General features: G+C 35.5%; 4 protein-coding genes across 10 annotated transcripts; 3 read left to right on the top strand and 1 right to left on the bottom strand.

The window, feature by feature from the left end:
- Positions 1 to 2,422: 2,422 nt before the first annotated feature.
- LOC115994262 (pectin acetylesterase 10-like) lies at positions 2,423 to 14,065 on the top strand. 5 transcript variants are annotated; one of them, XM_031118333.1, is made up of 13 exons: positions 2,807 to 2,865; positions 4,832 to 4,914; positions 5,516 to 5,962; positions 6,767 to 6,896; positions 7,018 to 7,091; positions 8,284 to 8,370; positions 8,457 to 8,581; positions 8,665 to 8,725; positions 11,788 to 11,841; positions 11,958 to 12,035; positions 12,558 to 12,663; positions 12,820 to 12,965; positions 13,785 to 14,065. In XM_031118333.1, the coding sequence occupies exons 4-13, from the start codon at positions 6,839 to 6,841 to the stop codon at positions 13,890 to 13,892; spliced, it is 897 nt and encodes a 298-aa protein (XP_030974193.1). In that variant the 5' UTR covers positions 2,807 to 2,865; positions 4,832 to 4,914; positions 5,516 to 5,962; positions 6,767 to 6,838; the 3' UTR covers positions 13,893 to 14,065. The 5 variants fall into 5 exon arrangements, with proteins under 5 accessions (XP_030974189.1, XP_030974190.1, XP_030974191.1 ...); XM_031118329.1 differs by lacking the exons at positions 2,807 to 2,865; positions 5,516 to 5,962 and adding an exon at positions 2,423 to 2,790; XM_031118332.1 differs by lacking the exon at positions 5,516 to 5,962 and having other exon boundaries at positions 2,843 to 2,865.
- Positions 14,066 to 29,647: 15,582 nt separating this feature from the next.
- LOC115995293 (transcription factor HY5-like) lies at positions 29,648 to 35,058 on the bottom strand. The gene is made up of 4 exons (XM_031119799.1): positions 34,848 to 35,058; positions 34,535 to 34,733; positions 29,993 to 30,149; positions 29,648 to 29,893 (listed from the first exon to the last, which is right to left on the bottom strand). The coding sequence occupies exons 1-4, from the start codon at positions 34,927 to 34,929 to the stop codon at positions 29,822 to 29,824; spliced, it is 510 nt and encodes a 169-aa protein (XP_030975659.1). The 5' UTR covers positions 34,930 to 35,058; the 3' UTR covers positions 29,648 to 29,821.
- Positions 35,059 to 48,506: 13,448 nt separating this feature from the next.
- LOC115949668 (auxin-responsive protein IAA31-like) lies at positions 48,507 to 50,144 on the top strand. Its single transcript, XM_031066957.1, has 4 exons — positions 48,507 to 49,016; positions 49,348 to 49,553; positions 49,711 to 49,807; positions 49,916 to 50,144. Exons 1-4 carry the CDS (start codon positions 48,802 to 48,804, stop codon positions 49,968 to 49,970), a joined length of 573 nt encoding a protein of 190 aa, XP_030922817.1. The 5' UTR covers positions 48,507 to 48,801; the 3' UTR covers positions 49,971 to 50,144.
- A 2,010-nt stretch (positions 50,145 to 52,154) lies between these two features.
- LOC115950704 (auxin-responsive protein IAA31-like) lies at positions 52,155 to 57,166 on the top strand. 3 transcript variants are annotated; one of them, XM_031067931.1, is made up of 6 exons: positions 52,155 to 52,327; positions 52,432 to 52,520; positions 55,825 to 56,039; positions 56,373 to 56,578; positions 56,736 to 56,832; positions 56,939 to 57,166. In XM_031067931.1, exons 2-6 carry the CDS (start codon positions 52,497 to 52,499, stop codon positions 56,991 to 56,993), a joined length of 597 nt encoding a protein of 198 aa, XP_030923791.1. In that variant the 5' UTR covers positions 52,155 to 52,327; positions 52,432 to 52,496; the 3' UTR covers positions 56,994 to 57,166. The 3 variants fall into 3 exon arrangements, with proteins under 3 accessions (XP_030923791.1, XP_030923793.1, XP_030923794.1); XM_031067933.1 differs by lacking the exon at positions 52,155 to 52,327 and having other exon boundaries at positions 52,434 to 52,520; positions 55,446 to 56,039; XM_031067934.1 differs by lacking the exons at positions 52,155 to 52,327; positions 52,432 to 52,520 and adding an exon at positions 55,177 to 55,736.
- Positions 57,167 to 59,590: the final 2,424 nt, after the last annotated feature.

The raw sequence follows: 59,590 nt of genomic DNA, 5'->3' as shown, positions 1-59,590 counted from the left end.
TAGTGATCCATTTAGGTTTTAAACTATGAGACTTTATTAAGTTTCATTTATATATATATATATCCTTTTGGGTAGGAAAAACTGTAGTTTTTGTAGAGAAAGTACTCTTAATAGTTTTATTAGAAACATCCTATAGTGTCACTTATTTAGATAAAATCAAAGGTTAGTCAAACAAAAATAATTGGATGAGTGACATATTTTTGCCTTTGTAATTGTATTATTATTGTTGTTGTTGTTGTTGTTATATAATGATGCAAATAGAAAATTAATTATGAGATTTTGCTAGTAGTTGTTTATTTGATAATCCTTTTGGGTGGAAAATTTTGCAGTTTTTATAGAGAAAATAATCTTAATAGATTATCAACAACAAATTGTTTTTCTAATTAGTCAAATTAATCATTGTTAAGCGGCGATTGATACAGCATTTTGTTTGTTTGCAAAGCATCTTTATATGGATATGTTTTCATTCGGTATATTTTTATGGATGTATTAAGATAAGTACTTTATTCAAGAAGAGAGATCATGATCATATTTTGTATACTTCAAGAGAGATAGACTGATTTGGGATTAAAGATAACCTTAAGGTAGCAGGTTACAGGTTGAAATTTTGAACGGTGACAAAAATATTTTTCTCATTCTTTTCTAACTATTATGATTGGAAAAACTTAATCCACACTATATTCTATCACTAGTAAATTGGCTCATAATATGAGTGTATGAAAATTTTAATATTAAAGAAAGCAACAAATATATATAATTTTTTATTTATAGAAAATATAATAGTCATTACTTAAAAAATATTAATAAAGTAGTATAACATTGTTTATTTTAGGGAAAAAAAAAAAATCCTTACCCTTTGATTACCAAACCCTTTATTGGTTTGGTAAATGGTTATATAAAGAAAATTTTCTTAATTAATAGTTAATATATCTAAAATAAAATTCTCTTATGAGGAAAACGCTTTGTTATAGATGATTAGTCATTATGAATAATTTAGAAAATAAATTATGTATTATATGAACAAAGTTTAGTTACAAAACTGGTTGTAATCTAAGGCTACAACTTTTTTCAATATTTTTTTATTGGAGGTGAATTTTGACAAATCTACCATTGGATTACATTTCTTTCTTATATCCTCTATGCTTGTAAAATTTCTAGAAAATTAAAGATTAATAGCTATGTTATTAATAAATTATTTAAATTGTAAATTTTTGTAGTTTAAAATTATGCATAAAATATAAGCTTATAGATTATATAGTAAATAATATCTGATCGACACAAAATTTTACATGTATATTAAATGCGTAAAGAACATGCAATCTAACTGTTAGATTTTCAAATTAATAATATTAAATAAGATTGTACTCTTAAACTACACTTTTTTTATATATCTTTTATTTTTCTTCTATTATCTCTGTCTCTCTCTTTCTCAATCCAACAATCCTACGCACTATCAGACACCACACTACCAAAACCCAATCACGCCCCAATAGTCAACACAATACTAATAGCCACATGACCAAACTCAAACATTACTAACAACCACTCACAAACCCACCACAAAAATCCAACCGCTCACCAAAAACCCACTACTTGTACCACAACCATGATGTCGTATCTTCCTAGTCACTTGGGAATTGGCATTCATGAAAGTATTTTTCCTGTATTCATTAAGTTTGGCATTGCATTGAATGTATAGTATTTACTTTCTTGAAATGGAGAGGTCAGAGGTCTGGACAGAGTACAGAAGTACTGTCCTTGTTTAGTGTGAAAAAGTACACAAGTACTGCAAATAGTTATGACGTTTTCATGATGTAATAATGGTTGTAGAATTTGCCGTGGGTCATCTTACTGTCCATCACTTACGAATGAGTGTGATACAGCTAGCCAGCAGCTCACTCTTTCCCGACTCCCAAGTTGGTATGTCGGTAGGGTTTTTTGTTTTCTTATCATGTGAGGTTGGACTTGGGAGCTAGCTTTGTAAAATATACACAAATATATACCACATTTTATATGCCTTTTCTTAGTGCCATTACTTTATAGGCTAACATAAGCCACATATGATATATGAAAAATCTTGTTATATATTTAGTATTTATTCATTTCTTATTTTAAGGGTCTGTTTATTACCATTGCTTAAATAATAAATAATAATTTTTAGTGTTTAAATAATACTATTCGTATTTTCACACATTTTTTTACTTACTCTTATTTTTAAAAAATACAAATAAAAATGCTAGCACATTAACAACATTACCAAACGAACCCTATAATTATGTTTCTAAAACACGATTTTAGTTTACATCGCACTACGTGAGTGGACAATAACAAGTGAGTGTGCAACTTGAAGCGTTTAATAATCATTTCCATAATGTATATTGAATTATTGATCTTCTTAGTCCTGACACCCTTCATTGATTATATATTTTAAATATTAAACTCTTGATTAATATTCTTATTTATTACTAACAGTGATCTGCTGGTAATACTGTTTGCTAGTATAAAAACATAGTGCAAAACCACACGCTCATTACACCACAACTGAAATGAGAGCAATGGCCGAAGTAGTAAATGGGAGTGAGGGGTCAGCAGCATTGAAAATGAAGATGAGGTTATTAGTGTGGGCTTTGTGGTTGCTGGGGTCAGTTTCCAGCAAATGGATAGATGGTTTTGAGGATTTGAATGTGACAGAGCAGCATTATTATGACCAGAGTTATGGAGTCTCCTACGCTAGTAAGCCATTGCTGGTGGGTCTTACTCTTATCAATGGAGCTGCTGCCAAAGGCGCTGGTATTCCTTCTTGTTGGCTTTCATTTGTTTATTACTATTCTATCTCCATTGAATCTTTATGACAAGTGATAGGATGTAAGTATAACTTGCTCTTTTTATGCTACATTGCTTGTAATTGTTTCTAGTTACACTGCTAACTCTGTTCATTGGACTCATGACTCATTTTATTTTAAAATCATTTTTTCCCTAATGGGTCTTTGAATCTCTCATCTCATAGTGACTATCTTTGTTGTTTTATATTCCTCTCTTTGCCTGACGTGTTTCATGCTGAAAATACTATGTTTCTGCGTTTGTGTATGTGTATAGACCTGTACCCAGAGGTGCTTTTATATAAGCATATACAGTTGGACTGGTACAACAACACAGTTACCATACAATAGTTCAATGGTATTGATAGCTTGCTGTTGTGTATATAGGTATATACGTGAATAAATTGTAATAATCATGTTTGAGTATGGAGAATATTGTTTCATAAAGTGAAAATTCAAGTTATGCGAAAATTCAGTATTTTCGATCGGTCAAAACTTTGGCTTGATCGATTGAAATGGTAAGGAAATCTATTCTAAGTCTCTCCCTGTTTCGATTGATGCTCAATTCCTGTTTTATCGAAGAGCATTTGATCAATCGAAAAGAGCATTCGATCAATCAAAAGGAGCTCTTGACCAATCGAAACTCGTGAAACTGAATTTTCTGTAGAAATTTTTGTTGACTGTTCTGAAAGTTTGAAGATGTTTCAAGTCTTGTGAATGGTTTTATGAAACATTTTGACTCTCCATACATGTCTTTTGATGAAATATAACCCTATGAGTATATATAGAGAGAAATAGTAAGTTAGAGAGAAACACAAGAAATCCTATGGTCATTCTCCAGAATTGCTATCTATAGAACCCAACATTTTGGTTATATCTTGGAGACAAATTTGCAATAACCCTTTAGCAACGATAGCGTGGAGGAGAATATTGTCTAAGGAAAATGATATTGTGCCTCAAAGTTATCTAGTTTTTGTTTGTCTTTTGTGTTGACCTTGTTCTTCCATTATTATTTTGTGTAATATTCCCAACACTTGCTGCCATAAGGGGCCAAAGGTAGCCTCACAGAAGGTGTGAGGTTCATGTACTGTGATAAGGGCTTGATAAAGAACAAAAATCATGAATGTGCATTGGAGGAGCTCTTTAGTCTTATCTGATGGGAGCAACAAAGCTTGGGTTGGGTAATGTCAGCAGGATCCTCGGTGCAAGAGGAAGGGACTCGATTGTGGGTGTGATGTCCCAAATTGATTGAGTGTGTGTTGTGGGGTGTGTGCTGAGTCCCACATTGGGCATATATTAGGGTGATCTTAGCTTTAAAAAGAACTACAAGGTCAAGGAGCCACATTTGTGACTAGAATAGTCCTTTAAGGGTATAGTGTAGATGTAAATAGTGCTTTTACTTGGACCCTTAAAAAGGGAGGAACAACTATGCCAATGGGATTGAGTTAAACCAGTAAGGTTGGTTGTTATAAATACTGTGTTTATGGTTAGGGCCTTGGACACTTGGGCCTATATTATAACACATATTGCAAAATATCTCAAAAGAAATTTCCTAGTTTCTGCATGTGTTATTAATTATCTGATTTCTTATAATGTACCTACATTCAACTCTTGCACAATTTTATGAGTTTCTCAATTATTATGCCTAAAAAAGAGAAGGCTTGTATGATATCTGTTGTTGGGGGAATCCCTTATTCTGTTTTTGCAGAGTGATTGGTTTCCGTTTCTGTCCATGGATTTGCAGCATATTCAGTTCAATACCTTATTAGTTTTGGTTCATCTTATAACTGGTTTGTTAGGAGCTTAAGTGTCAGTTGGATTTGCCTGGAATTTTTAGTTGTTTTGAGTTGCTGTATATCTGCTGGTTTGCTGTTTTTACTGCTTAGCAGGGCTTGTATAGTATCTCAGTTATAGTGAAACGGGTCTACTCTGCTGCAAACCATTGTAATATTTGATACAAGAATCTGGAAAATCATCACAATTTCATGACTCTTTCTCTCCTGTATGTGCAGTCTGCCTGGATGGAACATTACCAGGCTACCATCTCCACCGAGGATATGGATCAGGAGCAAACAGTTGGCTCATTCAATTGGAGGTATGTAGTCACACCAAATCTTTTTGACGTAGCATACACTTAACACACGGCAATATGACACCTGTTGTTGTCGTCATCATCCTCCTCCTCATCAGTTCCTTGTCCATAACCAACAGTCATAATGTCTAGTTCCATTGGGCACTTTTGTTGCATGACCTAAATATATAACCATTATCATAAGTTATAGTTGCTTTCAATTATCTTCTCATGTTTTGTTTAAGCATGCTTTTGAAATTAAATTGGCTTTTGCAGTTTAAAGATTTTGCTTTAATGCATTATGTAGCATGAAATGAGAACCCTGTTTGCTTGAAAAACTACATATATTTATAATATAAAGAGCCACGGGCTGATTAGATAAATAAATGTATTTTTGGACCATCTTCTCTCCGGTATGAATTTTGCTGAATTTCTCATCATCAGCACAAATTGTTTTCACAATCTGATAGTTAGCAATCACAATCCTTAAAATAAATATAAGTACTTTAGCTTGGAGTTCCTTTATAAATCTGATTGTCAGATGACTCTTTCAATTTCAAATGGAACAAACTACGTAACCTGTATGTGGGTTTCTCCATTTTACTACCTTCAACACTACGTACAGCGCCTTGGACCCAGCCCAATTCCACCACAGCCATCCTTATTTCCAGGTACCATCTTCAACACTCAAAAGTCGATTTTCCTAAACCTTCCCCATTGGCGGTATTTTTTTATCATGGGGGATGAAACGGATTAGTGCTTTGCCTTCAAGGAAAGAGGCTACATATTTTTGTGAGGTAAAGTACTTCTATCAACTCATTATTGGGTTTGGAACATATGACATAATGTGTGTCTATTACCTGAGGCTTCTTGAATTAGATATTATTAATTTGATTGAATATGAAACACCAGTTTGATAAATTTTAAAATTTTGAGAAATTTTGAAAGCTTTTGGGACAAAGTAACCCTGCGCAGATGTCAAGAATTGGTGGAGCACAGGTTGTCTACCCCTAGTATTTGTCAGGAACTGGGGGTGCTAAGAAGAAGTCTTATGTGTTGAAATTGGGGGCTCGTAAGTATCCTGTCTTCTTGAACTTGAAGATGTCTACCATCTGTATAGCCTCCCCTAATTCTCAAGTAGTCCAATGTCTGGAGCCATGCTGATCCATTTCTTGCAAATTTTCTCCTTAATTCATTCAATTCCCTGACCAAATGCAATCCTTGCTAGTTTGATCATCATCATCATCATCATCATCATCGTGTCATTTAAAGCCAGGCCCCTTTCCTGGGTTATGAACTTTTTAGAATCTTAGCCACAGCTTGCAATTGCTGGGTATTACATTCACAAGGTATAAATTCTTTATAAAGGAATCTGGCTACATATTTCCTGATCTTATACAAGAGGAGAGACTATTATTTACAATTTCAATCTTGACATCAAGATATGTTTTGTATTAGCAATGATCCAGTCGGTTCTTGACCCAAAGGAATAATGCTGGTTTTAATTCTGCATCCTTTCTGGATATTGGTCCAAACTGAGTTAGGATAGGCAGAAACAAAGAGTAGAATATTCTCTTGAATTCTTTGTGCCATTATCCTGATTTTGTGTTGATGCTATTGAGTGTGAAAAGTAGCTTTGGTATCTGCTTTTGGAGCTGCTTCCTACTTTAACACATTCTGGTAAATTTGGTAACAAAAACCAGACCCTAATCAATCATTTTATAAGCTGTTACTATGAAATAAAATGTTCTTGATTATGATTCCTGCTGCCACTTCATGCTTCTAATTCCAAGCTTCTCAGTTTTTCTCTCAACTTTTGCTATTGATTTCTGTGATCTCCTTGAAAGAAGACTAAGAGATTGTCATTTTCTTACAGGGAGGAGGGTGGTGTGATTCAATTAGAAGTTGTGTTTATCGTAAAAATACTCGTCACGGTTCCTCAACATATATGGAAAGGCAGATACAATTTTCAGGGATATTAAGCAACAAAGCAGAAGAAAACCCAGGTTATATTTCTATCAGCATTATTGCAGAGCTAAATCTAAATAATTAGCTGTCTTGCATGTTTTTTCTTCAATTAGCCATTAAAATTGTCTTATCTTCTGAATGCAACTGCAATACTCCCAGATTTTTTCAATTGGAACAGAGTCAAACTTCGTTATTGTGATGGTGCATCTTTTAGTGGGGACAGTCAATATAAGGTCAGTGGAAATAGATTGAAGAAGAATGGCAGTGATAAAATTGTTTGGGGCCAAGAAGTCTTAAGTATGTGAAAAATCATTCTTATTATTTTTAATTTTCAGAAATAAAATAAAGCATTTAATAAAAAAAGTGTGTATAAAAATCAAAAGATTTTGTTATGATTGCAATTATTAATCCTAATGTCGCTTTCTTTCTTTTTGTGGTTGTTATATCATTAGTCCTATTAAAGGTCTTGCAATACCTCTGAGTTTCAGGATTTTCCTCCATCCTCAAATACATTCTTGAGGAATCTGCAGTATCGTAAAACACTTTCCTTTCAATAGGTTTTCTCTTACCCAAACAATCCATATTAAACTAGTTTGTCGGAATAGATTCCAAATGTTCTTCATTATAGATGCTTTGTTCCAATTGTCAATCCCTTTCAAGACAAACCCCCTTTCACTACCGGAACACATACAAGCTCCCAATCTATTTTGGCTGCAAAGGCAGATTTTTCTACTGAACTTCATCTCAATGGCTTTTACAGTTTAGGAAGAATAAAAGACTCGCCCAATAGGAATGGATGCTAAACAAGACAGATGAAATAAGAGGGACCATACCAGCAAATTAAAATTTGTTTGATAGCCATGAATCAATCTTTGAAATGATTCTGTCAACCAGGGGTTTATAATCAAGCACACTTAGTTTTTCAGGCGCCAATGGTGCACCCAAATATCTGACAGGTGGCTGTCCCCCCTCAAAGTCATGAATGCTGAGACTTTGTTTCTTCTAAGCTTGAGAATGTCCAGCACAAAACACTGCACTTTGCAGATAATTTGCTGCCAATCCAACAATACTCTTGAATTCCTAAAGCACCTCACTTATATAACAGACTTGTTATCAGCAGTCAAGAACACGAACAAATCATATGCCAAGCACAAATTTTTAAGGGGAGGTTTGAGCATTTTGGATGAAATCTGAAAATCTTATCTTCTTGATTGCTCAATGCAACAATCTTGAAAGAACTTCCATGGTGATTACAAATAAGTAAGGGGACAATGAATCCCCTGTCTCAGCAAAAGACATGCATTTTTGCTAATCATAAGCTACTAAAGAAGATTTCCTCTTAAATGAACAATTATTAGGCTGGTTGGATCAACAAGATGCCATGCTTGTGGTTGAATGAATATTGACTTCATTTTTGTTTCCCAGGCAGGACAATTGTATTTTCGAGGACAACGAATATGGTTGGCTGCTATGGAAGATTTGATGTCAAAGGGAATGCGCCGTGCTACTCAGGTTTGTGTTCTATCAATTTTAAAACAAATTTAGTTTCATTTTCAGATTTGTGTGTTACTTATATACATTTTATATTTGTTGTTTAGGCTCTACTATCTGGATGCTCTGCTGGTGGTTTGGCATCTATACTACACTGTGATGAATTTCGGGGACTATTTCCTTGGACCACTAAAGTCAAGTGCCTGAGTGATGGTGGATTATTCCTTGATACGTATATACCTTGTAACATGGCATCATTTGACTTACTATTCTTTTATTTTGCTCATATCATAATGGTCTTGCCTGGAGTTGCAGAATTGATGTATCTGGTAGGCGCACTTTGAGAAGTATGTTCAGAGGTGTGGTTTGGTTACAGGTATTTTTTTCTTCTATTTTTTTTGGGGGGTGGGGGCAAATGTTTCTTGATGTTGGTTTGAGTTTTGTCCTAGGAAGCTATGATGCAATGCACTATTATCAGAAAAAGAAAAAGAAAAAAGCAAATAAAGGCAAACTTTCTTGACAATATGGTTGGGTTGTTAAGAAACATGTTCATAAAATGATTATAGCTGAAACGAGAATATTAGGATGTTAAGAAACATGTTCATTATTCTGTTGAGGATCCATTGCTTGCACCAAAGTTTTAGGACTAATTCTTGGTTGTTATTGTTGTTGTTTTGCTGACAATGTAATTAGGAAATCTGAACATATATTTTCCTACATCCTCCCATACACCAAAATGCAGTTGATGGTAATCACCTTGTTGTCTTTGAAAAGGAACCAAGTATACAGATATGAATTTTGATGATGGTAGTAATAATCAACTTCCAAAGTAGTGAGCTGTTGACTGATTATACTTTTGACAGTGCAACTGTTAGGAATATGAAATAATTGTTGTAATCCCTTTAGGTAGGTAGTTGGTTGAGATTATGATGAGTTAGTTAGGATTTGAGCACATGTAGCCCATTTAACTCATGGCTTAATTCATAGAGCACATGTTGAATTAACTAGCCAATAATCTTGAGCCATGTGGGCCAATGACATTAGAGCCAGTCTCCTATAAATATATGATTGTAATTCAACATTAGATATGAATGGAAGAATAAACCAATTTCTTAGTGCATTAATACATCTCTCTCTCTCTTTCTTAATCTCTTTATTTCTCTGTAGAAGGTGACTACCTCGAATTAAGTCAATTTCCCTACAATTCCCATCAATTCCCCTAAAATTCATACCCATCCCCATTAGGAACCTCTAGGTTCCTAACATTTGGTATCAGAGCCGTCGATCTTGAGACGAGCGAATGTGACCGAAGAGAACTACGGAAAGAAATACAGCAAATAGTTAACAAAGTTTAAGAGGATGTCAAGGATGTTTCAGAGGAAGTCAAGGCCTTGGCTGAATCTAAAACGGCCATGAAAGAAGAGCTCTCAAGATTGCAAGAGGATCTTGAGAATATGACGGAAAAGGAGTTACAATCTCTTGATTCAATGGAACTCAAAGAACAAATTAAGTTCCAAGAATTTATTGCTGTAGTTGCAAGCCGGGACGTTAATTTTTGTGTTAAAGTGGATGGTGATATCCATGTACATGTTGCCCTTGAAATTCAGTCCAAAGAACCAACGAAGAAGGTGATGATGATCTTCCAAGAACCAATTCTTGATGCACCAATGGAGGCTTGCATTCAAGAGTCTATGGTTCAAGAATTGGCAATCCAAGAGTCGGTGATCCAAGAATCCAAGATGCAAGCGCCAACAATTTTAATGGTTCTAGAATTAAATGAGGTCTAGAGGATACAAGAATATTCTAAGGTTCAAAGAACCAATGAGACCTTGAATATTGAAGAACCATTGAAGGCTCAAGAATTCGAGCAAAGTTTGAAGATCTACGAAGAAGAAACCTTCATGTGCATGGGACCACTTGTCAAAGAGAAATGCATGAATATGGTGATCAAAATGTCACTAAGGTATTGGTCCATTGGAAGATCTCCTTTAATGAAGGTGTCATTTCACAACAACACCTTGTGGGTAAGGTGTTTTCAAGGGGAGGGAAATGTTAAAAATATGAAATAATTGTTCCCTTTAGTTAGGTAGTTGGTTGAGATTATTATGAGTTAGTTAGGATTTGAGCACATGTAACTCATTTAACACATGGCTTAATTTATAGAGCACATGTTGAATTAACTAGCCAGTTATCTTGGGCCATGTGGGCCAATGACATTAGAGCTAGTTTCCTATAAATATATGATTGTAATTCAACATTAGTGATGAATGGAAAAATAAACCAATTTCTTAGTACATTAGTGCATCTCTCTCTCTCTCTCTCTTTATGGAGGGTAACTACCTCGAATTAAGTTAATGTCCCTACAATTCCCATCAATCCCCCTACAATTCATACCCATCTCCATTAGGAACCTCTAGGTTCCTAACATCAACTTAACCACCATCCCCCCCCCCCCCCAATTTTTTTTTTCCCTTCCTACCTTACCACACACACAGAAAATAATAAAAGAAATCAGAAGACTCATGCTTCTCAAATATGGGAAGAAAAGAAGTTCAATTACTAAGGCTTAGTTTGGATTGGGCTGAAAACCAGCACGTTTGCGTCTGCGTTTTTCCCCTCTTTTTTTTTTTTTTTTTCTTTTTCTCACGCGTTTTTGAGACTTGTGGCTTCTGTTCATGCACTGTTCAGTGAACAGTAGCCACAAAGTTTGACTTTTCTAACTTTTTTCAGCCCATCAGTGCACATCGTGTATTGTTCACGGATCCACAAATTTCACTTTTCAGCAACTTTTTCATTAAAAATGGGTTCCATGGTATTATTCACACATTTAAAAATTATTTTGCTACAGTGTTTTTCAGTTTTCAGTTTCAGTTTTCAGCTGTATCCAAACGCACCCTAAGTAACTAAATGGGAGTTCATATATCTCTATTATGATGAAAATCTTGTTGTATGATGTTTATGTTTCTCTTCTGAGATAAAATTGGGATTACAATCACACATAAGTTCTCATAAAAACTCTCAAATATAAACTAACCAAAAAACCCAACACATCCAAATGCGCCCTCACACTAACACGCTAGACAAAACTTACGTTTTAACTTTCTCACTAGATAAAGCTTTGTTTCTTACTCTCACACATACGCAACATAGCTATACCACCACTCTATTTTAGGGACTAAAATGCCTCCCTGCTTATTTTATTTTCAATTGGGACTACTATTTTTAATAGATTAGTGCACCTCCAAATCATTATTCTAGCCGATGTGGGATCCCAAAACTGATAAAGAATTCTTTAAATTTGTCCCGTCATGGGCTGGACTTACCATCTTCTATATATTATTATTTTAGGCTATCTTAGACAACAGAAGTTCAGTGTTAATGACCAATTAATTTAATGATGGCCATGACATTGAGTTTTCAAAAATGTATAACTTGCAGGGAGTGAAGAAAAGTCTTCCATGGAGTTGTACCAACCACCTCAATCCAACCTCGGTAATTCTTTCTTATTTAAATCCAATCATTAGATTAGTAGAACCACAGAAAATTTAAGTTGCCCTCATGTCCGGTAATCTTAATAATTATCTTTTATTTTCTTCCTCAATTTTCAGTGTTTCTTCCCTCAGCACTTAATTGCCGATATTAAAACCCCACTTTTTCTTGTCAATGCGGCTTATGATATGTGGCAGGTATGTCCTACATTTAATTTATCCTTCAACCATATAGGAAGTAATTAGTCAAGATTCAGAATTTCTACTATTCCATCAGTATCATAAAAATTGCAAATGAATATGTCAAGTGGATCTTGTTTGCATATATCCTTAGGTTTCATGATGTAGTATAATTGTCCGAAATTGGGAAAGAATATGTCCTTCACATTTTTAGAATCATCATATCACTTACAAAAAATTTGCATGTTGGCAAAGAAATTGTTGTAGCCAGTCCCTTGTCTTTTCTGTGGTACACAGGTTTTGCATAAATTTGAAGCCTCTATTTGCATGCTGCATGGCGTCTACTTGTCTTATTAAAAAATGATCTATTGCCAAGAGCCTTGTATCTCAATAGCATTGCCTCCTCTACTTTATAAGGAGAATCGGGGTTGAATCCCGCCTCCCCCATTATTGAAAACTTGAAATTATTGATATATAATATAATATATATATATATATATATATATATTACTTACTTGAGTATTTTGTCCCCTTAATCAGATCCAGGCCAGTTTAGCTCCACCATCAGCTGATCCTCATGGCCATTGGCATGCATGCAGAAAAAATTATGCACATTGCACTCTATCGCAGATTCAATTTTTCCAGGGTGATTTCATTAGATTCTTTTTCTTTTAGCCTCTTTATGTTTTTAGTTTCAAATGTCGGTGTTAACCAATTCATTACTCTATATTTTTTTTGCTTCTATATTACCTTCAACTACAATTTTAACATTTATCTGTGTTTCCTGTCTTGAATAAAATAGGTTTCCGAAATCAAATGCTGAATGCCGTAAAAGGCTTCTCAAGCTCCAATAAAAATGGGTTATTCATAAATTCATGTTTTGCCCATTGCCAGACTGAGAGACAGGATACATGGTTTGCTCAGAAGTCTCCCCATATAGGAAACAAGGCATGTCTAATCTCAATTACTACTACTTCCTTTTTCTTATAATTTTTGTTCGGAAAATATCTATACAATGAAAAAAAATACTCTTGCCCTAGTCAAAAGCCTTGTCTTTATTGGCTTTCAACCAATTTTCCGGAGGAGCCCAGCAATATCTTGGAAAATTTTAACCATCGCTGGGTGCAAATCCTAGGTAGAAGATGATTTTGATTCTACTAGCTTACATTTGCTTGGAAAAAATCTTTGTAGCAAAGTAACTTACTCTTGTATTCAATGTGCTTTTATATTATTCTATTAGTGATTCTGTGGTCTATTTTTACCTAGTAATAGGTTTAAATTCTAGTCTTAGAGTGAAAATATCCCGTTCTAAACTTTCCTCTTTCTGATAGGTTATTAAATCTGAGGCTCTCTGATCAATAGGTTGCAGATATCAGGATTATTACCCAGAAATTACCTTAAGCATATGATATTTTGTTCCTAATCAATCATGTATTTGGCTGTAGTCTCCTTTTAGTGTAATCAAGTAAGACATAGAAAAAGGATTTCTTTTGGCCATTGCTCTTCTTAACTACAAGAGGGAATACAATTTTTAGTCCGTATGGCTGGCATAGCAAAAGGTTACCTTTAAAAAGAAACTATGAACCGAAATCTAGTGCATTGTACTCTTTAAGTTTCTCTAATAAAAGAAATGAAGGATGTAGGTGCCATCCTTTTGTCTTAATAGCTACCACTGAGGTCACAAATCCACTCTAACCAAATGTTATATATATTTCCAGTATTTTGTCACAAGCCTATTTTCACTCACTATTGGTGATTAACTTGCAGGGGGTTGCAGAATCTGTTGGAAATTGGTATTTTGACCGAGCTAACATTAAGGCTGTTGATTGCCCATTCCCCTGTGACAAAACCTGCCATAATCTAGTGTTTAAGTGAGAGAATAGCTAGAATATCATTATCTGTTGTTACTCTTCTCATAAATTATATTGCAATGAAATGCATAATTCAATTGTAACGAAAATAAGACCTGCTGAGAAGTATCAAGGCTGATCGGCAAGCTTAATTCATGTTTTCATGTTTCTCTTATATTCAATTTATTCATATAAACATCTATATAGTTCTTTCTACCTTTTCTCAGGAAACTGTTATAGTGAGCACAGCGCACCGGATTGCCAAAAGGCCCAAAACTAACAAAAAAGAAGTAAAAACAAGAGGCAATGTATAAATAACATATATATATATATATATATATATAGAGAGAGAGAGAGAGAGAGAGAGAGAGAGAGAGAGAGAGAGAGTAGGCTAAACCCTATACTAGAAGGATTGGGCTTGAGTAAAAACAAGGGTTTAGCCACTTGCACAGCAAATAATATATGTTAAAAATATTATGAAAGCACAGTAGAATCAGAAATATTATGAAAGCAAAGTAGAACCAGCTAAGGAGGCGGTATTGCAGTTATAATCAAAGTAATTTAAAAGCAGTAGTAAGGCGGTAGAACCAGTCAAGCAGTATATATGAAAGTAATAAAAATTTAGAACCGTCCAAGATGGTGGTGGCAACAAGTAGTATAATGAACAGAAAACTGAAAATACTTGTTATTGAAAATAGCACAAAACACTTACAACAGTAGTAGTAGTTACAAGATCTCAACAGTATAGGTTAACAGTTACAAAACTTGTTCTAGTTCTAGATACAAGATTGTAAAGTAGTAGGAAATGCTTAGGTGAAATAAGGAACTTTCTCAAAGAAAGGCTCTCAATAGTTCTAAGAGGAAGTTCTAAGAAAAACCTATTTAAACTTAAGGGACAACCCCCCTTAAATAAGCAAAAATTCGAAGTGAACAGTACCATGAACAGTAAAAGTGAAAAGTGACTGTGAATAATAATTGGTGAACAATAATCTGTGAACAATACGGTAAATAGTGAAATTTTCACTTTTGTCTTCAAAATATCCGTAGCAAGAAGCTTGTCTATATCTTGTCCAAATCTTGCTGAAAAGTAGTGTTGGAATACTTTTGAAAGTAGTCTTGCAAACATTATTGGAGAGTAGCCTTGGAATAATTGGAAAATAGTCTTGGAATATTTGAAACTACAATCCAAAAGAATGAGACCAAAAGAATCTTCTTCTCTGAACCAAAATATTACACATGGAGCAGCAATAGTAGGTTTTAACTCAAAGATAAAAGATTAAAAGAATCTCATCTCAAAACCATCAGTGAAGCAATGGAATTTGAGATGACTGAAGGTTGAAAGAATCTCTTTGAACATCATTATTTATGCATGGGGAAGTGGAGCAGTGATGTAAATCAAAAGTAGGAACTTTTACCTAGGAGTGAATATTGAAGTATTTTGGCCTTTGTGCAGGCCAGACAACTGTTATATATAGTAGGCTAAACTCTAGACTAGAAGGATTAGGCTTGAGCCCTTACATAGGGCTAATATATCTCTAACATGCAAAATTGACACTAAGGGAAAAAATATGAATGGTATTAATCTAACCTCATTGAAAATTACGTTCTATGGCTAGCACAATTTCTTCTATTTCTATAAAGTAACAATTTGGTCAACCAAATTCCTTGTTGATGCAGAGGATAAACCCACAACTGACATCAGTCCTGAATTCTTAGAGTGGGAACAATAGGATCGAACTTTGCTAAGCTAGATCAATTCAGCTTGCACATTGGGTGTTCTTTATACAGTTGCTTGACTCATCATCTTGCGATGTGTGGGTTTCTCTTGAAAAACACTATGTCTCTCAATCTCGGTCTCAAGTTCTACAACCCAAGAACCAGCTTCAAAACACAAATAGAAGGTCTCTTTATCTCTAATTAGGTTGATAAAATGAATTCTATTGTTCACTCAAAGTTCGCTCAGACTCTCAATCTAGCGAAACACCACCCCCCCCCCCCTCGGGCGGCGACACACACCACCACCACTTTGAAAGTTTGTGCAATCATTGCACAATATTCACACAAGCAAACTCGCTTGTGCCTTGCTTGATACCCGCTTGAACAAACCCCATTCTAATTGACCCTGACCCTCCTCGACTATATCCTCCCATCCCATGATTACTTGATCCAAGAGTGGTACTGCCAAGCCCAATTTAAGGTATGCACCTGCTGCTTTTGTTGCTACTAACATTTTTAACCTTCTTCTTTCTTTCAGGGACACAATGTCACAAACACTCAGAATGGGGAAATGCTAGGAGTAGAGAGTTCATGACTACAATGTAATCAAATCTAGTACTAGTCAACCACCATTACTATTGGAGTCCTCTAAGGAAGCAATCACATTCCATTCTCCAAGAATCACTCTTTGTATAATTGTTTTGAAATTTAAAATTCTTGATGTATGAGATTAATTTGTATTATAAAAGGAGATGTGACCTTACTATACTTTATGAATGCAAATAGAGATTTTTTAAAAAAAAAAAAAAAAAAAAAATTGGAATAAGGGTCAAGATGTAAATTTCAGATCCCAAAAAGGTTTTTTCCCCTTAAACCTTGGTGTCACAACGAATGTTCAAGCTGAACTGCAGGCAGTTCGTGATGGGTTTCAAGTTTCAACTGTCATGGGCAAAGGGCTAACAGCCTAACATCATGTTTGAAACTGATTCTCATTAGTTTTGTCTTGACTTAACATTTAATGCTCCCTGTTATTTATGATTCTTGATGATGCCGAAACAATCACCAATAGATCACGCAACACTCGCACGCTCAAAGTAGACTTGCACAACAAAATAATAGAAGACCTCACAGAGAGTATTGGTGTGGTGCCGGCCAAATACCCTCCGAAGGTCAAGTTAGAATTATTCTCACAACTCTAGAGTGCTAGAGAGGGTAAATTATGCATACCTTGATTTGTGAGGGTATTGGGGCTTTTATAGTAGTAGTAGTAGGTTGGCCTCTCCTCCTTGATGTAAAAGTCTTTTCCTTATAGGAATCCTCTTGAGTAATCCTAAACGTGATGGACAAGACATTTCCTTGTAAAGAGGATCTTTCATTAACGCGCATATCTTCCGGAATGCTTTTTGCACTAGGTTTTTGATTTCCTTTGAGACTCTACCAGGTTTCCAACGTGTGTAACAAGTATCTGGAATCATTCTAGGCCCTGGGCTTACCTATTGCCGGCCCATGGGCTTGGATCCGTCAGGCCCAATGTGGTGAAGGTTCGTCATGCTAATTTTTGCCCCTTCAATTACCCCCTTCACTCTATGGGTCCGTCATGACTTAGATGGACGGACCCTTAGGGTGACGGTTTGATATTATTTGGGGTTGACGGTCCAAGAATATTTAGGACGTCGGTTTAAGATCCCTGAAGTTGACGGTTCTCTAGGAGGACACAAATTGTGACCATTTGATGACAGGTTGTCAAGTATTTATGAGCATGCCACATGTCGCTTTTCGATTAGATTTTGTATCTGATCGAAGCATCGCTTCGTCTTCTGTGCACTTCAAGTATATATATAACACTCTTCTCCATCCTCATTTCTACACTTTACAGCTAAAACACATTGTCAAAGCGCCACCGTCAACCTTGTCAGAGCACTCCGTCGTACATCCATACCCGTCGACTACACAACCGTCGACCTTCAGTTAATTCAGAGAACAGTGAGTATTGCTATTTTTATTTACAAGTCTTGCATTTGTAATTATATTTAGCTAGACCTACACACCTGTCAATACTCTTAGATCTGTCAGTCTTAGGTTTTATCGTCAATTGTAGGCAATGTCTAGTGCGTCAAGTAATCAGTCAGTGGTTCGTGACGGGATGGAATACAAGGAAGTATACTCGTCCGGTCATAGAGACCCAGATAGTCCCGGCGAAGAGAGGAGTCCGTCCGCCTCTTCCTCGTCCTAAACAAATGAGGATATGGAGATGGTTGAGCCAGAAGATGCTTCTGATGATGGCGAGGATCAAGCATTGGGATCCGTCATCGGTGCTGATGAACTTAGAGAGTTCATCATGCTACCAGAGTGGACGGTGCATAAATTCACTTCTGTCATTAAAGAGAAACACTTCAGCACTTTTAGGGCTAACTTCCAAATTCCGGACTACATTCCAATCCGTCTACCCTACGTATCAGAGAAATGTTATTACGACGGGGTAGAAGGTGTCGGAGTGTACGAGCAGATGCTGAAGGTAGGACTTCGGTTTCCGCTAAGTACCCTACATAGAGAACTTTTAAAATATTTGGGTCTGTCCATCACCCAGATATCTCCAAATGCCTGGAGGGTCTTCATAGCAATGGAGATTCTCTATGGTACTATGACAAACGACATTAGGAGGCTGACGGTGCGTGAATTCCTTCATTGCTACCGTCCAGACGAAATAGACAGGTCAAGAGGAATGTATAATTTTGCCAGTAGGAGCCCCTTGTTGAAGGTCATTTTTGAAACTCCTGACTCAAATAGAGACTGGAAGAGTCGTTACTTCTTCCTAAAGGGTGACGAATGGATGAGCCATCCAGGGGAGACGGAGTATATGCCCGTTGACACAACTTGGGAAGTGTTACATTCATCTCGTATGCACCCATCCTAATTTGTAATTCTTTTCATATCCGTCAGTTATAATTCTTCTTCTAACCGTCCATTTTCTCTGCAGGTAGACGGCGCCCACAAGTTAGTATTGAGGAGTTTAGCTTTCTCGAGAAGATTTTTCAAAAGACCAAGCCGGAAGAAAGGACTTGGGCGAAGTTGGTAAATCCGAACACCATCCATTGGTATTGTGACGGTCCTGAAACCACCCCTGAAGCCGTCAAATACGACGAAAGAATTCACAAACGTAAGTCCGTCAACCTTTACTTCGCATAAATGGCTTCAACTATATGTAAATAACTTCATCCGTCTTGTTTTACAGAGATGGATGACGCTAAGAGGAGAGCGCTAATAAAATCACAGGCCGTCAAGAAAAAGGAGTCCGGTGAGGTGGTTCCTAAGGGGACGGCTCCGTCGACAAAGAGGAAACCGTCGTCCAAATTTGACCGTCCACATAAGCAGCAAAAGGTCTCTCTGGAACCCGTTGTAGGGTTGATGGCTGAGGGTGTGAAGACCGTCACCCCAGTAAAGCACGGGTCCGGCAAGGGCTTAATGAAGGCTCTGTCCACAAACCAAGAAAAGCCTCCTCCTCTCCTCTGTGATGACTCCAAATTTGTCTTGGAGAAGCTTTCATCTATTATCTCGTCGGAGGACTATGAGGATCTGGGCAATCACTTGACGGAGGCAATGGGGGAGACGGGTCTCTTTGCTGTTGCTTAGGTAATCTTTGTCCGTCGACTTAAGTCCGTCTACTTAGTTTTTTGTCTAACACTTTTTAACTTGTTTGTTCCAGTCCTTGGTCATGATGAAGAGCTTAATGGATCGGTGTCTTAACCGTGAGGCGGCTCTAGAACATGTGCGAGTAAAGGCAGAGCAGACGGAGAGTGAGCTGAGTCAACTTAGCAAGTGGAAGTCCACTATGGAGAAAAAGCTTGAACTTTCAGAACAGGTAAGGAAAGAGCTTGAGTAAAAGACGGATGAGGCTGGGAAGGCCCTGGAGATCAAAGAAAAGGAAATCCAAGACTTGAAGGAAACGCTCTGTCAGGCTAAGGAGGTAGCGGTCTGAGAATACCGTGATTCCGACGCCTTATTAGGCGAGCTGGGGGGCTCGTTCCTTCAAGGTTTTGATGACGCGCTCCGTCAAGTTAAGAGAGCCTACCCTGAACTGGACGTGTCAATGATAAATGTCAATGACCAAGATCAGACGTCTGCTCTGCCCGTCGACTCAGAGAACACAGACGACCTCTTTGTTGAGGAGGCAGTTCAAGGTGACGAAGAATTAGCTCCAGCAAAAAATGTTCAAGATACCGATCCGAAAATGTAGATTTTATTTTTATTTTGGGAGAACGATCCGTCCTTAATTTTGTGTACTAAACAATTACCCTTTGTGGGTTTTATCCGTCGTTATTGCATTATTTTACAATTTTATGCTTGCTATATCTGTCTTTATTATTATTATTTTTTTTTGAATGATGCATAAATATCCGTCCTCTTCAAGTTGCTCATTACATGTAGAACTGGCCATTCTTATGGACTTGTATAGTTTGTCTTTTTTTTTTTTTTGGACGATCCGTCCTACTTGAATACTTAGGAAACCTATCCTGTCCTTTGGAAATTTTCACCTAACGGGTCGATCCGTGCAGTTGACGGGCTTGTGTCCATCCAAGTAGAATTTACTATTATTCGTCCAATTTATGGGTTGGTCGTCACCTAACTGGCCGTTTTTGCATATTAAACGAAATTTGTGTGGGACGACTTGCCTATTTTGTGGATTTCGTTTTAACCGTCCATTTTATTAACTTAAGGAGTTCTCTTACGTCAGGGACGATTCGCCTACTTAGCGTGATTTAATTTCATCCGTCTATTTATGGGTTTTGACTGCTGCCCGCCTAAGATGATCCGTCCAATTTTTGGGCTTGGTAAATATTTCTAACCCATTTGTGATCCGTCCACTTTGTGGGCTTGGTAGGTATTTCTACTCACTGGGTGATCCGTCCACTTTATATATTAACATATGGATGATCCGTCCACTTTGTGGATTTTATAACTATTTTCACCTTATCCGTGATCCGTCCGCTTTGTGGACTGAATATTTTCACCTTATGGGTGATTCATCCACTTTGTGGACTTCGTGAATATTTTCACCCTATGGGTGATTCGTCCACTTTGTGGACTTTGTAGATATTTTCACCCGATGGGTGATCTGTCCATTTTGTGGACTAACTATTTTCACCTTATCAGTGATCCGTCCATTTTGTGAACTTTTTAAATATTTTCACCTTATGGGTGATCCGTCCACTTTTTGGACTTTTATAAATATTTTCACCATATGGGTGATCCGTCCACTTTGTGGACTACTATAAATATTTTCACCATATGGGTGATCCGTCCACTTTGTGGACTTCGTAGATATTTTCACCCTATGGGTGATCCGTCCACTTTGTGGACTTTGTAGATATTTTCACCATATGGGTGATCTGTTCACCATATGGGTGATCCGTCCACTTTGTGGACTTCGTAGATATTTTCACCATATGAGTGATCCGTCCACTTTGTGGATTTCGTAGATATTTTCACCATATGGGTGATCCGTCCACTTTGTGGACTTTGTAGATATTCTCACCCTATGGGTAATCCGTCCACTTTGTGGACTTTGTAGATATTCTCACCCTATGGGTGATTTAATTAGAAAACATGGTTGTGTCTGAATAACTTCTCTTTTAAAAAAGAAAATGCATTTGTAGGAAAAGTACCTGCCCCCTTGGGCTTAAAAAGGCACAAAATATTGTAGCAAAAATTATTAAAGGAAAACTAGTAATTGTAGCTAAAATTAAATAAACTAGGAAATTGGGGATCATCACTGGTCCTTCATTCACTCTATTGGTAGTATTTTCGTAGATGCTCCGTGTTCCAAGGGTGCTGCAGCTTTTGTCCGTCCATTGTCTCGAGGTGGTAGGTCCCCTTCCTTTGCCATGATGCGATCCTATAGGGTCCTTCCTAGTTGGGGCCGAGCTTTCCTTGCGAAGGATCTCTAGCGGCACCCATTACTTTTCGTAGTACAAGGTCACTGACTTGGAAGTCCCTATGCCTCACTTTGGTGTTGTAGTGTTTTTCCATGAGATTCTGGTAACGCGCCAACCTCTGCTCTGCTGCTGCTCTGACTTCGTCCACTAGGTCGAGCTGGAGGCGCATGGCCTCTTTGTTCTTATCTTCGTCATAGCTCTCCACCCGGTAGCTCGTGAGCCCCACTTCTGCGGGAATGATAGCTTCAGTTCCATATGCAAGTTGAAATGGTGTTTCTCCAGTGGGTGTTCTTGCTGTGGTTCGGTATGCCCATAGGACGCTTGGTAGTTCGTCCGGCCAGATACCCTTTGCCCCCTCGAGCCAGGTCTTGATTATCTTGAGCAAGGACCGGTTCGTGACTTCGACTTACCCATTTGCCTGTGGGTGTGCGGGCGACGAATAGTGATTCCTGATCCCTAGCACTGAGCAGAAGTCTCTGAACGCGCTATTGTCAAATTGCTTACCGTTGTTAGAGACCAGTACTCTGGGTATCCGTACCTGCATATAATATTCCTCCAGACAAAACTTCAGATATTCTTCTCCGTGATGGTGGCTAAGGCTTCCGCCTCTACCCACTTAGTGAAGTAGTCTATGCCAACTACTAGGAATTTTAGCTGCCGGATCGCCGTCGGGAATGGGCCCATGATATCAAGTCCCCATTGTGCGAATGGCCAGGGTGCTGATATAGGGGTCAGTTCTTCAGACGGCTGTCTGATGAAATTGCTAAACCTCTGGCATTTGTCGCAGGACTGGACATAAGCTTGCGCGTCCTACATCATTGTAGGCCAGTAGTATCTTGCTCGGATCAACTTGTGTACTAATGATCGTGTGCCTGAGTGGTTTCCGCAAATACCCTCGTGTATCTCCCTCATGACGTAGTCTGCTTCTTCCGTACCCAAGCATCTCAGATATGGACGTGAGAAGCCTTTTTTGTACAGGACGTCTATTATCAAGACGAACCTCGTCGCCTGGACCTTCAGCTTTCTCGTAACCTCCTTCCCGTCTGGTAAGACCCCGTTCTTTAAGTATGAAACTATCGGTGTAGTCCAATTACTTTCGGAGCCTATCTCCTGCATGTCGCCGGAAGCTATTAGTAGAGAAAGCTGAACAAAAAAAAGTACATTACCAGGGATTATCATATGCTCTGCTGAAGCGGCTTTGGCTTGACAGTCGGCGTGCTTATTTTCTCCTCTGGGGATTTGGATGATTTTGGCCTCTAGGTCGTCTACTCTTGCCCTTACTTGATCAAGGTATCTCTTCATCCTTTCGCCCTTGCATTCATAGTCTTCATTCACTTGATTAGCCACGACTTGAGAGTCACAGTGAATGACTACACTTGTGGCTCTTGCTGCTTTAGCGAGGTCAAGGCTTGCTACTAATACTTCGTACTTTGCTTCATTATTGGTGGTGGGGAAGTCGAGACGGACCATACATTCAACCTTATCTCCTTCGCGTGACAGTAGTACAATGCCAGCCCCCCCCGAGCGTCTGTTGGATGATCCGTCAGTATATATGCTCCAATGAGGGGACTCTTCTGCCCCCTTGTCCTCGTTATGAGTGAATTCTGCTATGAAGTCAGCGACGATCTGTCCTTTGATGGCGGTCCATGGGTGGTACTTGATTTCAAACTCGCTCAACTCTATAGCCTATAACGTCAGTTGACCCGCAGCTTCAGGGTTGCTCATCGCCCGTCGCAAGGGCTTGTCGGTCAGGACGTTCACCGTATGGGCTTGAAAGTATGGCTTGAGCTTGCGAGCCGCCGTAACTAATGCAAAGGCAAGTTTCTCCATAGGTGGGTATCTTTCTTCGGCACCGTAGAGTGCCTGGCTGGTGTAGTATACGGGTTTCTGTACCCTATCCTCTTCTCTAATCAAGGCGGTGCTAACGGCAGCGGGGGAGACGGCGAGGTAGAGGAAAAGGTCTTCACCTGGTTGCGAGGGACTCAGCAGCGGTGGGGAAGATAGATAGGCTTTCAACTCCTCGAATGCTCGCTGACACTCGGCAGTCCACTCGAAAGACTTCTTCAGTATACGAAAGAAGGGTAAGCACTTGTCTGTGGCTCTTGACACGAATCTATTCAATGCCGTTATTTTGCCGTTGAGGCTTTGTATCTCCTTCACATTTCTTGGTGGAGCCATCTCCATTATGGCTCGGATCTTGTCCGGGTTGGCTTCAATCCCCCTTTGATATACCATGAATCCTAGGAATTTTCCCGCCGTCACCCGAAGGCGCACTTTCCCGAATTGAGCTTCATGTTGTAGGTGCGAAGGGTGTTGAATGTTTCTCTAAGGTCTTCTAGGTGATCTTCCTCCCTTCGGCTCTTTACTAGCATGTCATCGACATAGACTTGGACATTTCTCCCGATTTGCTACGCGAACATCTTGTTCATAAGCCTTTGGTACGTTACGCCCGCGTTCTCAGGCTGAAAGGCATTACTTTGTAACAGAAGAGGCCTTGACTGGTCATGAACGAAGTTTTCTCCTGATCAGCTTCATGCATTCAGATTTGGTTGTAACCTGAGAAGGCGTCCATGAAGCTTAGCAGCTGGTGCCGAGTCGTTGAGTCTACTAGGACATCGGCCCTTGGGAGGGGATAGCTATCTTTAGGGCAGGCTTTGTTAAGATCGGTGAAGTCTACGCACATTCGCCACTTCCCGCTAGCTTTCTTAACCATTACTACGTTCGCCAGCCAATCGGGGTAGTAAACTTCCCTAATGAAACTTGCTTCCTATAGTTTGCGGACTTCTTCCGCTATAACTTGATCTCGTTCCGGGGCGAACACTTTCTTCTTCTGTCGGACGGGTGGAAAGGAGGGCGATACATTCAACCTGTGTACCATGACTGAAGGGTCTATTCCTGGCATGTCATCATGACTCCAGGCGAATACATCTCGATTGCTCTTGAGAAAAGTTATGAGCTCTTGATGGATTGCGGGGTTAGCGAGTGTTCCGATTTTGGTCGTTCGGTCAGGATTGGAACTGTCAAGAGGTATCTCCTCTAGTTTCTCTATCGGCTCCGTCACCGTCCGGTGCTCTTCTATATTCAAGGCCTGGACCTGATCCTCCATCTCCATCATGGCTATATAGCATTCACGCGCGGCCATTTGACTTCCGTGCAGCTCTCCCACTCCATAGTCAGTAGGGAACTTAATCATTAGGTGGTAAGTTGAAGTTACCGCCTTCCACGAATTGAGCGTGGGTCGTCCGAGGATAGCGTTGTAGGCAGACGAGCAATCGACCACTAGGAACGTTACGTCCTTGATAATTTGCTGGGGGTAATCGCCTACTGTCACAGATAATGTGACCGCACCCAGGGGGAATACCCAGCTTCCTCCGAAACCAACGAGCGGGGCATTTGTCGGAATCAATCTTTCCTTGTCGATCCCCATCTGCTGGAACGCCGGATAGTATAGGATATCTGCTGAGCTGCCGTTATCAACCAACACCTGGTGCATGTTGTAGTTCCCTACCCGTATGCTGATGACAAGCGCATCGTCATGTGGATGGTGAAGATGTCGCGCATCTTCTTTTAAGAATCCGATAATGGGGCCTTCTCTCCGTGCTATCTTCGTCACAGTTCCTGTCAGCTGAACATTTTGCACCATCCTAAGGTAGGTTTTGCGAGCCTTTTTTGAAGACCCGGCTGCACCTGTTCCTCCCACTATCATCCTTATGTCCCCTATGGGGGGTCTCGGTCGCTCATTCTCCCGTCGAAGGTGTTGTTCTTGTGGGAGTGGATCCGTTCTCTCTTTGCTAACGAACCTCTGCAGTTTTCCTTGTCTGATAAGGGCTTCAATTTGCTGCTTCAGGTCATAGCATCGGCCGTGTCGTGACCATGGTCATGGTGGAAGCGGCAATATTTATCCCTAAATCGTTTGTTGGGATCACTCTTCAGCTTTCCAGGAAACGTCAGAGCCCCCTTGTCCTTGATTTGCATTAGAACTTGATCTATTGGGGCGGTTAATGGAGTGAAGCTTGTGAATCTTCCCTCTAGGGGCTTAGGGCGTCTCTCATCCCTTCGGTCTCCTGTCCTTGCTTTCTTCCGGCCTTGGTCCTGCCGAGTGTCTTCTTGCCTTTCTCTTTTCTTGGGTCTCTCTTCTCGGGCCAATAGCGCGTCTTCAGCATTCATATACTTGGTGGCCCTATAAAGCACTTCTGACATAGTCTTTGGGTCGTTTTTGTACAGGGAGAACAAAAACTTACCCTCCTTCAGCCCATTCGTGAATGCTGCTACAAGTATCTTGTCGTCGGCTTCATCAATCGAGCGTGCCTCCTTATTGAAGCGGGATATGTAGGCCCTCAACGTTTCCTCCTCTCGCTGCTTGATACTCATTAAGCAAGCCGTAGACTTCTTGTACCGATGTCCACCGATGAAGTGCGTAGTAAATTGAGTGCTTAGCTCCTTGAAGGTGCTGATAGAGTTGGGTGCCAGCCGGCTGAACCAAATTCTTGCCGCACCCTTTAGCGTTGTAGGGAAGGCCCTACACATAATTGCATCTGCTACTCCTTGAAGGTGCATCAAGGTCTTAAAGGTCTCTAGGTGGTCTAGAGGGTCCTTGACCCCGTCATAACTATCCATATGTGGCATGCAAAACTTACTCGGCAGGGGGAAGGAGTTGACGGAGGTGGTGAATGGCGAGTCAGTCGGATTAACAAGGTCGTCGAGGTCGCTGGACACTCGTCCCTTGAGAGCGTTCATCATTACTTCCATCTGTTCCTTCATTGCCTGCATCTCTGCGATAATAGATGGCAGTGCCGTATCCAAAAGGGAGGGAAGGCTCATGTTTTGTCGCTCCAGTCTGCTTGGGGCGTTACTGGTCTATGGTCCCTTTTGGTTCCTCCTTTCAGCGTTAGTTCCTTCTTGATCCGCTCCTTGGTTATTTGGTGCTGCGTTTTTCTGGTTCAGCTACTCCTCCAGGTCGTGGTTTTGTTTAGTGAGGCGCTCCACGGCTGCGGCGAGAGTCTTAACCTGCTTCTCAAGTGCAGTCGTGGGGGGTTCTTCTTCTTGAACGTCGTTAGTGGTCGCCATTGAGCGAGTGAGTACCATGCAACTCTTTTGTCTGGGAAGTGACAATGTGGCTTAAACGCTTTCCCACAAACGGTGCCAACTAATGATGCCGAAACGATCACCAATAGATCACGCAGCACTCGCACGCTCAAAGTAGACCTGCACAACAAAATAATACAAGAGCTCACAGAGAACACCGGTGTGGTGCCGGCCAAATACCCTCCGAAGGTCAAGTTAGAATTATTCTCACAACTCTAGAGTGCTAGAGAGGGTAAATTATGCGTACCTTAATTTGTGAGGGTATTGGGGCTTTTATAGTAGTAGTAGTATGTTGGCCTCTCCTCCTTGATGTAGAAGTCTTTTCCTTATAGGAATCCTCTTAAGTAATCCCAAACGTGATGGACAAGACATTTTCTTATAGAGAGGATCTTTCATTAACGCGCGTATCTTTCGGAATGCTCTTTGCACTAAGTTTCTGATTTCCTTTGAGACACTACCAGCTTTCCAACGTGTGTAACAAGTATCTGGAATCATTCTAGGCCCTGGGCTCACCTATTGCCAGCCCATGGGCTTGGATCCGTCAGGCCCAATGTGGTGAAGGTTCGTCATGCTAATTTTTGCCCCTTCAATTCTGCTAAATGATTACAAGGAGTTTGTTCGACCAGCGTAAAGGTGACTACCTCGTCACACGTACTGTGTAGGTAACACTTATATAAACCTATTGGTAAATTAGAGAGGATATACGAAGAACATGAAGTTGTTTACGATAGATGTCCACCTTTTTTTGTATGAAGTTCTATTATAGGACTTTTTGGGCGCGTTCTAAAGCTAAAAAGTTTGTAACCATGGTTGATAATAGAGTATCTATATATATAAAATAAATTAAAAACATATACTATAGAAATTCAGGGCAGAAAGGGCAAGCAAAACTTGTCCTTGCTTAGTCACCTTTTTTCGAGACGGAAAAACTCAAGTGAGATAAAAATTAGTAAAGAGGGTTGGGAAATTTTTACCATTCTTACCATCCAACATACTTGAGGTCTAGAAAAAAGCTTTATTCAAAAATAAAATATATTATAGTCCTTGTACAAGCAATAAGATGATACATTTAATAAATCAATAAATAAAAAGAAGGAAAGGTTTTTTTTTTTGTTTGAGAGTTACAACAATGGAGAGGGACAATTTGAACCTTGGTCCTCCTTATAAATGAGAGCAATCAATACCACTAAATTACGAAGCTCTTAACTAAGCTATATTTCATTATATTTATAAAAATGTGGCACTGTTTCTAGTTGAAACTTGAAGCCATGAAATCGTGATGCTATGCATGGGCTGTCATTGCGACCAATGAAAATCTATGATAACCAAGGAATAAATAATAGTGATTTATTCACTTCACCTCAGAATACTAACATACCACAATTAGAAAAGAAGTACAGAGATTGTCAAAAAAAAAAAAAGTACAGATGACATATCATCACTCGAACCTTATAGGACAAATCGACTAACTAAAGAACCGAGCAAGTAAAAGTCTAACTAGGAACACCTCGACCAAGATGCATCCTGAGGTTATGACCAAGCACTAAGGCCTAAGTACAAAATCTAGAGAATATTAGCGTGACAAAATTTAAGTACAGTACCTCAGATGCTGTTTCTTAAGTTCCCCTCTTAAAATTTAGCCATGTGGCTACTTAACTAAAAAATACACTTCTATCTAATGAGAAAAAATCCACATGATAGAATTTTAAAAAAAGAACTTAAGAAACAGCACCTAAGTACTGTACTTAAGTTTTGCTCATATTAATATTATCAATTTTGGAAACATACGGTTACAAGCTGAACCACGGAAATAATGTAAACAATCAACAGTACTAGGTACATACCCATGCATTTTCACATTCAATTTCATAACTTGTTAATTTGTGCAACCGTGAGTGATCGACCAAAAAGTAGTGAATTTATGTAAATAAGGGTGAGCAGAAAGTGTCCAACACTCCCAATCACACATTTCAACTTTCAACATGTAAATTGGGTGTCTCTCTCGAATTATTCCAATAAGAAGCCCTATAAATTGAGTAACTCTTTCTTCCAGAAAAATAAAAATTGTGTCATTCTAGTTGATAATAGCTATGAGAGATGCCCCCTACTTTCACTATATTTATCACTCTTATAGCATGTCATTTGAAGTTATTATGATGATGCTACTCAGGGGCAAATCTAGGATTTCAAGTTTGGGGAGCCGAAGTATAAGAAGAAAAAAAAAATTCAAATAAGTATCCATATAGTACTAACAAACTATTAACTAAGATCAATACACAAAATCATTATTTCTTAATTAAGATGAAATCATTTACCAACAAAGACCAAAAAAAAAAAATAAAAAAAAAATAAAATAATATTGTTTTTTAAGAGTATCAACTGTTGCAAAAAAAAAAATTAAAATTAAAAATTATTTTCACAAACCAAAACTTACTTTTGCTATTTTAATATAGCATTTTAAATGTCTCATACAGTAGTGTTTTTGATATTTGGTGTTCTAAATACTAAATATTTATCATTTAGAACAACTAATGCTAGTGCTCTAATACCGGATTGCCTGAGATTTTTTATTTTTTATTTTAAAATTTTGTTTTTGTTAAGTTTTTGAGTGGGGTTAGACTAATGAAAAGAGAGGAAGTCTAAGTTTTTGGAAAAGTAAGACACAATTCTAGAAATAAAAAATATATATAATCATTAAAAAAAATTCTTTTTTTTCTCCTTTGGGCTAGGGGGGCCCAGTTTTTTTTTCCTTTTTTTTCTTTGGGCCGCGGGGGGGGGGAGGGGCTTGGCCCCCCCTGTGGATCCGTCCCTGCACTACTCAGACCTCTTTCTATTTTTGTCATGCAATCATCTAATCAGCCCATAATCTAATCAATTGCTTCATCATTACCTATTTATTCAAAAAATAAAAATAAAATATTCATAATTGAACTTATTATTAGTTATTCATCCATAGAAATTATTTGAAATTTTTTCTCCTTTTCTAGTTGAAAAAATCTTATTTATCCCAGAAATAAAACATGCTTTATCTTAACCACCAAATAAATTTAGAGACATACTCCAACCCACTGGTCTTATTAATAAACTGTGTCTTGCGTTTATACATATATGGTTTAGGAAATATGATGATTTACATTTGTCTAAATTAAAGGGTCTATGAGAATCCTTAATAAAAATTTATTAACTTGAAAGGCCTAAAGTAACAAACACCTTATGCTTCTCAGCTCTTGCTAAATTGATCCTGCTTCGGCTCAACACTTTCATCATTCTTAGGCCTTGTGTTCATAAGAACCTGTTGAAGAATGGATTTAAATTATATATGCAAACATGACAGTTTCTATACAAGTGTGTGTGTGTAAATAAAGCTCTCAGACAGGTACGAGATATTCACCTTCCTAAGCATGATATTTTCATTGACCAGAGTTGAGATCTTCTCTTCTAATTTCGAGTTCCTGTCCTGTAAGTCTTTGGCTCTTGATTCCAGGTCAGTGACATATACCTTCTTCCTTTCTCGGGCTTGTTGAGCAGACACCCTGTTCCTTAGCAACCTATAAAGAGGAGATTATGCTTTGGATCACTCACCATATTTTCAGGAAGGCCAATACACTTATCTGATCGTGTTGAATGATTATTGTATTTAAGAAACCATTTGCATTTCGACAAAGAATATGATGGCCTATTTACCATCTTCTTAGCACTTGTATTACATGGCCATTCAAAAGACTTCCATATACACTTTAATTACATGACTTATTAAATGATTTAAACAGCTCACATAACTATTAAATATATTATATAATTGTCTATTAAAAATTATCTTGTTAGCATATACATAGTGTTTTGACTCATTAAATCATTTACACAAATCACGACATTAATATAGATCTATGACTCCATCTGCTAAGAAATGAGCTATTATAAGTATTGTCTCACATCCTAATTAGTGTTCTTACCAACCTTTTTTTCTTGAGAATCAATATCATAACCATTAAAAGTGTCTCCTCCTATTTCCAAAATTTTAACCACAAAATTATAGAAAAGTGTTAAGTTGTAAATTCCTTGTTTTGTGTTGGTTTTATTTTGTGCCTATTTCCTTGTATTTTCATGCTTAATGTCTATGTATTTTGTGGGCTTTATTTGTAATTGGATTGGGTTAGAAATTACAAGAAGAGCAGCTAGACATGCTAACTGGTGAGATGACTCGCCAAACCAAGTAACTCATGGGTGGTGCACGTGACTTACACGTGAGAAGTTTCAGAAAGCAATCAATAGGAAATTCGTGAGACAACTTGTATCATGAGTGGCTTGGTACTAGAAAGAATTCTATTATTTTTGGATCACCTTTTGTACCTTTTTATACCGCATATATATACACTCAATTCTCAGTATTTTGACCTAGAGACACCCACTTGAGAGTTGAGAGAATTTTAATCAACTCTCTTACCTTTCACCATTGTGACCTTTGAGAGGAGATTAACCCAATTACAAACATCACCATCCATTGAGTGTTGTGAGTGAATTGGTTGCTGGGAAACATTAGAGAAACGCATTTTCAGCCATTGAGGCTTGAAGGTGCAACTAGGTTTGGTTGCAGGATCTAGAAAATTAGTTGAAGACAAGACTCAAAGATGTCCGTTGGTAGCTAGAACTTGGAGGGCTCAAGTGCATTGGATAGCTTATGGACTTAGAAGGTCTTTATGTATTCTTGTACTCTAACTTATTCATTGGTAGATCATTTCATACTCGGAGGACCACGAAGAGGTTTTCATTCTAAGTACTCTGGTGTTCCTCTTCAAAAACACATTAGGTGTTATCTTGGGTTTGCTTATCTTTACATTCTACCATTTACATATTGCATTGTTTAATTATGTTTATTCATGTAATCGTTGAGTTCCATGCTTAGCTAATTTGGTTAATTGTGTAAATTCCGGTTTAATTGTTGTATGGGGTGATGTTATAGGTTGGTAATAATGAGTCAATCCACCATCACCACGTGTCCAAGGCATAGCAGATAATAAGAAAAGAAAGATAAATAGATATATATAAACAAGAAAGTATGTAGCGATTAGTTATTGTCCACGCGTCCAAGATAGTGGGTAAAAATAATGACAAAATCAGTCAAGGACTATTACAGTTGCAGCAACAAATCCCAGCCATATGCTACAAGTTTTGGCCATATTATAGTAGAGGGCCAGCTTGTCAAAGCAGCATTATTGTGTGCAGTACAAGCACAAGCACTCCTGTCAAAGAAGCACCAAATGCAGGTTGTCCACTGCTATAAAAGAATGGAGGGCTCAAGGAAGAAAAGGAGAATAAATGACCAGTTCTCTCTCTCTCTCTCTACACTGGAAGCCTCTTCTCACCTTCTCTTTCTCTCTTATCATTATTGTTTATCCTCTCTTTCTCCATTGTAACATAATACCCCATTGAAACTATTTTCTAAAAATAATGGAATATTCGAATGGCTTGTACCTGTGGTTTTCTCCCTCTCCAAATATAGAGGTTTTCCACGTTAAATATTTCTCTTGCACTTTCAATTTCTGCAACTTTACTTTCTCATTATTAAGCACCAAGTTTAATTGGTGTGTAAATGCCGTGATAGAAATCTAGTGCCTTACCAAATCAAGACTACCATGTACAATTGTAATTAGCTTAAAACTGATTAAACGGGAATTAAAATTTGGCGTCTAAAACAGTACTTAATTATTTAGGCATTGCACTCTCAAAAAGCTTCTAATAAATGTGTTAGAAATATTGGGTCAAACTGAAAACAATTAGAGTTTGCCCAGTAGTGGGCTCAATCCAATCTATTGCCAAAGAGTTTGTATCTCTTGTCTTCGTATCCTTCAGTTGTCTATATAGAGGAGGGTGAGGCTTATTTGTGCAACTTACAGGATTTTCACGTGTGGTGTTATAGAGAACAACACATTGAGAAACATCTCTCTCTCTTTCTCATCAATTTCATCAAAGTATATAGGTTGTGGATGATGTGTGTTTTGTTCTTGCAACAAACACACCGTTGAGACTCATAATAAAAATCTGGGGAGATTAATCTTGATTTTCTACAAAATGTCTAATGGTAGTTATGACATAGACTGAAAGTGACAGATTATTACTGATGTCCTTTAGGTTGTCTGATACTCATATACCGGACTACTTCAAATAGATTTCGATTAAAGGTATTTCAAGTAGCTATATCCTAATCCTCTTGTAACTAATTAGTTAGTTAGTTAGAAGATCTCTTAAGCATTAGCCGATAGGATTTAAACGCTTGTCAACCATCTAAAAGCTGCTAATGCCAAACAACTAATGTAAGTAGTAGAATGTAAACCCTTTGTAAATCAGTTTTTGTATATAAATGAATTGTTAGACTTTGTGTGCTATTTGGAACTATGTGTTCTTGCAGAGGTACTTATCCACCTATCAATGTATTCTAAACAACTCACCATTTTATTGTTTCTAAATCATACACAAACAGCCCATCACATTCCCTACATCAAATTTACATGTAGTAAAGTTATGGTTTTTATATAACATTTACGTTGGCTTTATTTCATGACAAAAAATGTTGTAATTGTATTAATTTATTTCCTTGTATTTTGTGGGATTTAATTGTAATGAGTTAAGTATTAAGTTGGTGAAGATTGCTGAAGAAGTTGATCTCGTGACTTGGCTTGCGATTGTAGCACCCACGAAAGGTCATGTGAGGAACACATGTGGAAGTTCAAGAGTCAATGCATCTTGTGACTTGGCCAACCCGTGAGATGACTCTCGAGATAACCTAACAATTGGGATTTTAAGTGTGATTTTTATACCCTTCACTCATACTACATATTCGGTCATTACCCACAAAATTGTAAGCAGATTGTTCAGAAGAAAACCCTAGAAAGGTTTCACAACATTCACCTTTTAGAGAGAGCTACTCATCCTTAAATGAGAAATCATTGTAGTTTCTTTTCTTTCTCCTCTCCTATTGTCATACTTTGAGAAGAGATTTGTCCTTAAACACAACCCACACCCATTTAAAGTGTAAAGAGTGTTTTGGAGCTTGGGAAGCATTGAGTCTTTGCCAAAATAAGCCAGTGAGACTTGGTAGTGCAATCGGGCAATATTGCAAGATCCAAAAAGCTAGTGAAGACAAGACTCTAAGAAGTCCGTTGGTAGCTGAAGTTTGGAGGGCTCAAGTACTTAGGATAGATCAGGCTTGGAAAATTTTTTTGGTTATCCTTGTACTCTAACTTATTCACTAGTGGATCATTTTGGCTTGAAGGGTTGCCGAGTTCTTCAGTTTTCTTCTTTGATAACACATCACCATGTTATTTTGGGTCTGAGTATCATTTCCCTACTGCCCTTTACATATTTGCCTTGCACTAATTGGTTCATTCGTGCAATTGTTGAGTGCTTTGATTAATTTATTTGCTAATCACGTATATTCCGCATTAAGTGTGTTATGCTTAAAATTAATCAAGCCGCAATTAAAATTGTGGATCTAAACAAGTTCTAGTTGTTTTACTATCAAGCTTTCATATGTTAATCTCCTCCTAATTAGGCTTAGACATTTTTGTAGTTGATCTTCTGATCCAGTGATCCTTGTGGTATAAGAGTCTTAGATTACCTTGTTAACTTATTTTTATATTTATAATTTTTTAAAACTTCACTCTTTTTTTAACAATAATTGTATTTTTGCCATCGTTTAGCCCAAAAAAAAAAAAAAAAGAAGCTAATCCAAATGAACCATAAAATTAATTCATTGCAATACTAAAAGCAATCGTATGATTTTCCCTTTTTTTTTTTAAGGTTAAATGCTAAAAAAAAAAAAAAAAAAAAACATGTACAATAAAAGCTAGCTATATAATTATAATCTGATATATATATATATTTATAAATGGGTTTATTCATCCATAAATTAAACAGAAAAAGAAGATTAAGATACCTCTTGAGACGTCTGTATTCTTTATCAACAGGGTTTCTTCCCCTGCGACGCTTACCAGATAACCCAGAAGTACTGTGGTGCTGAGTCTCTGCACTATTATTTTCCTTATTATTACCAAAAACATTAGAGATGTCAGAAGAATTCATAGTTGGTGGAGTTTCCACGTCTGGAACTGTGAACAAATCTTCATCACTCTCTTCTGAAAATCAAAATTAACCAATGCTAATAAAAATAAATATATATTATATAATAATTAATTAAGGACATGAATATTAACAAATATTGATGAAAAATATATATTATATGCACTAACCTACTTTGCTCTGCTTGTGTGGAAAGAGAGAATGGGGGAAAGGGTTGCTGTTATTGCTATCTGAAGCTCTTGGAAGAGACATCTTTAGCTCTCAATGATTTCAGTGATGGCCTGACTCAATCAGAAATGTATGTGTTCAGTAGTATTGAACTCTCTCTCTCTCTCGTCTTTGCTCTTGGACTTTTTGTCATCTTTGAAAGGCAAAGTTTTGGTTCATAAACGAACACGTTGATATATAGAAAGCCGCCACTTTTTTCCTTTCCATATTAATATGTGAATTAAATACTATTGATTTTACTTTTTTTTTTTTTCTTTTTTTGTAAGACTATAAACGAAGCAGGCTGTTCTTGGCTCGATAAAAAACTCGTTTTTGTTTGTTTGTTTATAAACAAGCCAAGTTTAAGCTTTAGTTTTAGGCTTATTTAAGAAATGTGCCGAGACTGAGTAAAAAATATTGTTCATAAACAAACTCGTGTATATCAAGGCTCGATATAAAAGTAACCAAATAAATTGAGCCTAAACTTATTTATGAGTTTGGTAATAAAATTGATATGAGCTTAAAGTAAACTCACATTTTTCTAAAACTTTAATTAATTTTAAGTTGAGACCACTCACTCAAACCAAATAAGCTAGACAATAAACTTAATATAGGCTTGATAATATACTTATGTTGGATTTCAAGCTCAATATCTCAAAAATGAGATATTGAGCCCGAGCTTGGCTTAACTAATGAATCAAGCCAAGCCAAGCAGAGCTCAAGCTTTTATACTTTATAACGAGGTCAAACTTGAACAGTATTTGTAGGCTTGTATCAAACTCAAACCAAGCTTGAACATTCTATTTTTGCTGTCGAGCCAAGCTTGAACATTCACTACTCGACAAAACTTGGCTCGTTTACAGTCCTAACTTTTCTCCTCGAAGTTACTATTTCTTTTTCTTTCTTTGATTTTCTTCATAAATTAATAGAAAGAACAGAAAAAGTAGTGGGGAGATGAACAGAAATAATCACTTTATAAGTATAAGTGCTTATGGAGTGTGAGGTTAATGGTCGGAGTTTAAGTTTCAAGAAAAGAGCTTCACACATATATACACTTAGATTAAGTTAGAGTAGAAATTCTATCTTGTAAAAAAAAATTAAATTAAAAAAAAAAGAAAAAAAAAAAAAGAAAGAAGAAGAAGAAGAGAGACAAATGAAAGTTGACATATAGTTAAGAGTAAGTTCCAGCTTCATCTATGGTCGTTGATTGGTCTTTTCAAGAAATTGCCTAGCCAGGTTTGCTGGCCCAAGTGATACTAGGAAATCTACAGAATCTGCTAAATAAGTTATAAAAACTGAAGTCACACGAATTAATCATATCTATTTTATTATATACCCAAGAATTTTGTAATAAAATTTATTGTATTTTTTTTAATAATTTAATAATTACAATAATAAGAGGAAAATTTGAATCTTGATTCATTTAGTAAAAGATTTTCGACAAATTTATAGTAATTTTTGAACTATGTTATTAAACTATAAAACTCTTGATAAATTTCAAAAAACTTTTACATTTTATATATTTTTTTTTTGAACCGTCAAAGTTTATTTTCTTTTTTGATTATTTGATATGATTGTTAGTTATAGTCAAGTAATAACCTACTGCCACAAGAGAGAAACCAAAAACAAAATCATGTAAATTATCTTTTCTTGAAAATAAAATCAAAATTTTACGAATGACCTAAAAGCCATATCATATTATATTTTGTTAAAGAAAGTAATGTGAAATTAATTACAATGACAAATTGTAACCTGCACTGAGAGCATTCTTTCCTTATAATTTTTATTATCTAAAGTAAAATAGTAACATCGCCATCTATAATAATTAATAAAACAACTTTGCTAGGAGCACAATACTATAAAATCCGATTTTTTTTTTTTTCCCCAAAAGGGAGTACCTTTGCATTTCGCGTATTGGAAGTAAACAGTGAATGTGCAACGTGTTAACATGTAGCCCACATGACCGATTGATTAGAAAGATGGCACTTAGTGAACACCTAGATATTTAAGGCTCAGGCTGGCTTTCGGCAACAACAACTACTATATCCGTGGCACGAATTGGCTTGCAACTTGTCATGTCATTTTATAGATCTTAGGCAAGATGTTCAACATTCGTTACAATCACATGTAGATATCTACTTTCTAAAAAAAAAAAACAAAAACAAAAAAAAAAAAACATGTGGATATCTGGTGGTTAGCTTTTGTTCTTCTGGTTGGGTTCATGTCACTATTTTCATCCTTATAAAATAAAATTGGTTGGTAAAGGGTTTTATCATTGAGTAAAATATCTGAGATTTTATTTCTTTATACATTAAAAATCAATTGGTATCATAGTTTTGATAATAAATGACAATTATTAGGAGCAGCAGTGGCACTCTACGAATTCTTTCTAAAGTGGTCATTAAGAGCATTAATATTGGTCCATATAAAATGACATAAGAGCCAAATTTTGCACAACCAACCACAAAAATCATTGCCAAGGGCCTTATAGCTGAATTAGCACCTCTCCATGTACAAAGTGCTTGGGAAATGGTTCGAACTGCGGGGTTAGCAGCATGTTGTAATTATTTCTCAAAAAAAAAAAATAATACTTTTATAAAATGTAGTGTAAAATAGATAATTCAATATGGATTTTTTTGAAAAGTGGTTATGTAAAATAGAAACTTTAGGTTTTTATGCTAAATTGATTTAAAAAAATTGGCACCTCCCCATGTACAAAGTGCTTGGGGGTTTAAGGGGGAAAGGGTTCGAGCTGCGGGGTTAGCAGCATGTTGTAATTATTTCTCAAAAAAAAAAAAAAACCACAAAAATCATCACACCAACTTATGTATTATTGGGCAAAATGCATTTGCAACTACAGTAATCATAAAAATATATTGTTACTGTTCATATATGCACAAAATTTTTTAAGACTTTCATTACTCATATATATATATATATATATATAGAGAGAGAGAGAGAGAGAGAGAGAGTAGTAAGAAATTGATAAAGAAATAATACTTTTATAAAATGTAGTGTAAAATAGATAATTCGATGTGGATTTTTTTGAAAAGTGGTTATGTAAAATAGAAAATTTAGGTTTTTATTCTAAATTGATTTTAAAAAATTGTGTTTATTCTTATTGTTCCTTGTAACTACATTTTAGGGCGTTCCTTTTTTTATTATTAGATAATAAAAATCTATTCCAAATCTATTATATATAAATTTTTTTTTTCAAGGTCAGGGTGTTCATTTGAACACCCTAACCATAACATGGAGCCGCTCCTAAGAAGCGGACGCCATAGATTGAAACTCTACCTTTAAAAAAAAATCTTCATAATTTGACTGTATTATGGGGATTACTATACATATATAGTTGTATTAATCAATGAAATATAAATAATTTTTTATTTTTTAATGAAAATTAACTTCAATACGGACATGTGTTTTAATTTAATAGGAAAATCTAATATATTACATTTAAGAAAAAAAAATTTTGATTCTTAAAACAAACTAGGCTTAATGTTCACGAAATCAAGGCCACAGCTATATATCTCCCCTTTAAAAAAAATCTTCAATTTATTATTATTATTATTGTTGTTGTTGTTGTTGTTAGGGTAAATTGCCAATTACACCCCTAAAATTATTATTTTTATTTTTATTACTATTATTTTATTATTACTATGATAAATTGCAAATTACACCCCTAAAGTTTGGGAGTGTTTGGATTTTTCACCCTAAAATTTCAGAATCTGAATTTTACCCCATAAATTTTGGGGGTTTTTGGATTTTACACTTCAAAATTCTGAAACTTTAAGGTGTAAAATCCAAACTTTAAGGAGTAAAATTTAAATTTTGAAATATCAGGGTGTAAAATCCAAACACTCCCAAACTTGAGAAGGTAAAATCTAAATTCTGAAATTTAATGGTGTAAAATCTAATTATCCCTAAACTTTAAGAGTGTAATTTGCAATTAATCTTTTTTTTATTATTATTGTTATTGTTGCCGTTGGTATTGGTTTTTTTAAAAAGAGCAGAGACAGAGGAAACTCAGGAAGGTGAAAGTGAAGTTAAAGACCATATCCACCTCCTGATATTTTATGAAATCCAAGTCCAACCCAATATTAAGGATCAACCCATTTGTCAAGCCCGCCGCAACCCTTCAAGTTGATTGACCCAACCTCTTCAAGTAGAGCTAACGTGACATGGTTGTCAGGCTCATTACGTGAGCTCTAATCAAGTGTGGGCTGGAATACATGGTCTGATGCACCCAAACTTGGACCATGCATGAGTTACGTTTGGCTTGTTGAGGTTAAAGTTCTCAACCAAATTGCCTACGATGGGTTAAAAAATTCCAAACCACTACCGACTCACCAACCTCTACAATCAACAAGTTGATTGAAAATATACGCGGTCTTGATTCTATAGGTTAACAAAAATACATTTGCGTAGATTGAAAATTCTCTGATTGGGCAATAAAATAGAACCTTTCAGCAGCAGGTATTCGATTTAATTATTCTTCATTTATTTTTACATAAAAAAAAAAAAAAGAAAGAAAGAAAGAAAAACAATAACAAAAACACAAAAAAAATAAATAAATAAATAAAAGATGACACATAAGATTTTTTTTATAAAAAAAATTAGCACAATGCAAGCCAAAACACCTGGCCAATTGATTATGCATCAAATATGGCCCAAATGGGACATGAAAACAAGTCCTGGCACAGTAACTAGCTTCCCCACTAGGGCCACTACCAAAAAAAGTTATTTAAAGAAACTTAAAAAGACTAAATTTCGATGCTTTCTTTTCACAAATTTGTTAACCCGGCCAGCGTGCTATAATATATCCCTTATGAGCAATTACCTAAAGTGTCCTGACAATTGATAATGCGATGAAAAAGAGGTCCATGAAGCAAGCCTAGTAAATGGGATCGTGCACCCGCCCCAGCAACTCAGTTGTAGAGGCTTAGGTGGGTGTAATCAAATAATGGCTTTCTATAAATTTGACTGAGAAATGAGTATTAAGACAAAATAAATTCAAAGTCTCTATCAGCTAGAAAGAACTGAGTGAAATGGACAGCTTAGGAGAGAATAAAAGCTAAGGGGAATAAAATAGTGCAAAAGATAAAGGGTTCTCATCAAGTTGTCTTTCTTGGGTTCATAAATTTTGAACTGTAAAAGAAAAAAGAGCAAAAGAAAAAGAAAAAGAAAAAAGAAGGCATATAGAGCATGTAGGTGAGAATTCAAGGAAGTGCTAAAATAGGAAATGGAAGCTTTTAACACAAAGTGAGAGTACTAAGGCCTAAGGGTGAGATCAACATGCTTAAGATGTACATAAAGTTCATTGCATATAAAAAAATAAAGGTATTGGAGGAAGAGAAAGATGCCTAATGGAAGCAACATTGAGCCTGAGGGAGCAACCTTCTCTTTCACCCTTGTTTGTTACGATCCTAATCTTTTCTTCCCCTTGGTACCTTCCTTTAGGAGCAAGCTTGCCCTCTTGTTCCTCTCTCTGTCTTCTCTTCAATTACACAAGCATGTACTTAATCGCATGCATTGCATATATCAATTTGTGCAAGGAAAAAGAAATACATGAATAACATATTTGGGGATACTAGGATCTTGCTTCTATGTTAAAACTACTGCAGCTTGCCAGCTTGGTGGTATAGGTATTTGGGGGGGAGAAAGTAGGCATTAAAAAGAAAAAAGAAATAGCCCTCATACATGTTAAGATAGAAAGAAAAAAATAATAATCTAGAGAGAAAAAATTGAAGCAAAAGGATAACGTGTTTTTGTCTAACGATTCCCACCCATTCCATAGTGAAAAATCCTCATCTAACATTCTCTTATGTTATGAATTATGATTCACAACATTTTCTATTTTCTATTTTTATAAATTATTAATCCAAGATATTAAAAGCGTTCACTCTCTCGTGACCATCAAAAATCATATATTTTTCATCTTTATCTCATTTGACTAAGCTTACACTCCTTGTACTCCACAATATCTTATATTACATGAATGTTGATTTCATTTATGTACAGGGGAATAGGTGTATTCTAAATGTTCATAAACTGCTTCTTTTATATTTACGAAAGTAAGATTCTTACATTGCATACCCTTATCTGTTAGAGGAACATTTTTTCGAGGATGTCACATATATAGGTTGAAACATTGATGTCGCTTTTGATCTGAATAACAAAGCCAGCTCATTCAGGCTGGTCCTTCATTACTTCCTTTGCACGTGTATATGTTCATGTGCATAAAATTTGAGGAGAGAGAGAGAGAGAGAGAGAGAGAGAGAGGTTTTGATTGAGGAATTTAGTTGATTGCATGTTTCTTAAAGTTGAGAACATGTATATTCTCTTAATGTCTTTTGAGGGACCTCTTAGACTTAGATTGGTTCAAAAAGTCCTTTAAACAATCCATCATCGATCAAACCGAACCTTCCACCAGGCCTTTTGAGACTTTTTTTTTTTTTTTCTAACTTCCAAGTTTCAAACCTCACGTCTATCTTTTGTCCCCCACACTCAACAACCCTAGTTTCTTTTCTCTAATGACTAGTAGCCTAACGTATAAACTATCATTAATTATCGTTGCAATGCCTCTCTTTTTTATATTTTTTTTTATAACTTCACTATTTGTTCAAACAATATTTTAGAATAATCTTGCACATAAGTCAAAACGTTTCCAATTTATTACCTAATATCAAGGGAAAATAGTTCCATTTATCTAGAATCGGGCAATCAAATCTGGGTAAATATTTAGATTTTGGACACACCATGCATGAAATTAGAAAATTGCATTCTATATGCTTAAATAAAAACAGATTTAGTAACATTTTCCAATTCCATATGCTTAAAGCGAAGGTACATGTATTTGTGTCTGATGACTGGTAGAAAAGCAATCTCTTCACTTTGCAATTTGTGAATAGACCATTAATATTTTTTTATATCGATCTTATTTAATCACTTAGGTTTTCGAATTACTAATGTTTAATGAATGATGTTAGGGTAGCTCAAAGAAAAAAAAATGATTTTTAGGGACAAGCAGGGACGAACGCAGGATTTTAAGCCGGGGGGGGCTAGAGATAAGCAAAATTTTTTTTTTTCAAATACGCATTCATATAGTATTAATAAATTATCAACCAAGACAAATACCCAAAAATCATTGTTTCTTAGTATATTAAGATACAATCTACTAACAAAAACAAAAGATGCGAAACACTATTGTTTCTTAATATATTAAGATACAATCTACTAACAAAAACAAAAGATGCGAAACACTATTGTTTCTTTATACAATCATCTATGAAAAGGGAACTCGAAGCTCTTTCAAATCTTCAAAATCATCCGCATTTTTCGGAATTGGAATAGCAACATTAGTTGTTGGCAATTCCACGTTGACTTCAGAAGAATTTGAAGTTGAACCTTTTCTTTTGAAAAAATCAAGCATTGTAGTTGATTTTTTCATGATCTACAAATAAAATAAAAATTATATAAGAATTACCGTTATTTTTTTAAAATTTGTGTGATAATTTCTTATATTATATGATTTATTTTTTTTCTTTTTGTCTTTTGTCTGCCTTTAATATCTTTGTGTTTAAACTGCCTTTATTTATGTCTCTGTGTTGTCTCTTCCTTTATTTATATCTTTTATTTTTTTTGTATCTTTGTATTGTCTTTTATCTTCATCTTCCTAATTCTGACCCACTAACCCAAATACCCAATGAATCCCACTACACACAGTCAAGCAGACAAGCACTACTAACAAAAACATTTTTTAACTTTACCCTTTTTTTTTTTTTTTTTGTTTTCTCCCCTGTCGCTTGTCTTTGCCCAACAGCAACTCCACACCACTTTTCCCTATTCCCTATTATTATGTCCAACTAATGTCCAACACTCCAACTACCAGTCAACAAAGCATCTGACTCTATCTATCATTCTATTTCTTTTATCTATATAATGCAAGGCAGCAAGAGCCACAAACACAGTCACAAAGCCAAAAACCCAAAAAAAAAAAAAAAAACACACAGTTCAGTTCAGCCGCAGCACAACACAAGCACCAAATCACCAAATCAGTTATCAGTAAAAACTAAAAACACAAACAAGAAACACTCAAACACCACAAGCACAGCTGCACAGTTTCTTTGATTCTCAGAATCTCAGATCACAGATTCACAAGGTTTTGAAATTTGAAGGAAAAGATAAGAGTTAAAGAGTAAATACCTGTGATTCTGTGAGCTGTGATTCTGTGAAGGCTCGAAGCTGGGCTGGGCAGATCGGGAAACGGCAACCGGCGGCAGCTGGGTCTCGCTCGAAGCAGCTGGGTTCGCACTCAGGGACTCTCTCGCTCTCGTCTCGCTCTCGCTCCGTCACGGCACGGCGACACCGCTGCCTCTCTGTCTCTCTCCGTCTCGCACTCTCGCTTAGTCGCTCGTAGCTCTCGCCTCTGAGTCTGGGCTCTGGGTCTCCAACTTTCCTTTCTTTTTTTTTTTTCTTTTTTTTCCTTTGGTTTTTGCTTTCTCCGTTTGGTTTTGGACTGCTGAGGCTGAGATTTTTTCTCTTTTTTTTTTTTTTTGTTGTGGATTGACATGGGTTATGGCCTTATGGGCTCTGCTCTGCTCTGAGCTGGCCGGATGATGGGCTAGGGGAAGGGGGGCTGGAGCAAAAATGTCAGGGGGGCCCAAGCCCCTATTTTTTTATTTTGGAAAAATTTTACTTGCTAAATTTTTTTTTTTTTTGGGCCCAGGGGGGGCTCTGGCCCCCTTTGCCTTGTACCTGGGTCCGTCCGGACAAGGAACGTGGGGTAAGAGTTCACGTGGGAATAGCTTATTATTGAAAGTCTTGCTCGTACGAATTGGCCAATGTCAAGCTTAACGAGCATGATCACAATGCTTGAAGTTAAATATAAAATACAAGAGGTCCATTTCAATTTTGCTAGTGAGAGTGATAATATAAAAGGAACAAGAGAGAAAACGTAGAACAAAAGAGAGAGGATTGTCTGCTCGATCTCCTCCTCCACTTTTTTGTTGTTGTTGTTGTTAACAATAAAACAAATAAGTAAATTCTATTTAGTATGAAAGAAATGTATAATTTCTGTTTGGCCGGCCCATTGTTTCAATTTTATATATATGTTTGAAACAGTTGAGAATTGACAATTGAGACATATATTGAAGTATGTCTAATGTGGTCTCTTTGGGTGCAATTATTGACATAGTCTTCAAATGTCGAATACAAATTGAGGAGTAATGATTTTCTTTTTCTCCAATTATATCATTTTATAGAAGAGAAATGGATAGCTTTTGAGACCAGATCAAGGAGATCCAGTTGTGCTTGCAAGCTATGGGACGGGAAGACTTGTTTGCTTGTTCCTTGATAGATTAGCACATCTCTCTTTGTCAGAAAGTTCATAAGCTTTATCAAAAGCATGCTCTTATTTTTCAATATATAGAAACTCTTATTTATTTTTCAATATTTAGAAACTCTTATTTGATGAAAACTTGAGAAGAAATCTTACCAGTTGAGTCAATTGACTCCACTTCAACAAACAATGTTAGAGAAGCAATTAAAACATAGTTTATAACTGTACGTTGATCATGTTGAAAAAATAAAACTCATCTAGACTTAATTATGTTAAAGTCGTTGTGTGATTTTGGGTGACTGAATGAGCGAAAGCATGAAAAACAAAGCAAACACGAAGATTAAGTTTACATGGTTCAGTCTAACGCCTACGTCCACAATGAACTCAATGTAAGTTTTATGCACTGTACAAACCCAAAACTTATTTGTTTGTTTTACTAGTACATAGGCCTATAATTAGTTTGGGTCGTCACTTGAGTTATAATACGTCTAACAAGCAGGGACAGACCCAGTTAGGGCCCAGGGGGCCCAGGCCCCCCTGTCCAAAATATATTTTTTTAGTTATTATATATTTCATTTTTGTAGTTAGGCCTCTTTTCTCCCCCAATAAGTTTAAGGGTATGTTTGGTTGGGGTGAAAATAGGAAGGATGGAAAATAGTAAGAAGAAAATATGGTGGAAAATGGCATTTTCTACTGTTTGGTTGAGAGGAGGAGGGGGAGAGAAAAGTGGTGAGGCCCACAAGTTTTCTCTCCTCCCCCTTCAAAATACAATCTCTCCAAATTTGAGAGAAAATTGGAGTGAAAAATGAGAAAAATATTTGGACAAAACTGCCCCCATCTCTTTTTTATGTTTTTGGCTTTTTTTTTTTTTACTTTTCCTTTGTAAAGTTGGTTTTTTGTTTTTGTTTTTGTTTTTTGTTTTTTCTTTCTTTGGTTTTGTTAGGTGGTGGGTTCTTCTTCTTTTCCTTCTTTTTTTTCCTTAATTTTTTATTTTTATTATTTTTTTAAGAAAACACTTTTGGATGATTTGTTATGCTATTTTTTGAAATGTCCACTTTCATCTATACACAAATTTTTTTTAAAGTATACTGTATTACTTTTTGTTTTATTTAAGATGGATATGATGGTAAATTTATACAAACTTTATTTTCAACCAAACTAAAAAGTTTTCCATCCTTCCAAGTTTCCACCCTCTCAAACAAATATAAATGAGAAAAACTAAAAAATTTTCTATCCTCCCACTTTTCCATCCTCCCTCTATTTTCTATCATCTCACTTTTTCATCCTCCCAACCAAACGGACCCTAACTAGCCTCACCCAAATAGCAACTATCAAATCCAAAAACTTAACAAAAATAATAAAAACATTCACAATGGTGATTCTATTTTAGCAACCAAAAAAAAAAAGTTTACCACCAAAGAACCAAAAAATCATGTGTTATTAGAGAAGTTAAAGCTAAATTTTTTGTAACTATAGTAAACTGGTATAAATACTAGTTGACTGAAACAAGTTGTTAAAAATAAAATATAATATTTATTAAGATTATATTTCTTCCTACAATTAAAAAACTCAAATTCTCTTGCTTTCTTTATTATTTTTATGAGTTGTATATTATTTTTAAATGAAGTGATAAAAAAATAAAACATTTGATATTGGGTGTATTGTAAAATGAGGTGGTAAAATAGATAAAGTAGTTTTTTGAGGTGAAAGTAGCTTTTTGAGGTACTAAAAGCTAAAATTTTCAGCACCACCACTGTGAATGCTTTAACTTCAACAAAAACAAATCCTAGCCTACCCAGTATTAAAAAAACACATTATTTTGTTTTTGTTTTTGGCTTTGTTGGTAAATGATTTCATCTTAATGTATTTAGAAACAACGATTTTGAGTATTAATAATTTTTTAATACTATATGAATGTCTATTTGAAGTTTTTTTTTTTTTTTATACTCCAACTCCCGTTAGCTTAAAATCCTAAATCCGTCCCTGCTAACAAGAATTATGAATAAATGAATTTCATATTTGAAGGAAGAATAAAGAATTACATAAAGATTAAGAGATCTATGAATAGTGAGACACTCCAAAAGATATCAACCTAACTTTATGAGGACTTGATAGAGCCATAAGTAACAACACACGCATATTACTCCCCCCTGATATGGGATTATGTTCTTTTCTTTTGAACAGAGACAGTAAAACACGCTCACACGAAAGACTACACTCACAAACATTCACTAGCTACCTTAACTTTAGAAGAATTGATAAGTATTGCTTCTTGAGAAAAGAGAGATTTTGCTTTTTTGACTTCTAAAAAAACTCAACTAAAACCTACCTATCTATGACTGTATAGCTGAGCAGTTGGTTTTGAATCTTTTGATGGCTTATTTGGATGGGAGAGAGTTAATACAACTTCACAATTTTCAAGTAATTGGAACGAAAATTTCCAAGATTTTAGACTCCAAAGCATAATTGCTTGGAAAACACGCATGCTTACGTATACCTTATAAGACTAAACAACATACATTGTCCAGAAAACTAAAAATTAACCAATCTGCTATATATATGTGGTGTTTCAAATGGTAAAAAGTCTTTGTCTGCCCTCAGTCATGACTCATGACTCATGGCAATGGACTAATAATGCCTTGGTTAAGATTACTAATTAAGGGCCTCATGATAACGTCTCTTTCACACACCTCTAGCAGGAATTTTGCACATTGGCATCACCGTAAGTGCATTTTGGCTAAATTTATGGCTTCCCATTTGGTCAAAGTACTCCATGTGAAGCATATTGGTGCCTATTGCAATTGAGTAGCTTATTAGGTAAAGGAAAAGGATGCAATTTTATGTTCTTTCTTACCATTCGTCACTTCATCCTCTTTTTAATCTAAAACTCGTAACTCATATTATTTTCCTTTGAGACTATATATGTTGTTAAGTGCATATGAAATAATAAAATTAATAACAACCACCAAAACATACAAAAAAGTTAACATGGTTTGGCTTACTCTCAACACCAACCAAAATTTATTATTAATAATAAGAATTACAACCACACATTTAACTCTCACACAAAAAAAATTTCTAAAACATAAACTAACTTGATTCTCAAAAATAAAATAAAATAAAATAAAAAACCCAAAATTTTAAAGGTGCCCTCGCACTAACTTACTAGACAAAACTTAATCTTTAAGTTTCACACAAGACAAAACGCGTTTCTAATTGTCACACGCATGCACACAACAACAAAATTACACCACCACTATTTTTTTAATGAATGGCACACTTCCTTACTTCTCTTCTCTTCAAGATAGAACTACCACTTTAATATAATTAATGTAACTCCTTATTATTCTTCTAGGTAGGGTGTGATTCCAAAACCAATAAGAAATTCTATAAACTTCTTCCATTATGGGCTAGATTCAACATTATACCATATCAACTAAAACAAAGGACAAGAGTTGAACTTCTTTCGGTTTGGCCTTCAAGTAGACTTGACAAAATTGGACTCATACCCATTAGTTTGACCTAATCTCAAAGAAAAATAGCCAACCCGAACTAAGATTTTTAGGCCTCGAGCAAAAATGGGTCAATTCGCTTAGCTTTCAGGTTGGGTTGGATCAACCTTTCTAAAGTAATTTTTAAAAAATGGTTATAAGGATTTGAAGGTAATTTAATTCATTTATAGAATAGTGATATAGTTATAAAATTTTAATTTTTTATTGACTTGATCGCTTTCATTGTATATTTAAGTTATATTAAAAATTTGAATTGTAGATAATATACTGACAAAATTACTCACTAACTTGAGGTGCAATTCTCAAGTATGAATATTTTTAGTGCTGGATCTTTTACTAAGGTTGAGTAGATTGAGTTCATTTGAAAAAAGAAATTGAGTAAATTGAGATGAATTTCATATTAAATATTTACTTATTATTCTTTACTTAATATGTTATGCTTTGTATTTTTTTATTTAGTTATCTTTTAAAATAATTTAGCTTTATTATTATTTTACACGTAATAAGAATATGTGCTGAAGAATATTTAATATTTTTTTCATTCTTTTATGATGATGGTATTTATAGTGAACTTTGAATAATGAAAATTTAAGTAATTTTTTTTTAACTTTTATTTATAACTATTTTGTTCTTTGTTCTCTTACTTGACAATTGACATGTAAAGATAATATGACCCGGCCCTTCCACTTCGCCAAGTATATCATCGTGTGGAGTCATAGACACGATGGTGATGGAATAGGCAAACCGGTTTTCAATAGTGTCCCACACACAAAAGAAAAGAAGCAAAAGGTTAGATAATAGAGTGAAAGCCACGTCACTAGCGTATGCAGCGTGGACATGTCGGCCACCCTCAAGGCAAATCAAACCGACGAGAGTTTGTCGAAACTCTGACTTCCTTGTCCCTTCTCTCCTCTCCTCTTTCTTCTCTCTCTTATGAGTGTATCTATCTATGCATATAAAGACAGAGGGACTAAGGTGGCGGTCTTTCAACACAGCAAGCTACTCTCTATTTCACCGTTTCAATTAATCATCATCATTATCAATCTCAATTCTCAATTGTAGATGGGAATTACATCAGAACAACATTCATCAGCTTCTTCCATAGACAGCAGCAGCGACCCTTCTGCAGCAGCTGCCACATCTTCTTCTTCTTTCTGTGCTCCAATTCAAAGCAATAACAGCGCAAGATTTGATTTGAGCACAGACCTCAGACTTGGTCTAAGCATCTCATCCTCTTATTACAATGACCTCTTTACCACGCCAACAACGACAACAAGGTATTTTTATATGTTCTTATTAATGGCTAGCATTCATATATTCAACAACCTTCAACCAACTTTTTTTTTTGTGTGGACTTTTTCTCTACCCCCAAGCTTTATTTCTGGACTTTTTCTTTTTTAATTGACATGCATGGCTTTCCCTTTATTTCAATTAGTTTTCAATGTTTTTGGTTTTGGTATATTTGGACTCTTTTTTCTTGGAGATTAGCATTTTCCCGAGAAAAATTAAGACTTTCCTGTTTGAGTTCTAGAGTCAGGTTCTGATCTAGCTATAAGATCATATATGTTACATGGCTGATATTGAATGAACTTATATTCGACAATTCAGAGAGCAACCACTAAGCTGGCCACCAATCAGATCGATATTGAGGAGTGCACATTTGGAGAAAGCACTTGATCACAAGCATGCCTCCTTATTTATCAAGATATACATGGAAGGCATTCCGATTGGTAGAAAATTGAATCTTTTTGCACAAGATGGCTATGATAGTCTCATAACAACTATTGCCCATATGTTCCCCACCACCATTCTTTGTAAGTACACAAAATTCAAGCTTTCTTCTTTTTCTTTGTTTGAAAGGAAATTCATGCTTTCAATGTTACTCTATATCATCAAAAAGTGGCACCGTACGGATATGATTGTATAACTAAAGCAAAGCTACATTCAAATTTTATTAACTCTTTGAAATAGGCCCAGGTGCTGATCGAGTTCACTCTGATAAATATCATGTCTTGACCTATGAAGATAAAGAAGGGGATTGGATGATGGTTGGAGATGTGCCATGGGAGTAAGCATCACCTTTCTTTATTTTTCTTTTCTTTTCTTCCTTTCATGTCTTATGCATTGACTTTTCTCATATTGTAAAATTCATTTTATGTTTTTGGCTTCGGTATAGGATGTTCTTAAACAATGTGAAAAGACTAAAGATCACCAGAGCGGACAGATGCTAGCAGCTAGAATAGTTGTTCTTCACTGTATACAGTCCTTTTCTCTTTGTGTATGCAATTTTGTATAGTTCCTGCTCGTATTGACACACTCAAATACAGTATGGAGTATATGCCCAAGATTACAGATATGTACAGCCTTTTCTTACAAAAACTATATATATCAACATTATTATCTCATCCACAAAATGTAGTATATTATATTAATATTTACGTTTTGCTCAAATATAACTTTTCTTTTTCTCTGTTAGGTGGAATGTGATGTTCTTGAGTCTTGACCCTTGTGTCACAAAAACGATGGTGTTAATCCCCTTGATTGGTGATTGTGATGCTAATCAATAAAATGACTTTTAATCAATAAAATTACGTAGATGTGGGCGTGCTGTCATGCTCTTCTAACTTTAATTTTACTCTTTTATATTTTTTGGTTGAAAACTTAACTTTTTTTTTTTTTTAAATTTTGATGGGACCTAACTTTAAATTTTTTTTTGATCGGAACTTAACTTTTTTTTTTTTGATAGGAACTTAACTTTAATTTTGATTGCAAAGCATTCACTTATTGGTACGATAGCTATGGACTATGGTCATCCTTTCACACTAATTAAAAGGTACCCGATAGTTTTTATACATATAGAATATAATGAACTCAATTACGTTGCCAATGGAGAAAGCTAAAAGAAATCGATAAAACTAAGGACAATTATGAAGCTATACATATATAATAAGGCCACCTATTGCCACCTATTGCCACCTAAGAAAAAGTGGATGGTATTGTCTAGTTGCAAAATAGAATAAGAAAGTGACTGTTCGAGACTAAAGGAAAAAGAAATGGTTTTTTTGAAGCAAAAACTAATGTTAATGACTTGATGTTGTACTGCAATGCAAGCACTACATTGATATCAAGTATCAGTGTAGATTTTCAGTATTTGGATATTCTAAATAAGTCTTGTGCCACATAAAGTGGCACAATAAATGCCACAACTAGCCTATGTGACAAGTTGTAGTTGATGAAGAAGTTGTGGTGACTGGTGAGTTCATGTGGAGACACCCCTCCACTAACCACAACTCGCTATATGGGCAAGTTGTGGCATTTGTTGTGCCACTTTATGTGGCACAAGACTTATTCGGATATTCTATTTAGAAATTCTAAGTAGTTTTAATTATAATGGGAATGAAGATATCTAAATTTGTCTATATCTTTGCCCGCTATTTAATTTTGTTTTCTACATAATAAATAAAAAACTAATGAAATTAGGTGAACCAATGACAGCCTCAGGGCCAACATTTTTTTTTTCTTTTCGTTTTTTTGGAAGCTTCAAAATATTTCATTAAATTAGATAGAAGGAACATCTATGGAGAGACAATCGTGCAGATAGGGCCCTGGCATTCTTAAAGTTGATAAAATGGTGGTCCACTGCCACTGGGTACTAATTCATGAGGAGATAAGAGGAATAAATATTTATAATTAGTTAATCAAGGATATGACTCATCAAGTGGATGGAAAAGGATACATTAATTCTGTTTTTGTACGAAGGTGGAGTAAAATTAATTAGCAAATAATACAATACTAGGCCAGAATTGTAGCAATAGCACATAAACAATAGTATTAGCCGAGTGTAGCTTAACTGACATATTTTATTTCAATTGAGACATTAAAGATTCAAATTCAGTCTTCCCATAATAACTATTGAATTATTAAATAAAAATTACATTAATACTATCACCATAAATGATTAAAATTGCTTAGAAATATGATGAATCATATAATAAGAAGAGTAATACTATGTACACAAATTTTTTTACAAACTATTGATGTGATAAATGCTTATTGGTTCTTATTTGGATCCAAAACTAACATCGCTTTTTTACTTCCCAAACATTAGTAGTTTAAGTAGTTTGTAAATAAAAAATAAAAAATAAAAATTTTGATTTTAGCATTTTTCCTAATAAGAACATGAAAGGACCTTGTAACTTGTAAGCTCAATCAAATCAGCATTGCATTAATATGGGCCGTGAGATTTGGGCTGACTTATTGGCATGTAGTTATTTGCTATTGGGTATGATAGGGGGGCCCAAGAAGGAAGCAAAAATAGAGGGAGGGCGGAGAGGGGGTAAAACCGACATTTAATAGGTAGTAATTTTATCGAATCGAAGAAGAAACCCAAAGTATAGAAGAAGATAAACAAACAATAAAGTAGTGAAGTGGGGAGAGAAGAGTAAACAGTAAAGTAAACACTGGTAAACACTTGAACACTTAAAAGTAGTGTTTGAGTTGATAACTGCTGGTTTTTGTTAGTTTGTCGGAAAATTCAAATGAAAGCACCGGCGTTGTCTTTCTCTAAAGCCCCCGTCAAGTTCAGGATGTATGTCATCTCATCTCTTTTTTCTTCTTCTTCTTCTTTTTCTCTTTTGGGTTTCTTTCTTTTTCATAAAAAATATATATTTATTTGGAATTTTGATGAGGCAGGCCAACTTCGGCGAATTTGGTACCGATTCGATTGGACATTGAAATTGACGGCCGGAGATTCAAAGATGCTTTTACTTGGAACCCTTCTGGTATTTTTCACAATTTCCATTCCTTTTCTTTACCACTGGTATTTTTTTCTTTTTGCGTATATATATGTGTGTGTTTTTTTAATGTTAACCATCACTTCTGCTTTTGCATCCCTGAATTATACCCAACACTTAATTTTCTTCAATTGTCAATTTTTTTTTTTTTTTTATAAAGTTAGCACATATAATAAAATTATGTGGGCAGTTGCTAGAAGAGATCAATTTCACTGAGACTTCACACTTGCAGAGTTAAATATGTCATATTTGTCATGTGTATATGCATATGTATGTAGTTTGTAGCTATTGTTCTGAGAGATTTTAATTTGAGTATGTTTTTATATTTCCTTCAATAGTATGATTACATGTTTTGTGAATGTTATATATATAGACCCCAATTCAACAAACAATATTTGAGAAGCAATTAAAGCATAGTTTATAACTGTACGTTGATCATGTTGAAAAAATAAAACTCATCTAGACTTATGCTAAAGTCGTTGTGTGATTTTGGGTGATTGAATGATGAGCGAAAACATGAAAACAGAGCAAACACGAAGATTAAGATTACACAGTTCAGTCTGACGACTACGTCCACAATGAAAATTCTTACGATAAACTTAATGTAAGTTTTATGCACTGAACAAACCCAAAATTTATTTGTTTGTTTTATTAGTACATAGGCCTGTTATTAGTTTGAGTTGTCACTTGAAAAATAATATGTCTAGCAACTAACAAGAATTATGAATAAATGAATTTCATATTTAAAGGAAGAATAAAGAATTACATTAAGATTAAGAGACCTAGGAATGGTGAGACACTCCAAAAGATATCTACCTAAGTTTATGAGGTCTTGATAGAGCCATAAGTAACAACACGCATATTACTCCCCCCTGATATGGGATTATGTTCTTTTCTTTTGAACAGAGACAGTAAAACACGCTCACATGAAAGACTAAATTCACAAACATTCACTAGCTACCTCAACTTTAGAAGAATTGATAAGTATTGCTTCTTGAGAAAAGAGAGATTCTGCTTTTTTGACTTCTAAAAAAACTCAACTAAAACCTACCTATCTATGATTGTATAGCTGAGCAGTTGGTTTTGAATCTTTTGATGGCTTATTTGGATTAGAGAGAGTTAATACAACTTCACAATTTTCAAGTAATTGGAACGAAAATTTCCAAGATTTTAGACTCCAAACCATAATTGCTTGGAAAACACGCATGCTTTTATGTATACCTTATAAGACTAAACAACATACATTGTCCAGAAAACTAAAATTAACCAATCTGCTATATATGTGGTGTTTCAAATTGGTAAGAAGTCTTTGTCTGCCTAAGTCATGACTCATGGCAATGGACGAATAATGCCTTGGTTAAGATTTCTAATTAAGGGCCTCATGATAACGTCTCTTTCACACACCTCTAGCAGGAATTTTGCACATTGGCATCACTGTAAGTGCATTTTGGCTAAATTTATTGCTTCCCATTTGGTTAAAGTACTCCATGTGAAACATAGTGGTGCCTATTGCAATTGAGTAGCTTATTAGGTAAAGGAAAAGGATGCAATTTTATGTTCTTTCTTACCATTCGTCACCTCATCCTCTTTTTAATCTAAGCCTCGTCATTCATATTATTGTCCTTTGAGACTATATATATGTTGTTAAGTGCACATAAAATAATAAAATAACAAGCACCACAATATACTACAAAAAAGTTAACGTAGTTTGGCTTACTCTCAACACCAACCAAAATTTATTATTAATAATAGGAATTACAACCACACATTTAACTCTCACCAAAAAAAAATTCAAAGAAAAAAAAAAAAAAAAAACCCAAAATTTCAAAGGTGCCCTCGCACTAACTCACTAGACAAAACTTAATCTTTAAGTTTCATACAAGACAAAACTTCGCTTCTAATTGTCACACGCATGCACACAACAACAAAATTACACCACCACTATTTTTTTAATGAATGGCACACTTCCTTACTTCTTTTCTCTTCAAGATAGAACTACCACTTTAATATAATTAATGTAACTCCTTATTATTCTTCTAGGCAGGGTGTGATTTCAAAACCAATAAGAAATTCTCTAAACTTCTTCTATTATGGGCTAGATTCAACATTATACTTTATCAATTAAAACAAAGGACAAGAGTTGAACTTCTTTCGGTTTGCCCTTCAAGTAGACTTGACAAAAGTGGACTCATACCCGTTAATTTGACCCAAAATCAAAGAAAAATAGCCAACCCGACCTAAGATTTTTAGGCCTCGAGCAAAAATGGGTCAATTCACTTAGCTTTTAGGTTGGGTTGGATCAGCCTTTCTAAAGTAATTTTAAAAAAAATGGTTATAAGGATTTGAAGTTAATTTAATTCATTTATAGAATAGTGATATAGTTATAAAATTTTAATTCTTTATTGACTTGATCGCTTTCATTCTATATTTAAGTTATATTAAAAATTTGTATTGTAGATGATATACTGACAAAATTACTCACTAACTTGAGGTACAATTCTCAAGTATGAAATTTTTTAGTGCTGGATCTTTTACTAAGGTTGAGTGGATTGAGTTCATTTGAAAAAAAAAATTAAGCAAATTGAGATGAATTTCATATTAAATATTTATTCATTATTCTTTACTTAATATGTTATGCTTTACTTTTTTTATTTAGTTATCTTTTTAGATAATTTAGCTTTATTATTATTTTATATGTAATAAGAACATGTGCTGAGAAAGTTGATAAGTTGACAGGGTCTACAATATTTAATATTTTTTTTCCATTCTTTTATGATGAAGGTATTTATAGTGAACTTTGTAAATTTAAGTATTATTTAACTTTTATTTATAACAATTTTGTTCTTTGTTCTCTTACTTGACAATTGACATGATCATAATGATAATATGACCCGGCCCGACCACTTCGCCAAGTATATCAACGTGTGGAGTCATAAACACAATAGTGATGGAATAGGCAAATTGGTTTTCAATAGTGTCCCACACACAAAAGAAAAGAAGTAAAAGGTTAGATAATAGAGTGAAAGCCACGTCGCTAGCGTATGCAGCGTGGACATGTCGGCCACCCTCAAGGCAAATCAAACTGATGAGAGTTTGTCGAAACTCTGACTTCCTTGTCCCTCCTCTTCTCTCTCTCTCTCTCTCTCTCTCTGGCTCTCTTTTATGGCTATCTATCCATGCATATAAAGACACAGAGGGACTAAGGTGGCAGTCTTTCAACACAGCTAGCTACTCTATTTCACCATTTCATTTCATCATCATCATCATCATCAATCTCAATTCTCAATTGTAGATGGGAATTACATCAGAACAACATTCATCAGCTTCTTCCATAGACAGCAGCTGCAACCCTTCTGCAGCAGCTGGCACCTCTTCTTCCTCTTTCTGTGCTCCAATTCAAAGCAATAACAGCACAAGATTTGATTTGAGCACAGACCTCAGACTTGGTCTAAGCATCTCATCCTCTTATTACAATGACCTCTTTCCCACTCCAACAACGACAACAAGGTATTTTTATATGTTCTTATTGATGGCTTGCATTCATATATTCAACAACCTTCAACCAACTTTTTTTTTTTTGTGTGGACTTTTTCTCTACCCCCAAGCTTTATTTCTGGACTTTTTCTTTTTTAATTCACATGCATGGCTTTCCCTTTATTTCAATTAGTTTTCAATGTTTTTGGTTTTGGTATATTTGGACTCTTTTTTCTTGGAGATTAGCATTTTCCAAAGAAAAATTAAGACTTTCCTGTTTGAGTTCTAGAGTCAGGTTCTGATCTAGCTATAAGATCATATATGTTACATGGCTGATATTGAATGAACTTATATTTGACAATTCAGAGAGCAACCACTAAGCTGGCCACCAATCAGATCGATATTGAGGAGTGCACATTTAGATAAAGCACTTGATCAAAAGCAGGCCTTCTTATTTATCAAGATATACATGGAAGGCATTCCGATTGGTAGAAAATTGAATCTTTTTGCACAAGATGGCTATGATAGTCTCATGACAACTATTGCCCATATGTTCCCCACCACCATTCTTTGTAAGTACACAAAATTCAAGCTTTCTTCTTTTTATTTTTTTGAAAGGAAATTCAAGCTTTCAATGTTACTCTATATCATCAAAAAGTGGCACCATACAGATATGATCGTATAACTAAAGCTAAGCTACATTCAAGTTTTATTAACTCTTTGAAATAGGCCCAGGTGCTGATCGAGTTCACTCTGATAAATATCATGTCTTGACCTATGAAGATAAAGAAGGGGATTGGATGATGGTTGGAGATGTGCCATGGGAGTAAGCATCACCTTTCTTTTTCATTTTTTTCTTTTCTTCCTTTCATGTTATGCATTAACTTTTCTCATATTGTAAAATTCATTTTCTGTTTTTGGCTTCGGTATAGGATGTTCTTAAACAATGTGAAAAGACTAAAGATCACCAGAGCAGACAGATGCTAGCAGCTAGAATAGTTGTTCTTCACTTATTCAGTCCATTTCTCTTTGTGTATGTAATTTTGTCTAGTTCCAGCTCATATTGACACGCTCAAATACAGTATGGAGTATATGCCCAAGATTACAGATATGTACAGCCTTTTCTTACAAAAACTATATATATCAACATTATTATCTCATCCACAAAAAGTAGTATATGATATTAATATTTACGTTTTGCTTGAATATAACATTTCTTTTTCTCTGTTAGGTGGAATGTAATGTTCTTGAGTCTTGACCCTTGTGTCACAAAGACGATAGTGTTAATCCCCTTGATTGGTGATTGTGATGCTAATCAATAAAATGACTTTTAGACACGTTCCACGCTCGTGTGAAGTACGTACCTAGACGTGGGCGTGCTGTCATGCTCTTCTAACTTTAATTTTACTCTTTTATTTTTTTTGGATGAAAACTTAACTTTAATTTTTTAAATTTTGATGGGACTTAACTTTAATTTTGATTGCAAAGCATTCACTTATTGGTACGATAGCTATGGAATATGGTCATCCTTTCACACTAATTAAAAGGTATCTGATAGTTTTTATACATATAGAATATAATGAACTCAATTACGTTGCCAATGGAGAAAACTAAAAGAAATCGATAAAACTAAGGACAATTCTGAAGCTATACATATATAATAAGGCCACCTATTGCCACCTAATAAAAAGTGGATGGTATTGTCTAGTTGCAAAATAGAATAAGAAAGTGACTGTTCGAAAAAAAAAAGAAGAGTTTTTGTGAAGCAAAAACTAATGTTAATGACTTGATGTTGTACTGCGATGCAAGCACTTCATTGATATCAAGTACCAGTGTAGTGTTTTTCAGTATCTGGATATTCTATTTAGGAATTCTAAGTTGTTTTAATTATAATGGGAATAGAGATATCTGAATTTGTCTATATCTTTGCTGGCTATTTAATTTTGTTTTCTACATTAATAAATACAAAACTAATGAAATTAGGTGAACCAATGACAGCCACAGGGCCAGCATTCTTCTTCTTCTTCTTCATATATATATATTTTTTTGGGTGGAAGCTTCAAAATATTTCATTAAATTAGATATAAGGAACATCTCTGGTAGGGGTGTGCATGGGTCGGGTTGAGGGGATTTTTTGACCCAACCCACCATGGTGGGTCAAAAAAAACCCAACCCAACCCAACTCATCACATAAGTCCAACCCAACCCAACCCAACCCACATGGGTCGGGTTGAACCCATGGGTTTGAAATTTTTTATTATTATTATTAAATTGAGTAGAAAAAAAAAAATAAAATATTAAGAAAACCTAAAAATTAGTATCAATGTAACTCCTTAAAAACAAACAACACTAATGACTAAACAACAATAGTAATTTATTAGGATTTGTGTGAACTAATTGGCCTTTATATAGGATAGGAAGAACTGACTATTTTAAAAATTTTATTAATTATATAATATATTTTATATATATATATATATATTAAATTAGTATTAGTAGGAGGAACTGAGGAAATACTGCTCTACAACTATTTTTTTTAAATTATTAAATATATAATATATATATATATATATATAAAAGTTCCCTACAATTTATTTAAAAAAAATTATGAAATATAAAAATATATTTTAAATATATATTAAATATGGGTGGGTCGAGTTGGGTTTGGCAGGTTTGTAATTTTATGACCCAGACCCAATCCGACCCACCATAAAATTTTTTTTGTAACCCAACCCAACCCACCAAACCTTGAAAACCGACCCAACCCGGTGGGTCGGGTTGGGTTGGGTCGGGTTTGGCGGGTCGGTGGGTTTTCTGCACACCCCTAATCTCTGGAGAGACAATCGTGCAGATAGGGCCATGGCATTCTTAAAGTTGATAAAATGGTGGTCCACTGCCCTTGGTACTCATTCATGACAAGATAAGAGCAATAAATCTATTTCTATATTTATATATTACTAAAAGCTGAAGCGTAGCATTTAATGTTGCTACGCTCACGTTGAGCCACATCAGCAGTTACACCATCATTTTTTGTTTCCAATTTTTCTTATATATTTTTTAAAACATTTTCTCATTTAAGATGACTTAAAAATATCCATTATTTAAAAATTAAAATGTTTTTTAACCATTATTTTTATTATTAATTTTCCAAAACTCTTCCTCCCTTTTACCTCTTCATCTCCCCATTACTTTCTACCTTAATATCATTCTTTATCTACCTTTTTATCTTCCTTTATTTTAATTCTTCTTATTCTCAACATCTTACTATAAATTTGACATTTTCTTTTTCATTCTATGCATAGTTTTCTCACACAAAAAATGTTACCTCTCTCTCTCTCAATTTGTTTTTCATTTTTTGTTTGATTTTTATTTTTATTTTTATTGCATCAATTCTTTAGGTTGATGAATTTTTGTGTTAATTAGATTTCCACTCTCGGTTGATGCAATTTAGTTTTGTGTTTTAAGTTGTTATTTTTTATATTCTCTTTAATTAAATATTATCCTACTGCATTATACATATAGTATATAATAATATAATATTATTATATTACATAGAATGGCTTGGATAATTTGATGTTTAGTGT

The sequence above is a fragment of the Quercus lobata genome, chromosome 6 (genome assembly GCF_001633185.2).
Source record: "Quercus lobata isolate SW786 chromosome 6, ValleyOak3.0 Primary Assembly, whole genome shotgun sequence".
NCBI classification, from domain to species: Eukaryota; Viridiplantae; Streptophyta; class Magnoliopsida; order Fagales; family Fagaceae; genus Quercus; species Quercus lobata.
This window is presented reverse-complemented; position numbering and strand designations above follow the sequence as displayed.

What these genes read in the sequence shown, in the direction of transcription:
- LOC115949668 (XM_031066957.1), top strand. Translation starts at nt 48,802, where the DNA reads ATGGGAATTACATCAGAACAACATTCATCAGCTTCTTCCATAGACAGC. An exon ending in ACGCCAACAACGACAACAAG is followed by an intron (nt 49,017 to 49,347) that starts GTATTTTTATAT and finishes TCGACAATTCAG; the next exon opens with AGAGCAACCACTAAGCTGGC. An exon ending in GTTGGAGATGTGCCATGGGA is followed by an intron (nt 49,808 to 49,915) that starts GTAAGCATCACC and finishes GCTTCGGTATAG; the next exon opens with GATGTTCTTAAACAATGTGA.
- LOC115994262 (XM_031118329.1), top strand. Translation starts at nt 2,547, where the DNA reads ATGAGAGCAATGGCCGAAGTAGTAAATGGGAGTGAGGGGTCAGCAGCA. An exon ending in GTGGGGACAGTCAATATAAG is followed by an intron (nt 7,092 to 8,283) that starts GTCAGTGGAAAT and finishes TTTGTTTCCCAG; the next exon opens with GCAGGACAATTGTATTTTCG. An exon ending in GGTGGATTATTCCTTGATAC is followed by an intron (nt 8,582 to 8,664) that starts GTATATACCTTG and finishes CTGGAGTTGCAG; the next exon opens with AATTGATGTATCTGGTAGGC.
- LOC115995293 (XM_031119799.1), bottom strand. Translation starts at nt 34,929, where the DNA reads ATGTCTCTTCCAAGAGCTTCAGATAGCAATAACAGCAACCCTTTCCCC. An exon ending in GAATACAGACGTCTCAAGAG is followed by an intron (nt 30,150 to 34,534) that starts GTATCTTAATCT and finishes TCCTCTTTATAG; the next exon opens with GTTGCTAAGGAACAGGGTGT. An exon ending in AAAATATCATGCTTAGGAAG is followed by an intron (nt 29,894 to 29,992) that starts GTGAATATCTCG and finishes ATTCTTCAACAG; the next exon opens with GTTCTTATGAACACAAGGCC.
- LOC115950704 (XM_031067931.1), top strand. Translation starts at nt 52,497, where the DNA reads ATGCTTTTACTTGGAACCCTTCTG. An exon ending in GTTCCCCACCACCATTCTTT is followed by an intron (nt 56,579 to 56,735) that starts GTAAGTACACAA and finishes TCTTTGAAATAG; the next exon opens with GCCCAGGTGCTGATCGAGTT. An exon ending in GTTGGAGATGTGCCATGGGA is followed by an intron (nt 56,833 to 56,938) that starts GTAAGCATCACC and finishes GCTTCGGTATAG; the next exon opens with GATGTTCTTAAACAATGTGA.